We start from the raw sequence: 72089 nt of genomic DNA on the forward strand, positions 1-72089 counted from the left end.
ACCAGCAGATATAAATCCCAAGTGACTCAAAGAATAGAGCTATGCTCCCCGGCAATGGCGCTAGATAATAGCCTTGATCAACAGTTTTCGAGGGTAGAGTATTGAACCCAAATTTATTGATTCGACACAAGGGGAGCCAAAGAATATTCTCAAGTATTAGCAGCTGGGTTGTCAATTCAACCACACCTGGATAACTTAATATCTACAGCAAATTGTTTAGTAGCAAAGTAGTATGGAAGTAACGGTAACAGTGGCAAAAGTAACGATAGCAGTTTGTTAGTAATCGTAACAGTGGCAACGGTAAAGTAACTAAGCAAAGAGCAATATGTAAAAAGCTCGTAGGCATTGGATCGGTGATGGATGATTATGTCGGATGCGATTATTCATGCAACAGTTATAACATAGGGTCACACAGAACTAGCTCCAATTCATCGATGTAATGTAGGCATGTATTCCGAATATAGTCGTACGTGCTTATGGAAAAGAACTTGCATGACATCTTTTGTCCTACCCTCCCGTGGCAGCGGGGTCCTATTGGAAACTAAGGGATATTAAGGCCTCCTTTTAATAGACTACCGGACCAAAGCATTAAGACATAGTGAATACATGAACTCCTGAAACTACAGTCATCACCGGGAGTGGTCCCGATTATTGTCACTTCGGGGTTGCCGGATCAGAACACATAGTAGGTGACTATTGACTTGCAAGATAGGATCAAGAACTCACATATATTCATGAAAACATAATAGGTTCAGATCTGAAATCATGGCACTCGGGACCTAGTGACAAGCACTAAGCATAGCAAAGTCATAGCAACATCAAACCCTAACAAAACTAACTCGATTACATGATTAATCTCATCCAACCCATCACCGTCCAGCAAGCCTACGATGGAATTTCTCACGCACGGCGGTGAGCATCATGAAATTGGTGATGGAGGATGGTTGATGATGATGACGGCGATGGATTCCCCTCTCCGGAGGCCCGAACGGACACCAGATCTGCCCTCCTGAGAGAGATTAGGGCTTGGCGGCGGCTCCGTATCGTAAATCGCGATGAATCCATCTCTCTGATTTTTTTCTCCTCGAACATGAATATATGGAGGTGGAGTTGAGGTCGGTGAAGCTCCAGGGGGCCCACGAGGCAGGGGGCGCGCCCAAGGGGGCAGGCGCACCTCCCACCCTCGTGGATAGGGTGTGGGCCCCCTGGCCTTGATTCTTTCACCAGTATTTTTTATTAATTCCAAAATATTTCTCCATTGATTTTCAGGTCATTCCGAGAACTTTTATTTCTGCACAAAAATAACACCATGGCAATTCTGCTGAAAACAGTGTCAGTCCGGGTTAGTTCCATTCAAATCATGCAAGTTAGAGTCCAAAACAAGGGCAAAAGTGTTTGGAAAAGTAGATACGATGGAGACGTATCATGATGTGATATGGTCAAGACGTGATGATATATAAATTGTTGTATGAGATGATCATGTTTTGTAACAGTTATTGGCAACTGGCAGGAGCCTTATGGTTGTCGCTTTATTGTATGAAATGCAATCGCCATGTAATTGCTTTACTTGATCACTAAGCGGTAGCGATAGTCGTGATAGCAATAGTTGGTGAGATGACAACGATGCTTCGATGGAGATCAAGGTGCTAAGTCGGTGAAGATGGTGATCATGACGGTGCTTTGGAGACAGAGATCAAAGGCACAAGATGATGATGGCCATATCATATCACTTATATTGATTGCATGTGATGTTTATCCTTTATGCATCTTATTTTGCTTAGTTCTACGGTAGCATTATAAGATGATCTCTCACTAAATTTCAAGGTATAAGTGTTCTCCCTAAGTATGCACCGTTGCGACAGTTCGTCGTGCCGAGACACCACATGATGGTTGGGTGTGATAAGCTCTACGTTCACATACAACGGGTGCAAGCCAGTTTTGCACACGCAGAATACTCGGGTTAAACTTGACGAGCCTAGCATATGCAGATATGGCCTCGGAACACTGAGACCGAAAGGTCGAGCGTGAATCATGTAGTAGATATGATCAACATAGTGATGTTCACCATTGAAAACTACTCCATCTCACGTGATGATCGGACATGGTTTAGTTGATTTGGATCACGTGATCACTTAGATGATTAGAGGGATGTCTATCTAAGTGGGAGTTCTTAAGTAATATGATTAATTGAACTTTAATTTATCATGAACTTAGTCCTGATAGTCTTTGCATATCTATGTTGTAGATCAATAGCTCGCGTATAGCTCCCCTGTTTTATTTTTGATATGTTCCTAGAGAAAACTAAGTTAAAAGATGACAGTAGCAATGATGCGGACTAGGTCCGTAATCTGAGGATTATCCTCATTGCTGCACAGAAGAATTATGCCCTTAATGCACCGCTAGGTGACGGACCGATTGCAGGAGCAGATGCAGACGTTATGAACATTTGACAAGCTCGATATGATGACTACTTGATAGTTTAGTGCACCATGCTTTACGGCTTAGAATCGGGGCTTCAAAGACGTTTTGAACGCCACGAAGCATATGAGATGTTCCAAGAGTTGAAATTAGTATTTCAGACTCATGCCCATGTCGAGAGGTATGAGACCTTTGACAAGTATTTTGCCTAAAAGATGGAGGAGAATAGCTCAGCTAGTGAGCATGTGCTCAAAATGTCCGAGTACTACAATCACTTGAATCAAGTGGGAGTTAATCATCCAGATAAGATAGTGATTGATAGAGTTCTCTAGTCACTATCACCAAGTTACTAGAACTTCGTGATGAACTATAATATGCAAGGGATAACGGAAACGATTCCCAAGATCTTCGCGATGCTGAAATCGGCGAAGGTAGAAATCAAGAAAAAGTATCAAGTGTTGATGGTTGACAAGACCACTAGTTTCAAGTAAAAGGGCAAGGGAAAGAAAGGGAACTTCAAGAAGAATGGCAAGCAAGTTGCCACTCCCATGAAGAAGCCCAAAGCTGGACCTAAGCCTGAAACTAAGTGCTTCTACTACAAAGGGAATGGTCACTAGAAGCGGAACTACCCCAAATATTTGGCGGATAAGAAGGATGGCAAAGTGAACAAAGGTATATTTGATATACAAATTATTGATGTGTACTTTACTAGTGTTCATAGCAACCCCTGGGTATTTGATACCGGTTCAGTTGCTATGATTAGTAACTCGAAACGGGAGTTGCAGAATGAACAGAGACTAGTTAAGGGTAAAGTGACGATGTGTGTTGGAAGTGGTTCCAAGATTGATATGATCATCATCGCACACTACCTATACTTTCGGGATTAGTGTTGAACCTAAATAAATTTTATTTGGTGTTTGCATTGAGTATGAATATGATTTGATCATGTTTATTGCAATACGGTTATTCATTTAAAAATCAGAGAATAATTGTTGTTCTGTTTACATGAATAAAACCTTCGATGGTCATACACCCAATGAAAATAGTTTGTTGGATCTCGATCATAGTGATACACATATTCATAATATTGAAGCCAAAATATGCAAAGTTAATAACGATAGTGCAACTTATTTGTGGCACTGCCGTTTAGGCCAAAATATGCAAAGTTAAGTGAAGAAACTCCATGCTAATGGACTTTTGGAATCACTTGATTATGAATCATTTGATGCTTGCGAACCATGCCTCATGGGCAAGATGACTAAAACTCCGTTCTTCAGAATAATGGAGCGAGCTACTGACTTATTGGAAATAATACATACCGATGTATGCAGTCCGATGAGTGTTAAGGCTCGTGGCGGGTATCATTATTTTCTGACCTTCATAGATGATTTGAGCAGATATGGGTATATCTACTTAATGAAACACAAGTCTGAAACAGTTCAAAGAATTTCAGAGTGAACTGGAGAATCATTGTAACAAGAAATTAAAGTTTCTACGATCTGATCGCAGAGGCAAATATTTGAGTTACGAGTTTGGCCTTCATTTAAAACAATGTGGAATAGTTTCACAACTCACGCCACCTGGAACACCATAGCGTAATGGTGTGTCCGAACGTCATAACCGTACTTTATTAGATAATGGTGCGATCTATGATGTCTCTTACCGATTTATCACTATCATTTTTGGGGTTATGCATTAGAGACAACTGCATTCACGTTAAATAGGGCACCATCTAAATCCCTTGAGATGACACCGTATGAACTATGGTTTGGCAAGAAACCTAAGCTGTCATTTCTTAAAGTTTGGGGCTACGATGCTTATGTGAAAAAGCTTCAACCTGATAAGCTCGAACCGAAATCAGAGAAATGCGTCTTCATAGGATACCCAAAGGAGACTGTTGGGTACACCTCTATCACAGATCCGAAGGCAAGATATTCGTTGATAAGAATGGATCCTTTCTGGAGAAGGAGTTTCTCAGTGAGTGGGAGGAAAGTAGAACTTGATGAGGTAATTGTACCTTCTCCCCAATTGGAAAGTAGTTCATCACAGAAATCAGTTCCAGTGATGCCTACACCAATTAGTGAGGAAGTTAATGATGATGATCATGAAACTTCAGATCAAGTTACTACTGAACCTCGTAGGTTAACCAGAGCACGTTCCGCACCAAAGTGGTACGGTAATCCTGTTCTGGAAGTCATGTTACTAGACCATGACGAACCTACAAACTATGAGGAAGCAATGATGAGCCCAGATTCCGCAAAATGGCTTGAGGCCATGAAATCTGAGATGGGATCCATGTATGAGAACAAAGTATGGACTTTGGTTGACTTGCTCGATGATCAGCAAGCCATTTGAGAATAAATGGATCTTCAAGAGGAAGACGGACGCTGATAGTAGTGTTACTATCTACAAAGCTCGAATTGTCACAAAAGGATTTCGATAAGTTCAAGGTGTTGACTACGATGAGATTTTCTCACTCGTATTGATGCTTAAGTCTGTCCGAATCATGTTAGCTATTGCCATGTTTTATGAAATCTGGCAAATGGAAGTCAAAAACTGCATTCCTTAATGGATTTCTTAAAGAAGAGTTGTATATGATGCAACCAGAAGGTTTTGTCAATCCTAAAGATGCTAACAAAAATGTGCAAGCGCCAGCGATCCATCTATGGACTGGTGCAAGCATCTCGGAGTTGGAATATACACTTTGATGAGTTGATCAAAGCATATAGTTTTATACAGACTTGCGGTGAAACCTGTATTTACAAGAAAGTGAGTGGGAGCACTACAGACTTTCAGATATGTATATGTGAGTGACATATTGTTGATCGGAAATGATGTAGAATTTTCTGGAAAGCATAAAGGAGTGTTTGAAAGGAGTTTTTCAAAGAAAGACCTCGGTGAAACTGCTTACTGCTACCTCTTGAGCACTGCATTGGTTTTCCCTTGAAGAGGAAAGGGTGATGCAGTAAAGTAGCATAAGTATTTCCCTCACTTTTTGAGAACCAAGGTATCAATCCAGTAGGAGATCACGCACGAGTCCCTCACACCTACACAAACAAATAAGAACCTCGCAACCAACGCGATAAAGGAGTTGTCAATCCCTCAACGGTCACTTACGAGAGTGAGATCTGATAGATATGATAAGATAATATTTTTGGTATTTTTATGATATAGATGCAAAGTAAAATAAAAGGCAATAAAAGTAACTAAGTGTTGGAAGATTAATATGATGGAAAATAGACCCGGGGGGCCATAGGTTTCACTAGTGGCTTCTCTCGAGAGCATAAGTATTACGGTGGGTGAACAAATTACTGTTGAGCAATTGATAGGATTGAGCATAGTTATGAGAATATCTAGGTATGATCATGTATATAGGCATCACGTCCGCGACAAGTAGACCGAAACGATTCTGCATCTACTACTATTACTCCACACATCGACCACTATCCAGCATGCATCTAGAGTATTAAGTTCATAAGAACAGAGTAATGCTTTAAGTAAGATGACATGATGTAGAGGGATAAACTCATGCAATATGATATAAACCCCATCTTTTTATCCTCGATGGCAACAATACAATACGTGCCTTGCTGCCCCTGCTGTCACTGGGAAAGGACACCGCAAGATTGAACCCAAAGTTAAGCACTTCTCCCATTGCAAGAAAGATCAATCTAGTAGGCCAAACCAAATTGATAATTCGAAGAGACTTGCAAAGATAACCAATCATACATAAAAGAATTCAGAGAAGATTCAAATATTGTTCATAGATAAACTTGACCATAAACCCACAATTCATCGGTCTCAACAAACACACCACAAAAGAAGATTGCATCAAATAGATCTCCACAAGAATCGTGGAGAACTTTGTATTGAGATCCAAAGAGAGAGAAGAAGCCATCTAGCTAATAACTATGGACCCGAAGGTCTGAGGTAAACTACTCACACATCATCGGAGAGGCTATGGTGTTGATGTAGAAGCCCTCCGTGATCAATGCCCCCTCCGGCGGAGCGCCGGAAAAGGCCCCAAGATGGGATATCACGGGTACAGAAGGTTGCGGCGGTGGAATTAGGTTTTTGGATCCGTATCTGATAGTTTGGGGGTACGTAGGTATATATAGGAGGAAGAGGTACGTCGGTGCAACAACGTGGGCCCCACGAGGGTGGAGGGCGCGCCTAGGGGGGTAGGCGCGCCCCCTGCCTCGTGCTCTCCTGGTTGATTTCTTGACGTAGACTCCAAGTCCTCAGGATCACGTTCGCTCCGAAAATCGCGTTCCCGAAGGTTTCATTCCGTTTGGACTCCGTTTGATACTCTTTTTCTGTGAAACACTGAAATAGGCAAAATAAAGCAGCAATTCGGGTTGGGCCTCCGGTTAATAGGTTAGTCCCAAAAATAATATAAAAGTGTATAATAAAGCCCGTTAATCATCCAAAACAGAATATAATATAGCATGCAACAATAAAAATTATAGATACATTGGAGACGTATCAAGCATCCCCAAGCTTAAGTCCTGCTCGTCCTCGCGTAGGTAAATGATAAAAACAGAATTTTTGATGTGGAATGCTTACTTAGCATAATTTTGAATGTAATTCTCTTAATTGTGGTATGAATATTCAGATCCGAAAGATTCAAGATAAAAGTTTAATATTGAGATAAAAATAATAATACTTCAAGCATACTAACCAAGCAATTTTGTCTTCTCAAAATAACATGGCCAAAGAAAGTTATCCCGACAAAATCATATAGTCTAGCTATGCTCTATCTTCACCACACAAAATATTTAAATCATGCACAACCCCGATGACAAGCCAAGCAATTGTTTCATACTTTTGGTGTTCTCAAACTTTTTCAATCTTCACGCAATACATGAGCGTGAGCCATGGACATAGCACTATATGTGGAATAGAATGGTGGTTGTGGACAAGACAAAAAGGAGAAGATAGTCTCACATCAACTAGGCGTATCAACGGGCTATGGAGATGCCCATCAATAGATATCAATGTGAGTGAGTAGAGATTGCCATGCAACGGATGCACTAGAGCTATAAATATATGAAAGCTCAACAAAAGAAACTAAGTGGGTGTACATCCAACTCGATTGCTCACGAAGACCTAGGGCATTTTGAGGAAGCCCGTCATTGGAATATACAAGCCAAGTTCTATAATGAAAAATTCCCACTAGTATACGAAAGTGATATCATAGGAGACTCTCTATCATGAAGATCATGGTGCTACTTTGAAGCACAAGTGTGGTAAAAGGATAGTAACACTGTCTCTTCTCTCTTTTTCTCTCATTTTTTTATTTGGGCCTTTTCTCTTTTTTTCTTTCTTTTTTTATTTTTCGTCCAGAGTCTCATCCCGACTTGTGGGGGAATCATAGTCTCCATCATCCTTTCCTCACTTGGGACAATGCTCTAATAATGATGATCATCACACTTTTATTTTCTTACAACTCAAGAATTACAACTCAATACTTAGAAAAACAATATGACTCTGTGTGATGCCTCCGGTGGAGTACCGAGATATGCAATGAATCAAGAGTGACATGTATGAAAGAATTATGAACGGTGGCTTTGCCACAAATACGATGTCAACTACATGATCATGCAAAGCAATATGACAATGATGAAGCGTGTCATAGTAAACGGAACGGTGGTAAGTTGCATGGCAATATATCCCGGAATGGCTATGGAAATGCCATGATAGGTAGGTATGGTGGCTTTTTTGAGGAAGGTATATAGCGGGTGTATGATACCGGTGAAAAGTGCGCGGTATTAGAGAGGCTAGCAATGGTGGAAGGAAGCACTACAAAAAAAATACACTTCCGTGAAGATACGTGTTTGTCACAGTAGGTCGCGTTTTTTGTCATGCATGGACATCCATGACAAATTTATGACAGAATCAAGATAGTCATACCTATGCTGTGGTAGAAGTGTTCCATGACATTACCAAAATTATAGTCATGGAAGTGTCCACTTCCATGACGATAAATCGCGCGTCACAGAAGTGCTTTCGTCAAGGGTGACCGACACGTGGTATCCACCATAACGGAACGCCGTTAAGCTATCGGGGCGGGTTTTCGATCCGATAACCCGTTAACAGCCCCGACCAATGGGGATTTTCCATGTGTAAAATCATCATTGGCTGGAGGAAACACGTGTCGGCTCATCGTTGGGACAGATGTCATCCACTCATTGGACAGAAGGCGCCTATGATACGTCGACACATGGCATGGCCCAACAGAGGCCCATTCTTGTGAAAATGCCGGCCCGTTTGACTTGGTCAAAAGGTGGCGGGCCGGCCCATGGAAAGCCTGTTAACGGCATGTTCGCATATAGCCCATTTACAGCCCGCTAACCCAAGGCCCGTTACGCCCTATCCGAATTAGGCCCAGTAGCGTCATCTGGGCCATCCAATATGATTCCAGCCCGTTTTCACTTCTGGCCCATGTATGGCCCATGATGTCTTTCGGCCCATATGAGGCCCTATGTAACTCTTGGCCTATTAACGGCCCGTGGTGAAACTGGCCCGTAATGAACAGTGCATCACTTTACACCCATTAACGGCCCGTAATGAACAGTGTATCACTTTATACCCATTAAAAGCCCGTTATTCCGTTGGGCCGTTCCTAGCCCATGTTATCTTTCGGCCTTCTCAGAGCCCATTTATTCTTGGGCTCATTTCCAGCATTCGTTTACTTACGGCCCGTTACTGTAATTTTCAGCTTGTGGGCCAAATTCAGCCCGTGGTTACAGTCGGCCCGTTTGTGGTCCGTTAATACGTTGGGCCGTTTTTATAGCGTCATCAAATACGGCCTATTAACGATGGCCCGTTATGTTCGGCCCATGAACGGACGATTCCAACTCTAGCCCGTTTACGGCCATAATGCGGTTTGTTTGGCCCATGTTTGGCCAATCGATCATACGGCCCGTATAAGGCCCATTGATGATACGGCCCGCAGAAGGCCCATTGTTTCTACGGCCCGTAGAAGGCCCATTGTTTCTACGGCCCGTAGAAGGCCCACTGTTTCTACGGCCAGTAGGAGGCCCAGTGTCACTACAGTAAATATTAGCCCATGGTTATTGTGGCCTAGTTTAAAAAAATAGGTTATTGCAGCCACTAGCTAACCGCGGAAAAAGAACTGCAATGACTACAAGCAAACAAATAAACAAGACAACAAGGAAATAAATAAGCAAGCAACTAACGCTAGGCTATCACGGCTATTACACATATTACATCCACTGGGCATCAAAGTTCGCCACCAGTGCAAATATAGGGAACAAAGCAGCATATCATATACACTGGTTGTCAAAGTTGGCGACCAGCGCAAATAAACGCCGCAGCAAAACAAATCCAGAACTGAAACCACTTCAGAAGATCTCAAGAAACAATATCCTGGGTACCCATAATGCTGGCAAGATGCTTAGCAAGCTTATTAACTTTCTCTTGTTTGGCGCTTAAATCCTCCAGCGCTTGCTGTTGCACCAGAAAATATGCATCTGAATTCTGCAGGGACTTCCTCAGTCCTTCAGCTTCCTGTCGCAGCACATCTGATCGATGTCTTTCAACTTGAAGTTGAGACTCAAGAAGACGAACTGATTCAGGCAGCGAGTTCGAAGAGCTTGTGCCAGCAGTAGTGGCCAGTAACTCGAACACTACATCAAGACAGGACTTTTGGGTTCCCTCACTGTCGTCAAGATAGTTTTTATCAGCTTTCTTGGAGACCAACAGGGATGTCTCACTATCTTGAACCTTATCTGCATTACTTCCTTTACCATTGGATAACGCGGTACTGTTCTCCAATATTTTGTCCGCATTCTAAAAGAGAAACAAGCAGACACATCACATGTTTACCATGTTGTATATGAAACTCATTTTGGTAAATGAGTTCAGTAGTAAAGTGGACAGGATAACAGCATGAAACAAACATATATCTATGTACCATGGTCACTTTATGGTCTATATCATTCTAGTTTTTGTTGCCAAATCAAGATAGAGACACAGTTCAAATAATATTTGTTCAAGACAAAGCAGAATAGACAGAATATAAGTGTGGGTAACTATAGAGCAATAACAACACTTGTAATGTGCATGACATGAGAACATAACTGTTTATTCAATTGAAACTGAAATCAACATAGAGCAGGTTACAACAGCAAACCAGTTAAAGAAACAGGTTTAAAACATACCTGTTGCGCCATTGGAGTTTCAATTCCATCCTTCAAATTTGAAAATAGTTGGTATGAGTAAATACAGTAATGCAAGAGCAAAGGAGTATGAACCATAGCTACAGAACCTGACCTGAGAACAAATCTTCTTCTCCTTTAAGCATTGAGTTGGGATTCGGAGTGGTGGTCCTCGTGCTTTGGGCACTGCAGTTCCCTTACTAACTGCTCGTGTTTGGGTGCTCTGTGGTGGAGACGGTGCTGTGTCAACTGGAACTGGGTTACTATCTGCCGGGGTTGGGGTTAGAAGGGGTGTAGCTGGTTCTCTGTCCAACTGGGTAGGGGTACAATCTGCGAGAGTCTGGGTTATGTGTGGTGGATCTGGTCCTTGGGCAAGTACAACCGTGGTTCTATCTGCATCAACTGGTAGCACTATCTTTTCTGAAGACCGTGTTGTTACTCCCTTAGATACTGCCATCACGCTCTCCAATTCAAATGGCTGATAAACAAGAAAAGTAATTGAAAGTATAGACATTGTATGATAGACAGGTGCAATGGATAGTGGGGAATAAAAGAGGGCATGAAATAATTCATATTTATGTTGTCTAACCAAACAGGATAGCATGACACAATTTCACATATATGATGGCTAACTAAACAGGATAGCATGACACAATTTCACATTATGATGGCTAACTAAAAAAGATGGAAAGACATAGTTCAAAATATGAGACTATGTAAACAGGATGACATGACATAACTATATAATGTGTTTATTAAATAGGTTGGCATGCCATAATTCACATACATTCACGGATAGAATGCCATAATTCAAAATATGATGACTGTAAACACTAAACAGGATGAGATGATATAACTATATGATGTCTTTATTAAATGGGTTGCCATGCCATAATTCAGATAGATGATGTGTATGTACTATGTAAACATGATGGCATGATATAATTCAAATATATGATTTATATAGTAAGCAAGTAAGCAGATGGCAATCCATATATGATGTAAAAACTAAGCAATGCAAGACAACATGCATGACATGGGTAATATAACCCTGCCAAGTTTGAGCATAGACCTCAGGGGGGAAATAGGACTGGTCATCAGTCTCTGAATCCTCCTCTGAGGAGCTCTCTGTAACCAGCAAGATGTCTGCTTCAGCAGGTAGCATTGTCTGCTCTGAATACCTTGTTTTCACTCCAGATACTTCCATCACCGCTTCAAATGGCTGATGCACAGGAAGAGTAGTTGAATATACAAACGTTGTCGACAAATGGAACACGTAATACAAAAAAATGATAGCATGATATAATTCACATACATGATGATTGGCTAAACAGCATGGCATTGCATAATTCACATATATAATGCCTTTGCAACAAGATAGCATTGTATAATTCACATATATAATGTCTTGCAACAAGATGGCAATGCATAATTCACATATATGGTAATTAGACACTGAACAGGTGGCATTCACACAAAGCATGTCTAAACTAATCAAATGACATAGCAATGCGAGACACCATACGCACGATATGAGCAACATAACCCTGCCAAGTTAGAGCATACACCTCGGGGGGGGGGAATAGGACTGGTCATCTGTCTCTGAATCCTCCTCTGAGGAGCTATCCGTAACCAGCGAGATATGCGCTTCGTCAGATAGCATAGTCTGCTCTGAAGACCTTGTTTTCACTCCAGAATTTGCCATCACCGTGTCAAATGGCTGATGCACACGAAGAGCAGTTGAATGTACTAACATTGTTGACAAATGTAATATGTAACGAAAAAAAGGATGGCCTGATATAATTTACATATAAGATGACTGGCTAAGCAGGATGGCATTGCAAAATTCACATATATGATGCCTGGCTAAACAAGATGGCGTTGCATAATTCACATAAACGATGAATAAACTAAACAGATGGCATTCGCACAAAGGATGTCTAAACTAAGCAGATGACATATTTGATGTATAAAGTAAGCAATGCAAGACACCATATGCATGATATAACCAACATCAGCATGCCAAGTTAGAGCGAAGACCTCAGGGGGTAAATAGGAGTTGTCTTCTCCTTCTGAATCCCCCTCAGAACAGATATCTTCCTCTCGATTACAATCCGAAATGCGTGGAGGGGGCTGCCTTTGCGCCTACCATGGAGCGACGTCTGCATGAAATTTTATTGCCACGCAAGGCTCGTCTCTTTTGCTCTACATGTTCAGTTCCATTGTTTACAATAACTGTCATGCATAGGAATAAAACATAGTGAGATTATGTAAGGAGTGCATGCAGAAATCCAGAGTGATGGTAGCAACCTGTGGATAGACCCAAAACCAATAATAGCAGGCAGATAATGGCTTCAGTTAAAAAATACAGATAATGGCTTCTTTACTGTTTGTTTCCCACCCAACATGAAACTCATAGTAGACACCGGAGATTAACCAGATAGTAGATAGATACTATTGATAGCGGCCCCGATATGTACCCCACAACCATTTAAAAACTCAAGTTTGACCATTAGTTTGGAGCTGACTCAGAGTCTAATCGGTGAACAGGACGATAAAGTAGCATGTAATATTAAGCGATGCATAACGTAAGCAGACACGAAAGAGTGCGACCTCTCTTGCGGACCCGTGTAGTCCTCGAGGTCATCTGCTCGGTTGATGATGGTAATGCAGTTTTCATGGCTGCCAGCGGCGGGGAAGAAGATCTGAGGCGGCGAAAGACAGTCTGGAGGCCGGATCCCTGCTGTGCTGGACCCTTCTGTCGTTGGAGCAGCTGAGCTGGGGTGGACGACGGCGCAGCAGGAGCGGGACAAACCACGCAAGGTTTTCTTTGACAACTATCTGTAAGAGAAGTAATTCTGTAAGGGCTCGTTTGAATTGGAGGATTCCAACAATGCAGGGATAGGAAATAGACAGGAATAGGATAGGAATGCACGTGCAAAACAGAGAATTTAAAAACACAGGATTTCTGCCAATCTGGGTGTTTGATTCACAACAATTGGAAGATCACAGGATGCAAAGAAGCATGGTGAGATTAAGTCAAACCACAAGAAAATGTACGGTTATAATGCTATTATGCTACTATCTCTTAGTCTTGTGCTTCATGAATAGGAATTTGAAAAGGAGGACAAGTGAAAATTAAAATTCCTACGTTTTTTCTTTCAAGGAGACACTAAAGGAAAGAATCCGTGTGCTCAGTGGACAATATATATACTATGTAGAGTAAAAAAGAGATGCAACAAGTGTACAACCTCTTTGGCGAAGCCATGTCGATCTCAGCGTGATTGGGTTGGCCGGTGAGGATGCTCTGGCTGACTTTGCTGTCGGAGGAGGGGAAGAAGATCTTAGGCGTCTGGAGATGGAGCCTGAGGTACTGCTCCGCTGTGATGGAGGGTTTCGTCGTTGGAGCAGCTCCGGTGAGTTGTACGACGCCGAGGCTGAAGCAGGACAAGACAGACAACGAACAACGTTAACCTGAGTGGAATTCTAATAGCATCTCCAATACATGACGTAAAGTACATAACCACAAAGTGCTAGATGTAAAATACATCAGCCGCTCATTTGTGAACTTAACTGTCAAAACTGAACTTAACTGTCGAAACTGAACTTAACTGTCGAAACTGAACTTAACTCTCGAAACTGAATTTTGCTGTCGAAACTGAACGCACTAGCAAGGTGAGGCTACACGTCGGTCGACTGACTTTTTCATCTCTGGTCAGTCGATTTTGCAGCCGTTGGATACGAAATCAAGGGCCTGCGGTTCATCTTCAACCTCCACCCCCCTGAGCCGCCAGCCACCACCGGCCAAACAGCAGCCCCCAGCTGCCCCGCCCGCCCCGAAAACACTCCCCACCACTGGTCCGCCGCTGCCCGGCCATCCCTCTAGCCCCCCCCCCCCCCGTTGCCGAGCTTTTTCTCCGACGATCCCCACGCCACCGCCCCGCCAACGCCCCGCCACCGCCGGCGACCACCGCCCCCATCCTGAACCCTAACATAGATAGTGGGGTACCTCTCCGGCGAGCCCCCCTCCCCGCTGCGGCTGGTTCTTCCTTCACCCCCAGCGAGCCCCCCCCCCCTGAAAATCAACTGGCCCAAAAGTTGATTCAGTCGACTGAAGTGTAGCTAAATCGGAGCAGCATCGCAACAAGAGCAAGAGCGAGAGCAGCAGCGCGAGCAAGAGCAATAGCAAGAGCAGACCAGCAGGGGACCAAGAGCAAGAGCAAAGCAGCAGCGCGAGCGAGAGCTAAAGCATCAGCAGGTCCTACTGATGTGGACGTCGCCGCCGAGGGAGCGACGCCGTAGAGGAAGTGGCCGGCAACGCCGCCGTGGATGGAGCCGCGCCGTGTCGGCTCGGGACCGAGCGCCGGCAGCACCGTGAGATCGAATCAAGAAGAAAATGCGGCGATTAGTGTACAACCTCTTTGGTGGCGCCGATTAGGCCACAGCTTCATCCGAGGAAACGGTGATGATGATGCTCTTCCGGTTGTGCAAGTGAAGATGGCTATGTGGGAATGAAGGTGGCACGAAAGACGAGGGGAACGTCGGGGAAGCTCCTTGGAGGTGGAGGACGGGGTGGCTGAGCCGGCAGGACAATGAGATCGACAACGGATCCTCATCCGGTACGGTGGAGAGGGACGTCGAGGTGTTGCTGTGGACGACGTCGTCGGGGAAGAGGCTCCGGCTGGGTGGCGGACGGAGCAAGGTGTGGGGTTTCGTCGTGGGTTTTCGCAGCCTCGGTGTACGAATGGGTGGGCGGATGGGATGGTAGTGGGGAACCATGGCTTAGAGACGCGCTTGTCCGAAATGTGGGGTAAGTTATGAAAGTACCCCCACCGATTTGAGGCGGTTCTTTCGGTTCAGGGGTACCACGGGCATTTCGCGTGTCGGGATTTCACAGGAGGTGGGAGTTTTCGCGCGCGTTGTAATTTCAGAATAGCAAGGCGCGGGTTGAGATGGAGGGAGTTTTCGGAGCACAACGAGACAAAGATATATCTTAAATATTTCGGGCTAACAAGGCGCGGGTTGAAATTTCCGGACAAGCCTAACGTGTACTGTACCAAATCAATGCGCACTACAAATGTCATTCAAAACTTTGAATTCATGTTATGTTCAATTAAAATATTTCGCTACGTGTATAATGCATGCAACCTACTACTCAAATGAACGTTTTAGTGCATTCCAAACGTATATACTACCGCTTCAATATGAACTAAATTTGAATTCGTTTCTCTATTTGAATAAGATCTACAGTAATGATTGTTGTGAAGTCAAAGCATTTGAATTCGTTTCTCTGTTTTAATAAGATCTACAATCATCATTATTGTCAAGTTAAACCATCGTTTGTGTATTATCTTCACAGCACACCACATGATTAGTCTCGAGTTACATATGAACTATGTGTACTATATGAACTCGAACTAGATTTTTTGAATCCACTTTATTTTGATTTCAAATCACATTACATTTCTAGCTCTAGCTAGATCTTCATAATCTAAACCATGTCTCATATGTATAATGTGTTTATCACATTATGTATGGTGCCCCGCCCCCTACGCCTACAAGTATTTAGATGTGAGTTGCAAACACCACACATTACCACAAATTCAAATAAAATGTGAGAATGTTCGATATATAGTATTGTTTAGATTGTTCGATATTTAGTTGTAAGCTGCAAACGCCACACATTATCACAAATTCAAATAAAATGTGAGATTGTTTGATGTATAGTATGGTTTAGATTGTTCGGCATTTAGCTATGAGTTGCAAACGCCATGCATTATCACATTATGGTATAACATGTGCACAGCACGTGTATCACCGCTATATTCATGCATGCAATGTTTAAAACACTATGATCTCCTATTCAAATATATGAATCCGCTTTCATATCAAATTATGATCTTTGTTAGTCTCTTACACCCACACAATCCTCTAACCTTTGTAGGTACCACTAACTTCCTCTCGTGCATGCACACGCCCTCCTCGCCCTCCCCCTCCCTCGGCATTCTATCCACCGGCACATTCATTTTTTTCTTTAGGTCGTTCTCCCAGAGTCTCCACAACTCCTTTCCGACACACACCGATCGATAAACCTCTCCAGCGATGCCTGCCTACAACATACACACACACCTTCAATCTCCTCCTTTATGTGTCCTTGCCTCGTGTCTCTCATACGGTCAGACATACGTGTAAACTCTCACCCCTCTTTTCATCGATCTCACAACCGCACACTCCTCCCCCTATCTAGCCAGTAGTTGGGCCTCTGGCACCACCTCCTAGCTCCATTCTCTCTGCCTATCCGTCTCGCTGGGTCTTATTTGCCTCTAACAAATGGACGTACACCGACCGATCTCTCGCTATACATATTGTTGGGGAACGTAGTAATTTCAAAAAAATTCCTACGCACACGCAAGATCATGGTGATGCATAGCAACGAGAGGGGAGAGTGTTGTCCACGTACCCTCGTAGACCGACAGCGGAAGCGTTATCACAACGCGGTTGATGTAGTCGTACGTCTTCACGATCCGACCGATCAAGTACCGAACGCACGGCACCTCCGAGTTTTACACACGTTCAGCTCGATGACGTCCCTCGAACTCCGATCCAGCCGAGTGTTGAGGGAGAGTTTCGTCAGCACGACGGCGTGGTGACGATGATGAAGTTCCACCGGCGCAGGGCTTCGCCTAAGCTCCGCAACGGTATTATCGAGGTGTAATATGGTGGAGGGGGGCACCGCACACGGCTAAGAGATCTCAAGGATCAATTGTTGTCTCTCTGGGGTGCCCCCCTGCCCCCCGTATATAAAGGAGCAAGGGAGGAGGAGGCCGGCCCTAGGAGGGGGCGCACAAGTGCGGAGTCCTACTAGGACTCCCTAGTCCTAGTAGGATTCCACCTCCCATATGGAATAGGAAAAGAGGAAGGAAAAAAGAGAAGGAAGGAAGGGGGCGCCCCCCTTCCCTAGTCCAATTCGGACCAGACCAAGGGGAGGGGTGCGGCCACCCTTGAGGCCCTTTTTCTTCTTTCCCGTATGGCCCAATAAGGCCCAATACGTATTCCCGTAACTCTCCGGTACTCCAAAAAATACCCGAATCACTCGGAACCTTTCCGAAGTCCGAATATAGTCGTCCAATATATCGATCTTTACGTCTCGACCATTTCGAGACTCCTCGTCATGTCCCCGATCTCATCCGGGACTCCGAACTCCTTCGGTACATCAACATACATAAACTCATAATAAAACTGTCATCGTAACTTTAAGCGTGCGGACCCTACGGGTTCGAGAACTATGTAGACATGACCGAGACACGTCTCCGGTCAATAACCAATAGCGGGACCTGGATGCCCATATTGGCTCCCACATATTCTACGAAGATCTTTATCGGTCAGACCGCATAACACCATACGTTGTTCCCTTTGTCACCGGTATGTTACTTGCCCGAGATTCGATCGTCGGTATCTCGATACCTAGTTCAATCTCGTTACCGGCAAGTCTCTTTACTCGTTCCGTAACACATCATCCCGCAACTAACTCATTAGTCACAATGCTTGCAAGGCTTATAGTGATGTGCATTACCGAGTGGGCCCAGAGATACCTCTCCGACAATCGGAGTGACAAATCCTAATCTCGAAATACGCCAACCCAACAAGTACCTTTGGAGACACCTGTAGAGCACCTTTATAATCACCCATTTACGTTGTGACGTTTGGTAGCACACAAAGTGTTCCTCCGGTAAACGGGAGTTGCATAATCTCATAGTCATAGGAACATGTATAAGTCATGAAGAAAGCAATAGCAACATACTAAACGATCGGGTGCTAAGCTAACGGAATGGGTCAAGTCAATCACGTCATTCTCCTAATGAGGTGATCTCGTTAATCAAATGACAACTCATGTCTATGGCTAGGAAACATAACCATCTTTGATTAACGAGCTAGTCAAGTAGAGGCATACTAGTGACACTCTGTTTGTCTATGTATTCACACATGTATTATGTTTCCGGTTAATACAATTCTAGCATGAATAATAAACATTTATCATGATATAAGGAAATAAATAATACTTTATTATTGCCTCTAGGGCATATTTCCTTCAGTCTCCCACTTGCACTAGAGTCAATAATCTAGTTCACATCGCCATGTGATTTAACATCAATAGTTCACATCACCATGTGATTAACACCCATAGTTCACATCGTCATGTGACCAACACCCAAAGGGTTTACTAGAGTCAATAATCTAGTTCACATCGCTATGTGATTAACACCCAAAGAGTACTAAGGTGTGATCATGTTTTGATTGTGAGATAATTTTAGTCAACGGGTCTGTCACATTCAGATCCGTAAGTATTTTGCAAATTTCTATGTCTACAATGCTCTGCACGGAGCTACTCTAGCTAATTGCTCCCACTTTCAATATGTATCTAGACCGAGACTTAGAGTCATCTAGATTAGTGTCAAAACTTGCATCGACGTAACCCTTTACGACGAACCTTTTGTCACTTCCATAATCGAGAAACATATCCTTATTCCACTAAGGATAATTTTGACCGCTGTCCAGTGATCTACTCCTAGATCACTATTGTACTCCCTTGCCAAAATCAGTGTAGGGTATACAATAGATCTGGTACACAGCATGGCATACTTTATAGAACCTATGGCCAAGGCATAGGGAATGACTTTCATTCTCTTTCTATCTTCTGCCGTGGTCGGGCTTTGAGTCTTTACTCAATTTCACACCTTGTAACACAGGCAAGAACTCTTTCTTTGACTGTTCTATTTTGAACTACTTCAAAATCTTGTTAAGGTATGTACTCATTGAAAAACTTATCAAGCGTCTTCATCTATCTCTATAGATCTTGATGCTCAATATGTAAGCAGCTTCACCGAGGTCTTTCTTTGAAAAACTCCTTTCAAACACTCCTTTATGCTTTGCAGAATAATTCTACATTATTTCCGATCAACAATATGTCATTCACATATACTTATCAGAAATGCTGTAGTGCTCCCACTCACTTTCTTGTAAATACAGGCTTCACCGCAAGTCTGTATAAAACTATATCCTTTGATCAACTTATCAAAGTGTATATTCCAACTCCGAGATGCTTGCACCAGTCCATAGATGGATCCCTGGAGCTTGCATATTTGGTTAGCACCTTTAGGATTGACAAAACCTCCTGGTTGCATCATATACAACTCTTCTTTAATAAATCCATTAAGGAATGCAGTTTTGTTTATCCATTTGCCATATTTCATAAAATGCGGCAATTGCTAACATGATTCAGACAGACCTAAGCATAGATACGAGTGAGAAACTCTCATCGTAGTCAACATCTTGAACTTGTCGAAAACCTTTTTGCGACAATTCTAGCTTTGTAGATAGTAACACTACTATCAGCGTCCGTCTTACTCTTGACAATCCATTTATTCTCAATTGCTTGCCGATCATCGGGCAAGTCAACCAAAGTCCACACTTTGTTCTCATACATGGATCTCATCTCAGATTTCATGGCCTCAAGCCATTTTGCGGAATCTGGGCTCACCATCGCTTCTTCATAGTTCGTAGGTTCGTCATGGTCTAGTAACATAACCTCCAGAACAGGATTACCGTACCACTCTGGTGCGGATCTTACTCTAGTTGACCTACAAGGTTTAGTAGTAACTTGATCTGAAGTTTCATGATCATCATCATTAACTTCCTCACTAATTGGTGTAGAGTCACAGGAACCGATTTCTGTGATGAACTACTTTCCAATAAGGGAGCAGGTACAGTTACCTCATCAAGTTCTACTTTCCTCCCACTCACTTCTTTCGAGAGAAACCCCTTCTCTAGAAAGGATCCATACTAAGAAACGAATGTCTTGCCTTCGGATCTGTGATAGAAGGTGTACCCAACTGTCTCCTTTGGGTATCCTATGAAGACACATTTCTCCGATTTGGGTTTGAGCTTATCAGGACGAAACTTTTTCACATAAGCATCGCAACCCCAAACTTTAAGAAACGACAACTTTGGTTTCTTGCCAAACCACAGTTCATAAGGCGTCGTCTCAACGGATTTTGATGGTGCCCTATTTAACGTGAATGTAGCTGTCTCTAATGCATAACCCCAAAACGATAGTGGTAGATCGGTAAGATACATCATATATCGCACCATATCTAATAAAGTACGCTTACGATGTTCGGACACACCATTACACTGTGGTGTTCCAGGTGGCATGAGTAGTGAAACTATTTCACATTGTTTTAACTGAAGGCCAAATTCGTAACTCAAATATTTTACCTCTGCGATCATATCGTAGGAACTTTTATTTTCTTGTTACGATGATTCTCCACTTCACTCTGAAATTCTTTTAACTTTTCAAATGTTTCAGACTTGTGTTTCATCAAGTAGATATAACCATATCTGCTCAAATCATCTGTGAAGGTCAGAAAATAATGATACCTGCTACGAGCCTCAATATTCATCGGACCACATACATCTGTATGTATGACTTCCCACAAATCTGTTGCTCTCTCCATAGTTCCGGAGAACGGCGTTTTAGTCATCTTGCCCATGAGGCATGGTTCGCAAGCATCAAGTGATTCATAATCAAGTGATTCCAAAATCCCATCAATATGGAGTTTCTTCATGCGCTTTACACCAATATGACCTAAACGGCAGTACCACAAATAAGTTGCCCTATCATTATTAACTTTGCATCTTTTGGCTTCAATATTATGAATATGTGTATCACTACGATCGAGATCCAACAAACCATTTTTCGTTGGTGTGTATGACCATAGAAGGTTTTTATTCATGTAAACAGAACAACAATTGTTCTCTAACTTAAATGAATAACCGTATTGCAATAAACATGATCAAATCATATTCATGCTCAACGCAAACACCAAATAACACTTATTTAGTTTCAACACTAATCCCGAAAGTACAGGGAGTGTGCGATGATGATCATATCAATCTTGGAACTACTTCCAACACACATCGTCACCTCGCCTTTTTACTAGTCTCTGTTTATTCTGCAACTCCCGTTTCGAGTTACTACTCTTTAGCAACTGAACCAGTATCAATTACCGAGGGGTTGCTATAAACACTAGTAAAGTACACATCAATAATCTGTATATCAAATATACCTTTGTTCACTTTTACTAGTCTCTGTTTATTCTGCATCTCCCGTTTCAAGTTACTACTCTTAGCAACTGAACCAGTATCAATTACCGAGGGGTTGCTATAAACACTAGTAAAGTACACATCAATAATCTGTATATCAAATATACCTTTGTTCACTTTGCCATCCACCAAATAGTTGGGGTAGTTCCGCTTCCAGTGACCAGTCCCTTTTGCAGTAGAAGCACTTAGTCTCAGGCTTAGGACCAGACTTAGGCTTCTTCACTTGAGCAGCAACTTGCTTGCCGTTCTTTTTGAAGTTCCCCTTCTTCCCTTTGCCCTTTTCTTGAAACTAGTGGTCTCGTCAACCATCAATACTTGATGTTTTTCTTGATTTATACCTTCGTCGATTTCAGCATCACGAAGAGCTCGGGAATTACTTTCGTCATCCCTTGCATACTATAGTTCATCACGAAGTTCTACTAACTTGGTGATGGTGACTAGAGAATTCTATCAATCACTATTTTATCTGGAAGATTAACTCCCACTTGATTCAAGCGATTGTAGTACCCAGACAATTTGAGCACATGCTCACTAGTTGAGCGATTCTCCTCCATCTTTTAGCTATAGAACTTGTTGGAGACTTCATATCTCTCAACTCGGGTATTTGCTTGAAATATTAACTTCAACTCCTGGAACATCTCATATGGTCCATGACCTTCAAAACGTCTTTGAAGTCCCGATTCTAAGCCGTTAAGCATGGTGCACTAAACTATCAAGTAGTCATCATATTGAGCTAGCCAAACGTTCATAACGTCTGCATCTGCTCCTGCAATAGGTCTGTCACCTAGCGGTGCATCAAGGACATAATTTTTCTGTGCAGCAATGAGGATAATCCTCAGATCACGGATCCAATCCGCATCTTTGCTACTAACATCTTTCAACATAATTTTTCTCTAGGAACATATCAAAATAAACACAGGGAAGCAACAACGCGAGCTATTGATCTACAACATAATTTGCAAAATACTATCAGGACTAAGTTCATGATAAATTTAAGTTCAATTAATCATATTACTTAAGAACTCCCACTTAGATAGACATCTCTCTAATCATCTAAGTGATTACGTGATCCAAAGCAACTAAACCATGTCCGATTAACACGTGAGATGGAGTAGTTTCAATGGTGAACATCACTATGTTGATCATATCTACTATATGATTCACGCTCGACCTTTCGGTCTCTGTGTTCCGAGGCCATATCTGTATATGCTAGGCTCGTCAAGTTTAACCTGAGTATTCCGCGTGTGCAACTGTTTTGCACCCGTTGTATTTGAACGTAGAGCCTATCACACCCGATTAACACGTGGTGTCTCAGCACGAAGAACTTTTGCAACGGTGCATACTCAGGGAGAACACTTTTATCTTGAAATTTTAGTGAGAGATCATCTTATAATGCTACCGTCAATCAAAGCAAGATAAGATGCATAAAGGATTAACATCACATGCAATCAATATAAGTGATATGATATGGCCATCATCATCTTGTGCTTGTGATCTCCATCTCCGAAGCACCGTGCTTGTGATCTCCATCTCCGAAGCACCGTCATGATCACCATCGTCACCGGCGCGACACCTTGATCTCCATCGTAGCATCGTTGTCGTCTCGCCAACTTATTGCTTTTACGACTATCGCTACCGCTTAGTGATAAAGTAAAACTATTACATGGCGATTGCATCTCATACAATAAAGCGACAACCATATGGCTCCTGCCAGTTGCCGATAACTCGGTTACAAAACATGATCATCTCATACAACACATTATATCACATCATGTCTTGACCATATCACATCACAACATGCCCTGCAAAAACAAGTTAGACGTCCTCTACTTTGTTGTTGCAAGTTTTACGTGGCTGCTACGGGCTTAGCAAGAACCGTTCTTACCTACGCATCAAAACCACAACGATAGTTTGTCAAGTTGGTGCTGTTTTAACCTTCGCAAGGACCGGGCGTAGCCACACTCGGTTCAACTAAAGTGAGAGAGACAGACACCCGCCAGTCACCTTTAAGCAACGAGTGCTCCGAACGGTGAAACCAGTCTCGCGTAAGCGTACGCGTAATGTCGGTCCGGGCCGCTTCATCTCACAATACCGCTGAACCAAAGTATGACATGCTGGTAAGCAGTATGACTTATATCGCCCACAACTCACTTGTGTTCTACTCGTGCATAGCATCAACGCATAAAACCTGGCTCGGATGCCACTGTTGGGGAACGTAGTAATTTCAAAAAAATTCCTACGCACACGCAAGATCATGGTGATGCATAGCAACGAGAGGGGAGAGTGTTGTCCACGTACCCTCATAGACCGACAGCGGAAGCGTTATCACAACGCGGTTGATGTAGTCGTACGTCTTCACGATCCGACCGATCAAGTACCGAACGCACGGCACCTCCGAGTTCTACACACGTTCAGCTCGATGACGTCCCTCGAACTCCGATCCAGCCGAGTGTTGAGGGAGAGTTTCGTCAGCACGACGGCGTGGTGACGATGATGTTGTTCCACCGGCGCAGGGCTTCGCCTAAGCTCCGCAACGGTATTATCGAGGTGTAATATGGTGGAGGGGGGCACCTCAAGGATCAATTGTTGTCTCTCTGGGGTGCCCCCCTGCCCCCGTATATAAAGGAGCAAGGGAGGAGGAGGCCGGCCCTAGGAGGGGGCGCACCAAGTGTGGAGTCCTACTAGGACTCCCTAGTCCTAGTAGGATTCCACCTCCCATATGGAATAGGAAAAGAGGAAGGAAAAAGAGAAGGAAGGAAGGGGGCGCCCCCGGCGCCCCCTTCCCTAGTCCAATTCGGACCAGACCAGGGGGGGGGTGCGGCCACCCTTGAGGCCCTTTTTCTTCTTTCCCGTATGGCCCAATAAGGCCCAATACGTATTCCCGTAACTCTCCGGTACTTCGAAAAATACCCGAATCACTCGGAACCTTTCCGAAGTCCGAATATAGTCGTCCAATATATCGATCTTTACGTCTCGACCATTTCGAGACTCCTCGTCATGTCCCCGATCTCATCCAGGACTCCGAACTCCTTCGGTACATCAACATACATAAACTCATAATAAAACTGTCATCATAACTTTAAGCGTGCGGACCCTACGGGTTCAAGAACTATGTAGACATGACCGAGACACGTCTCCGGTCAATAACCAATAGCGGGACCTGGATGCCCATATTGGCTCCCACATATTCTACAAAGATCTTTATCGGTCAGACCGCATAACAACATACGTTGTTCCCTTTGTCACCGGTATGTTACTTGCCCGAGATTCGATCGTCGGTATCTCGATACCTAGTTCAATCTCGTTACCGGCAAGTCTCTTTACTCGTTCCGTAACACATCATCCCGCAACTAACTTATTAGTCACAATGCTTGCAAGGCTTATAGTGATGTGCATTACCGATCGGGTGCTAAGCTAACGGAATGGGTCAAGTCAATCACGTCATTCTCCTAATGAGGTGATCTCGTTAATCAAATGACAACTTATGTCTATGGCTAGGAAACATAACCATCTTTGATTAACGAGCTAGTCAAGTAGAGGCATACTAGTGACACTCTGTTTGTCTATGTATTCACACATGTATTATGTTTCCGGTTAATACAATTCTAGCATGAATAATAAACATTTATCATGATATAACGAAATAAATAATAACTTTATTATTGCCTCTAGGGCATATTTCCTTCACATATAGCTAGCTAGGTCCTTATAACTCGTTTTTACCCACACATCAATCGATCTGCCTCATTAGTTGTGTCTCTCCCTTCCTCCGACAAACAACAATTGATCTACCGATCTAGTTAGGTTTGCTTACCAAACACATGGTTCCCCTTCATCATCCATGGATGCGTCCCGACAGATCTATCACGCACAGGCACACACAGAAACACATCCCCACTCTTATTGATAACATTGCAGTTCCACCCTCAGTTTGTCGAGTAGGCCTCTCCCACCATCTTCGAGAAGCAACTCCATCACCCATCCAGCACTCTACCCCTCTCCCTCCCTCTCCCTCCCTCTCTCTCTCCTCTCTCTCTCCCTGTCCCATCATATTTCCCGTCCTTCAGTTATGTATGGATGTCGACCGATCTCCCTCAAGACATAGCTGGGTCTCTCCTTCTCAACACATATACGAGTCGTTCTACCTCTATAGTTAGGCCTCTGCCTACCCCTCCCCCCACCCCTCCCCCACACACACCGATACATCGAGCGCTCTAGTCATGTCTCCCTGCCACACACAAACTTGACATGTGCCCTCTAACGTTCCGGTAGGCCAGTCGCCCTATATCTTTGACTTGCACACACACACAATTTCGATGGCTCTCTTCATCGATCTCGCACCCACCCACTTGATCCTCTCTTCGACTCTATCGATAGCTATGACCCCTCCCTCTCTTCTCGTGGATTGCCCGACCCTCTATGTATGATATGGATAGGCCTCCATTTCACACACATTGCATGCAAAATTTTGTTTGAGATGTCATCGACACATATTCCCACAAATAATTCACGAAATCAACCCCCCATCCCAAACCAAAAAACGCTCACGAACGCGGTTTGTATCTCTCACACACACCCACGTAGGTGGGGGACGTGCACGAAGAGAAGAGGTGCATGCACGGCGCACGTACTCCCGTCTCTTTCCCAACCACACCCGCGCGGGTACACGGTGGAGCTCATTTCTGTATGAAAAAGGCAGCCCACGTGGTAATTTGGCACGTGTACTAGTTGTCCACTTGGTGGAGGGAGGATCGTCTACCATGGGTGAACAAACAAATTGCGACTTGACGTGTTATGTTAAAAAAGAGGCAAACCATGTGGGGCCTACCTTAGAGGCAAGGCTCTATACACTGGAGTACTTTTGATGTGTCCCGTCAACTCGCAGAACGAGGAGAAGCTTGCTTAGTACGCCGTCTCCCCCTCCCACGGGCACGGTGGCTCGCAGGATGAGGTGAAGCTTGCTCCGCCTTACGCCCGCTCCCTCGCCCATGCGCGCGGTGGCTCGCAGGACGAGGAGAAAAATTTACTACTCCCTCCGTTTACTCCTCGTCCCTACTACCTTGGTTATAGAGATTATATCATATTGTTTGGAATATATATGTCCTTTAGTAGATTTCAATATGAACTACTAGTACATACTCCAAACACTTATGTATATAGACGTATTTTAGAGTGTAGATTCACTCATTTTGTTCCGTATGTAGCACTCTCCCTCGCCCCTCGACCCTCGCTCACGTGGTGGACGTGCAGCAATTCATTCGGTCTCATATAGCCAGAACGATATATACTGCACTACCATTATTGCTCGACTTCCCGAAGAGGCGAAGAGCCAATCGCAAGGTTAATATTTTGGAGATGCCAAGCGCAAGGTTATCGGAGAACGAGTAGTAGGTGCCGCGTCATTTATAAATAAAGTTTTTTTTCTTTAGTGGCACGTACGCAATATGATAGGTTCATATGGAGAGAAAAGGAAACCGCTCCACTATATACATAGTCAGGACGGGCCAGCCTACACGGTTGCTTGCTGGGGTTGCTCTCTTCACACTCTCTCGCACAAAACGACTGTGGCCACATCTCTAACATCCCGGCGGATCACGTCCACTTGGGGAAGGGGTGGATGCTTAGTGTAGATGCGGTGGCCGTCGCCGACGGCGAAAACCCACTGTCGGCAAGTCCCGATCAGGGGTCCCCGCCGTTCTCTCTCACAAAGCCGGTGAGGTTGCCTTCGTCCCTTGCTCACTGCCGCGACGTGGGCAGTTGCCGCCTCCCGCCGCCCTCCTCAAGGTTGAGCTACATCCCTCAGGTACAACTCCCTTTACAGCCGGCTTGCACCACTGCTCCAGCTGCCCACATCACTCCCTGTGGATATTTCTCTACTTCTTTGCCCCGCACATACCTCTACTGGCTTCTACATACTGTATTTGTGATGAGTTTATGTCTCATCAACTAGTCCCAGTAATCTTATTCTAATCACGCTTCTTCAATTTCTTTGCCACAGGGATGCTCATCTCGATTTTGGTGAAACTGCACAAAATGATCCGACGGTCAAAAGGTTGCAAACTTCATTTATTAGGAAGCTCGAACGTTGCCAGCAAATTCAAGCCTGGTCAGGGTTCACGGTTCAAGGGCTAGGGACTGCATGTATCGTTTTTTTTTCTTTAGCTGCCTCTGTTCCAAAATAAGTGTCAACTTTAATAGTAGTACAACTTTGTACTAAAGTTTGCACAAAGTTGAGACACTTATTTTGGAACGGAGGGAGTACATATTTCCTATGATCTGTCAATCATTGAGATGCAATAGCATGCATGTTAGTCTCCTTTGTATTTGATGCAATGTTGCAACGGGCAACCTTGGACGCAAGATACATGTAACAGAAGCTGGAAGCTTCATAGCATTGTACAAATTTATCTCGCTGATAAATTACAGTACGTACTATACTAGTACTTCCTCCGTTCCTAAATATAAGTCTTTGTAGAGATTTCACCATGAACCACATGCGGATGTATATAGATGCATTTTAAGTGTAGATTCATTCATTTTGTTCCGTATATAGTGGAATCTCTACAAAGACTTATCTACTAGTAATAGCTAGCCCCCACTACTAGGAATTCTCTATCCTCTCCTTGAGCCACATCATCAAAATTGATGTAGCCGTTAGATGAAGTAAATCAGTCCATAATAGCCGTCTGATCTAGACGTTGAGAGGCTCCACACTAAGCCACATGCAAGCATGCACCGGTAGCATGCATGTAAGTGAGCTTTTAAGTCCCATTAACATGTCAAAAAGAAAAATATAATCCCATTATGCAGTAGGAGTTGGCTGATCTTTTTTCCTTACGTGGGATGATCTAAATGATGATGGGAGTTTATTTAGTTTGGCTACCACATTTGTCATGCGGTTATAGAGTTTTTTTTAGTTCTATGAAATCGATAGAGATATACCGCTGTTCCGCGGCAACGCGCGGGGACTCATCTAGTAATATTTAGGAACGGAGGGAGTACTATGTAAAGAGTTAGGTGTCGCACGGTGATAGTGTGAGGTGGGCCATGTAATCACTGAGCCTGTGTGTTTTCACTGCTCTTGCACGCCTCCGCTGTAAGAATGGAGAAAATTGTAATCTAGTAGTAGTACCTCCTTTCGCCGAAAGCGTGGGACATCCAGCAGTCCTACCACCTCAGTAATAAAGACCAATGAGCCGTCAAATCACATAGACCTAGCAGTAAGTTGGACGGACGAAGCAACCATCACTCTTGCGCCAGTGAGAGGTCGTGTCCGCTCTGCCCGGGCATGAATGCGGCACCGATTCTTTGGAGGGGCTTTGGGTGGGCCAGGCTGGTCAGGAGCGGGTGTGGCAGCTGTCCACATGTCCCTACCGGACACGCCCGGAAACGAGAGGATGCACCGACTCTCGCGTCTAAAATCGTACTACACTACACAACATCTCTCTGTAGGAGTAGGTCGATCTGTCGCTCTCTCTAACACACACATGTTGTTAAACACACAGACACACACACACACGCGCGCGCACGCACCTTCTAACGTGACTTATTACACCTAGACGGAGGGAGTAGTAAGTATACGAGATACGGTGGCACACTAACTTAAGTCGAATACAAGTGCCCAAAATTTGTGTGCATGTTATAATAAGGATTCACTTAAAATAGTACGTAAGCGAACAGAGGGATCAATTGGACAGTGTTCCCGAGCAGTAGCGAGATGTGTGAGGTAAGATACACCGCTGGTGCTTTTAATTTTTCTTATTAATTTGTTTGTTTCACCCTCTGACTGGTGGGACCCAACGTACTACGTGGAGAGAGGTAAGGTGACTAAGGCTGCATTATTTCTGCACCACTGTGGATAGTCTTACCACCAAAGCCACATGACACGATTATGATTGAAATCCCAGTGACTCCCACACACACAAAAAACACGGCATGCTTGTCACACGAATGCAGGAATGTATAAAAGGTTATTTCCCTCTCGTTGAACATAACGGGAGGGTTGTGTAGCTGGTTAGCCTGTTCGCTCATCAAACTTGAGGTCTCGGGTGGATTCTTTGACTGGTCAAAATGTTTTCTAGGGTTTGCACGCTTCACACTCTCTCTCCAGTATATATATACACGCTGGAGCCTCAGCGCTTTTAGTTGCTCTCTTCACACTCTCTCGCCCTCTCCAGATCTAAACAAGACTTCGTTGGCCTCTCTCTCCCCTCACTGCTGCTCAAAGAGCCGGCAGGATCTGTCCGCCGGGAAGGGAAGGAGGCTTAGCGCTGTCGCCGTCGGCGAGGGACTACCGGCGCAGCTGTTCACTTTCCACCCAGCGGCGGCGCGGGGGGGCCTCCGACCCCTTCTTCTTCGCCGCCGTCCCATCGCCCACCGAACCACGCCCCAAGAACCTTAAGGTATAATTTACTTACTCCACATGCATTGCTCTAGCTGCATGTATACCATGAATCTAGGACGTGGTTCGAAGAGGAAAGGAGTGGGGGAAAGTAGTGGGAAAAGTTGTATATAGCATGAATCTAGGACGTGGTACAAAGAGGAAATGAAGGGGGAAAGTTGTATAGCATGAATCAAGGACGTGGTTCAAAGAGGAAAGGAATGGGGGAAAGTAGTGGGGAAAGTTGTATCGCATAAATCTAGGACGTGGTTCAAAGAGGAAAGGAAGGGGCGAAAGTACTAGTTCAAAAAGGAAAGGAAGGGACAAGGCTGTAGAGTTTGAGCAGGACTAGATTTGCTGCGCTCACATAGGGAAAGGTGTCTAAAGATAACAAAACTGGGACCAACACAAATATGCTCCTTGGTTGTTTGTTCTTTGTTGCAACAGACTGTGCATGACCACAGTACATCGGTAGATGCACATGGTGCTGGTGCGTCCACTGTCCCGTGCAACTCATTAGCTGTTGTTAATCTAAGGCCCTGTTTGGTTAAAAACTCCCTAGTCCCTACCTGCTTGGTTCCAGGGACTAAACATGGACTAGAGGTTATTAAATGACATGCTAAAAGACCATGTTACCCCTAGTAATGAACTAATAGAGACAAGGTGCGATGCGTGGCAGGGGCAACTGTTGGAAAAAGTCCCAAAAAGACTCCCTCGGGGTCTTCTTTCTTTAGTCCCAAATGCCCACTTTTAGTCCCTAAAAGTCCCTCCTGTTTGGTTTAGATGGGACTGACACGGAGTTTTTTTAGTCCCTACACCAAAATGTCCCTGTAAACAAACACCCTCTAATAATGCCGCTGGAAAATTGATGCAATGCCACAGTTAAAAGCAAATTACATGTTTAACGAATTTTATTGTTAATATAATCTCTATGTTAATATTAATCAATGCCACCGTTTGAGAAATGCTACTGTCTTGCTTTCTTTCCCATTTAGATAAGGTAGATGCTTCTTTTTGTTGGCTTCTGTGTCATCCACCGTTATTGACCACTAATTGTTTCCTTTGCACCTCTGTGTAAACAGGGTTATCTACTTCACCTCGTTGCCATTGTGACCTTTTGTTGCACTGCACAAAACACTTTTGTTTTAAGAGTGTTTTGTGCAGTTCAACCAAAATGTCACACCGACAACGTTGCTTGATTGCTTGATCTTAGTGGAACTGCACAAGAGGAGATCTTACTTCCTATCCGTTAAGGCGAATTTGGTTCAGATCTTCTTCTTGTGAGTTGTTTGAATTCCGCATCATGAGAGGTCAGTACTAGCCTTCTTTCACATGATTCTGCAGTGTGCTTTCATATGTTGTGCTACTTGTACGATAATGTTGCTTGATTTTAGTGAACTGCACAAATGGAGACAAGACTTCCAATCTGTATGTGCACCGTAATATCCCATTGAGGTAAGATAAGGATATTTCACAACTGCTGGCCTGTATTTTGCCACTTTCATCAGAAAATTAAGTTTAGTACTATACTTGTGCTCCCTAATTGACATGCCAAATCTTACATTGAAGGCGAAGCTTGTCTGTTATTGAACCAAGTGATGAAGGGGAAGAACAAGCGGAAGAAAAACAAAAATCAACTCCCGGTGCTGTAATGAAGCACTGGAACTGTGATGACACAAGTAATGATATAGTTTTGCATCTTAATTTATTGCTATGGCTGGAACGAGCAATTGTTTTGCCACTGATTTGATGCCACTCTTAATGTAATATGTAATTATCTCTACTTGTGCAAACAGGGATCTTCTTTGAAGATACCATATATTTTAGTGGAACTGCACAAGAAGATGTTGGAAACATTAAATTAATCGAGGAGTATATAGTAAGCATGGCCACCACCGTAGATAGCAACAGATGGTTCCGGAGAAGTGCTTCATCTGTATGCTCTACACAATAAGCCTCCTGACAAAGGTTGGTACTCGCCCACTGATTTCATCCATATGATTGAGCTTTGTCATCTCTATTGGTGTTGTGCTACTGTTTAGATACTGTCATGAAAAAGTGGTATTGTCCTTGAGAAGTGCTTCATCTGTGCTGTTTTAAATATTTCCTTTCCTTTTTTCGAGCAAACAGGGATGCTAGCATTTAGTAGTCCTCTTGTCTTTGCACAACAGGATCATCTTCCTCTGAAGAAGAATATGGAGTACGTGAAGTGACTAGTTCCGATTATGCCAGGATGAAGAAGCCCTGTCTATCTTCTCATCAGAAGGAGCAGTTGAAGGATGGTTACATTACTCCCCACAAGACCAAACTAACTTCAGCTCAGAAGGACTGACAAATCTCCATTTTTTTGCTGTGATGCGCGAGTACAATGTTGTTCTAGGATTCTTTCTGGTGAGTTCCATTTTTCTAAAAGTGTGCTCTACATGGACCATGTATGTGCCTGTTGAAACTGTCAATTCATAGTACAGTTTGCTTTATACTAATCACTTTTTTGTATTTGTGCAAACAGGGGTGCTCAGCTTGATTTCAATGGGAACTGCACAAAATGTTCATGAATACATCGAATCATTCATTTCCACCACAAGAAAGGAGGTGCCGATAAGTTCAAGGCGTTGCAACATATAAGGGCGAAATCATACAAGCTACGCGCGAATTTGGTTGATTTTGGTGGAACTGCACAAAAAGAACAGCTGGTTTATTTAGCACGAGGTGCCATGTCAATGTCCGAACTGATGGCAAACCCTGCCCATTCCACAATCGTAGGCATTTGATATTTTGGAATGGGACAACCTTGTCAAATTTTGCTCATTGATTTTAGCAAGACATGCGTTTGATATTTTCGAATGGGACGCCCTTTGCTGTCAGCAGCGTCGATCAATTTTTTCTTTATTCTTTAGTTGTGAAGTAAATATTGCCTCTGACATGTGAGCGCTGAGATGCATAATCATCGATTGTTTTGAATGTTCTCTATGAATTGCCAGGCCTGTGTGTTTGATTGCAATGTACAGAAACGCTAAAAAGCTGCTCAAACTCTTTGTACTCCTTCTGTTCCTTTTTACTTCGCACATTGTGAAAGTGCATACTTTTTTGTATAAGATTGGTCAAAGTAGAGATACTTTGACTGCAGACAAAACTTGTATGCAGACTAGAAAGGACCGGAGGGAGTACATGTGAAACTGCTGCAAACGAGGTGATCACCCTGGGAATAATGCTAGTACGTATTGTTTTGCATGTTCATCCAATGCCAGTGATACAGGAATTCGAACTAATCGAAATAAATTCATTCATACACGGTCGGATTTCATATAAACATGCCGGATTTCATTACATTTCATACATTCTTCAACTAAAAAGGGGTGCGCTGGAGGTATAATTAATTAACCGAAGCTACCCACCTGTGTCCCGCTGAGCCGAACAGAAGCTTCAGTGACTTAACTGCAGGTGCAGTTGCGTAACTGACATGTGGCCTGTTGGGCCCACGTGTCAGTCAGCCAACTGCACCAGCAGTTAAGTAGAAGCAGCGTTCTTCTCCAGCGCAGCTCTCCGACTCCACGTCGCCGCCAAGAAGCTAACCGGCCGTCAATGGTCAACCCGCCTAGCTTGGCTTCAACCGGAGGGTAGCAGCGGTGGCCTTACTTGGACCCGAGCGGCGGCGACCTACCGTGTTCTACTCTTCCTCGTTTTCTGTGTGGCGCGGCCTCGTTGGCAGCGGGGCGGGGCCTCGGCGGAGCCGGCGATGTCCTCTGTCTCGTTGCCGGCGGGCGGCGCCTCAGCGGAGCGGTGGAAATCCTCCCCCACGTTGCCGGCAGGGTGGGGCCTCGGCTGAGCCGGCGATGTCCTCTGCCTCGTTGTTGGCGGGGCGGGGCCTCGGCGGAGCCGGCGGTGTCCTCTGCCTCGTTGTTGGCGCCGCGGGGCCTCGGCGGAGCAGGGCCTCGTCGACGCCAGCGGAGCGGGGACTCGTCGGAGCCGGCATTGTCCTCTGCCTCGTCCTCGGTCTCGCCAAACAGCGCCTCGCCCGCTTCATCGCCCTCTTTGCTAGCCTCTTTGTAGGCGGCCGCAGCCTCCGCCACCCGCATGCGGTACCGCCAGCGCTCGAGGCGGCCCTTGCGGGCGGAGCGGTACGAGTCGAGCAGCGCCTCCTGCTCCGCCCGCTCCGCGGCGATCTGCTCCTCCGCCTGCAGGTGCTCCTGGAGGAGATGGTGGTTGTAGGCGGCGTCGGCCTGCGCCTCCCGGAACTGCTCCTCACGCATCTGCCTCACCCTGTCCATATATTGGGCACGGGCCTCGCCGATGGTCATGGTGCAATGCACCGGCGAGGATGGCGCGGAGGAGGGGGTTGGCGCCGGATCGTCGACTACCATGTTCTCCATTGGGACGTCGTCGTCCTCCGGCTGCCTGCCGGCCAGCCGGTCGGCAGCAATGGCTGCCATCTCCTTGTGGTCCGTCGTCCGCCCGTCCCGAAGAGCGCTGGAGCGCGAGGAAGCCATGGTGGGCAGTAGTGGTGTGGACAGGAGAAAGGGAACGGATGCGGATGACTGCGGCTATGGCCGGCGCAGCAGTTTATATAGCAATGGTGGGCGGGCGGAGGGACGGACGTGTGGCGCCGGAGTAGCCGCCTCGGCAACCGCGTATCATTAATGTGGGCGGCAGATGGACGGACGGACGGCACTTGTGTCGTTTGAAGGCGGAGCAATCGCCTGCACCGGGAAGCGGGGCGGGCGGCGCTGACTGTTTCGCGCGGAAAGCGCGCGCGGGCGAGGAGATGACTTTACTTGGAGAGGATGACAATGGGGACCCACCAGGTCCATAGCCTCACGTACGCAAGTGCCTCCTTATTATATATATATATAACTATAATTTATTTTGCTTCCTCCTGGTTTCCTGACATCACGGTCCCACACCATTGTCAACCTATGTAGTAGTCAATAAACGAGAGAATTGCACAAGAAGCGGCCGACAGCTGGGACCAAGCAGCTCGAGCAGTATTTGTGTTTTTGAGGTGTGAGCACTGCAGAGTTTTTCGATGTTTAGCCCAGATATTAATTTTTCTCCTCTGAACAACAACGAAAACATCGCTGCAGGTATTAACTGGGCGGGCTGTGGCCCGTCTAGCCCAGGCCAGATATCCAGCCCAGATATAAATTTTTTCAAGCTGAAAATGGCTAGCCCAGCTATACTTTTTTTAGGAATACCCAGGCAAGGTCAAGTTGTTATTCTCCGCCCCGCTGGGCTGCAAATCTTTCCTAGGAGGGATGCATTAGGCTTAACAAGAAAATGGGCTTTAAGAAATAATAAATGGGATGTAATTATAAAAACTGGGCAGTAACTATAAAAAAATGCACCAAACACGTGATTACTTTATAAAATATTATTTTTGGATATTGAAAATTTTAATTTCATTAATTGTTGCGAGCGCAATGTTTCGTTGGATTTTTACGTAATATAAATTTATATTGAAATTGTATTTAATCTGACTAGAAATTTCGGGATAAAAATATTTCGGATCCCATCAAAATGTGGGAAATTTTATTGAATTCTGTTTTGAACGGTTGGTTGAAATGGGCTGTACTTTTAACAAACTGTAAATGGGCTGTAGTAAATTCCATTAGAATTCAAAAATGGGCTACACATTCTTACAAATCTCAAATGGGCTATAAGTTCTCTGCCACACACTTCTGGCCTTACTAAGTTGACGCGTCCCCTAAAAAACAGAGTTGACGCGTATGCAAGGCTTTGTCAACTTATAGTCAACACACGGTTCTAGCAGCAGTGGCCGTTGGATGTCCATCCAACGGATGCCGTGCTTCTTCTTCAATCTCGGATATTCTAGCTTCACCCGCCCAAAAAATGATTCCTCCCCCTGACATCTGGGGCGCACCGTTTCGGAAGCTGACCTGTGGGCCTACTAAGTTGACGTACCAAGGGCTTTGTCAACTTAGTCAATATAAACGATTCTAGCTGCAGTGACCGTACGATGTCCATCAAACGGTCGTCGTGCTTCTTCAACCTCTGGTCTTCTTGCTCCAGCCGCCCAAAGCAGCGCCGGTCGTGCCGCCTGCTCCTGCCTCTCGTGGCCGGCTGTGCTGCCGCGGAGGCCTCACCGCCCCCTACTACTCCCACCGCTGGCCAGGCCATCCCTCCACTCACCCACACCCCCTGTTATTCTGCGGCGACGGCAGCGCAGCCGAACTAGTGAACCCTCGTACTCCTCTCCGCGTGTGCATCCACTACCGTGTCTTCCCCGGCTCCACGTCATCCCCTTCCTAGGCCTCGCCGTCGTCCACCGCCCTGGTGCTCTCGGCGCGGTGTGGTCAACGTGGTCAAGGAACGACTTCCATCGGACATGGACTGTACGTGGAGAGGCTGACAGCTGGGTCCACGGCAGCCGGAAGGAAGTGCCTCCTTATTACGCGGAAAATAATTATTCCTCCACCTGACAGCGGGGACCCACCGGACGGGCCACCGTATTTCGTGAAAAAAACGTTCCCCCCGCTGTCAGCTCGGACCCACCGGAAGTGCCTCCTTATTACGCACAAAAAAATGAATACTCCCCCGGCTAGCTGGGACCCACCGGAAGTGCCTCCTTATTACGCACAAAAAATGAATACTCCCCCGGCTAGCTGGGACCCACCTTGCTGGGAGGCTGACTTGTGGGCCTACTAAGTTGACGGGGACGAAGGGCTTTGTCAACTTAGTCAATATGAACGATTCTAGCTCCAGTGACCGTACGATGTCCATCCAACGGCCGTAGTGCTTCTTCAACCTCTGGTCTTCTTGCTCCAGCCGCCCAAAGCAGCGCCGGTCGTGCCGCATGCTCCTGCCTCCCGTGGCCGGCTGTGCTGCCGCAGAGGCCTCACCGCCCCCTGCTATTCCCACCGCTGGCCAGGCCCTGCAGCGACGGCAGCCTCACACCGCAGCCGAACCAGTGAACCCTCGTACTCCTCTCCGCGCGGGCTTCCACTGCCGCGTCTTCCCCGGCTCCGCGTCGTCCCCTCCTAGGCCTCGCCGTCGTCCACCGCCGTGGTGCTCTCCGCGCGGCGTGGTTAACGTGGTCAAGGAACGACTTCCATCGGAAGAGTACTGTACGTGAAGAGGCTGACAGCTGGGTCCACGGCCACAGCCCAGTTTTTTTGTGATTTGCCAAGTAAGTCGCTTTGTCAGGCCTGTTGGGCTGCAAATCTTTCAAGACGAGGAGAGCTTTCATTCGGCTGGCCGAGAAAATGGCCCATCAGTAATGAGAAATGGGCTGTACATTTTTAAAACACATCAAACCGGCAATTAGTTTCAAATATCTTTTTTTCATTTCAAGATTTTAAATTACATTAATTTTTATGCGTGGAGAATTTGTTGGATTTTATATTGATATACATTTATTTTTAAAATCAGTTTGAATGTGAGTCGAAATTTCGGGATTAAAAACAGTTCGGACCGCACCGAAATATGCAAAATTTCGTATAATTTTTTAACCGTGGCCACAATATGGGCTGTAATGCTAACAAAAAGAATATGGGCTCCAAAAAAACCTCAAGAATTAGCAAATGGGCTGTAAATTATTAGAAATAATGGCAGATGGGTTGTATGCTGTTTTCCACAGATTTGAGGCTTTCCTAAAAAAAGGTTGACGCACAAGCACTGACTGTTGGATGTCCATCCAACGGCCGTCGTGCTTCTTCAATCTCTGCTCTTCCTGCTCCAGCCGCTCAAACAAGCGCCGGCGGGACTGCCTGCTCCCTCCTCCCCGCGGCCGGCTGTGCTGCCGCGCAGGCCTCACCGCCCCACCGTACTCCCATCGCTGGCCTAGCCATCCCTCTACTCACCCACACCTGCTGTTATTCTCCGGCGACGGCAGACGAACCAGTAAACCCTCGTACAGTCGTACTCCCCTCCGCGTGGGAAACAACTGCCGAGTCTTCCCTGCCTCCGTGTCGTCCCCTTCCTAGGCCTCGCCGTCGTCCACCGCCGTGGTGCTCTCGGCGCGGCGTGGTCAATGTGGTCAACGACCGACTTCCATCGGAAGAGTACTGTGCGTGGAGACGCTGACAGCTGGGTCCACGGCCGCAGCAAGGAAGTGCCTCCTTATTACGCGCAAAATAATTATTCCTCCACCTGACAGCGGGGACCCACCGGACGGGCCACCGTATTTCGCGAAAAAAACGTTTCCCCCCTGACTGCTGGGACCCACCAGCTACACCTTCGCACGCAAGGAAGTGCGTCCGGGCAAAAAAACAAAACGATTCGCCCCCCTGACTGCTGGGACCCACCAGCTACATCTTCGCACGCAAGGAAGTGCCTGACAGTCGGGACCCACCTGGTCGAAGCGTACGTAGCGTTGTCATTCTGGTCGCGAACGTGTACGTACATATATACTGGTGGATGTAGAGGCGCGCACGTGTCGTAGTAGAGGCGCGTACGTGTCGTAGTAGAGGCGCGCACGTAGCATGTACACGTACGTACAGCGGCCAGGGTGCAAGAAAGAAAATACGGCCACGTATGTGTACATACGGGCGGGGTCTCGAACGCCTACTCGCGCATACGTACGGCCAGGGCTCGTGTACATGGCTGGGTCGGAACGGAGAAACAGCGTCGTCGTCGTGTTCATGGGGAGGCAACGGAATGCGTCGTGTTCATGGGGAGGCAACGGAATGCGTCGTGTTCATCGGGAGGCAACGGAACGCGTGGGAGCCAACCGGCTGGGTCGGAACGGAATGCGTGGTCGTGTTCATCGGGAGGGCTTGGACGGAACAGGCGATGGAAACGAGGCCTGGCGTACCGCACAACGGAGGAAACGGACCTCCTACGTTCGGAACGGGGTCCTGTTGATCGGGAGGGGTCTGGCGTACCGCAAAACGGAGGAAACGGACCTCCTACGGTCGAAACGGGGGTCCTGTTGATCGGGAAGGGTGTGGCGTACCGCAAAACGGACGAAACGGACCTCCTACGGTCGAAACGGGGGTCCTGTTGATCGGGAGGGGTGTGGCGTACCGCAAAACGGACGAAACGGACCTCCTACGGTCGAAACGGGGGTCCTGTTCATCGGGAGGGGTGTGGCGTACCGCAAAACGGGACTCCACGGGATACTGTTCATCTCCACCGTCGACCTCCTCCAGCCTCCACGGGCTACCGTCGACCTCCTCCAGCCTCCACGGGCTCCTGTTCATCCAGCCTCCACCGCGCGCTACTCCACCGGCTACTGTTCAACCACCCCTCCACGGGCACCCCTCCACCGTCTACTGTTCATCCAGCCCTCCACACCACGGGGTCCTGTTCAACCACCCCTCCACGGGCACCCCTCCACCGTCTACTGTTCATCCAGCCCTCCACACCACGGGGTCCTGTTCAACCACCCCTCCACGGGCACCCCTCCACCGTCTACTGTTCATCCAGCCCTCCACCACACCACGGGGTCCTGTTCATCCAGAGGCAACGCCACCGCTCACTGTTCATCCAACCCCCCCCCCCCCGCAACGCTCACTGTTCATCCCAGAGGCAGCATCGATCGGCTTCAGTTAGCAGCAGTAGCGAAGGAATCGCTCGATCGGGTTCAGTTAACAGCCATCGATCGATCGCTCGGGTTCAGTAACGCGTAGCCTGCAGTGCAATCGCTCGGGTTCAGTTAGAGCCCAACGCCTCACTCGGGTTCAGTTAGAGCCAACGCCTCGCACACACGCGCGTACGTGTACGAGAGAAACGTGCATCGCTCAGCCACCGACCTCCCACCGTAACCAGGAACTCCCCAAAATTTTCCTGGCCCTCGCTTCTACCACGGTTTTTTCCATCATGGACGGCCCAAAGAATGTCATGCAGCTGCGTCTCCGGCCCGCCCAGGACGAAAAGCCCATTTTCTGTCATGATTTTTTGTCATAGAAGTAGGAGCCCACCACATCTATGATGATACCGGGTTTTCTCACAATTATCGTCATAGAAGTGTCATATGTATGACAGAAAAAAAATTCGTTCGGCTCAAAATTTCACGGATGTGTCTTTTTTTTGTAGTGAAGACAGTGCGTATAATCCATGGACTCAACATTAGTCATAAAGAACTCATATACTTATGGAAAAAATCTACAAGTTATCAAAGCAAAGTATTACACGCATGCTCCTAGGGGGATAGATTGGTAGGAATAGACCATCGCTCGTCCCCGACCGCCACTCATAAGGAAGACAATCAATAAATAAATCATGCTCCGACTTCATCACATAACGGTTCACCATACGTGCATGCTATGGGAATCACAAACTTTAACACAAGTATTTATCAAATTCACATCTACTCAACTAGCATGACTCTAATATCACCATCTTCATATCTCAAAACAATTATCAAGCATCAAACTTCTCATAGTATTCAACACACTCATAAGATAAAAAAAATCTAGTCCTGGATGCCTATTACTTTTAGGACTAATTTTTCAATTTAAGCAAATTACCATGCTGTTTTGTAGGACTCTCAAAATAATATAAGTGAAGCATGAGAGAACAATAGTTTCTATAAAACAAATCCACCACCGTGCTCTAAAAGATATAAGTGAAGCACTAGAGCAAAAACTATATAGCTCAAAAAGTATAAGTGAAGCACATATAGTATTCTAATAAATTCCGAATCATGTGTGTCTCTCTCAAAAGGTGTGTACAGCAAGGATGATTGTGGTAAACTAAAAATCAAAGACTCAAATCATAAAAGACGCTCCAAGCAAAACACATATCATGTGGTGAACAAAAATATAGCTCCATGTAAAGTTACCGATGGAAGTAGACGAAAGAGGGGATGCCTTCCGGGGCATCCCCAAGCTTTGGATTTTTGGTGTCCTTAGATTATCTTGGGGTGCCATGGGCATCCCCAAGCTTAGGCTCTTGCCACTCCTTGTTCCATAATCCATCAAATCTTTTACCCAAAACTTGAAAACTTCACAACACAAAACTTAGCAGAAAATCTTGTGAGCTCCGTTAGCGAAAGAAAACAAAACACCACTTCAAGGTACTGTAATGAACTCATTATTTATTTATATTGGTGTTAAACCTACTGTATTCCAACTTCTCTATGGTTTATAAACTATTTTATTAGCCATAGATTCATCAAAATAAGCAAACAACACACAAAAAACAGAATCTGTCAAAAACAGAACAGTCTGTAGTAATCTGTAACTAACGCAAACCTCTGGAACTCAAAAACATCTACCAAAATAGGAAGACCTAGAAAATTTGTTTATTGATCAGCAGAAATTGGAATCAATATGTTATCACGTTCTGGTGATTTTTAACAATTGTTTTCGTGAACAGAAAGTTTCTGGAATTTTCAGCAAGATCAAATAACTATCATCCAAGAAGATCCTATAAGTTTAACTTGGCACAAACACTAATTAAAACATAAAAACAAGTCTAACCAGAGGCTAGATCAAATATTTATTCCTAAACAGAAGCAAAAAACTAAAAAAAACTAAAATAAAATTGGGTTGCCTCTCAACAAGCGATATCGTTTAACGCCCCTAGCTAGGCATAAAGGCAAGGATAGATCTAGGTATTGCCATCTTTGGTAGGTAATTCTTCAATCAGACACCTACAACCCCTAGGAGTTTCTTTCTTTTTATTAATTATCAACCTTCTAGGCACAAAATCAAGAAAATCATTTGCAAGAAACGGTTCCTTAATGATAGCAAAAAGATTGGTACGAACACTTATTGATTTTAGATCCGCAGTTCCCTTAGAGGATTCACCCTTATTTTTAGGAACATAAACAAGCTAGGAAATTTTGGCAGGAGGATTTGGAGTGTTTTTAACGGAAGAAAAAGCGGTCCCCAAGTTGGTGATAATTCCCTCAAGTTTATCGATTCTAGTAGAAACTTGATCTATTCTTTCATTAACTATAGGATCTTTTTCCTTAAAACTTTTCAGAACGACTCCCACCTTAGATCCATATTGGGTAATTTGGTTGTGGCTCTTTTTATCCAAATTCTCAATCAACTCTACAGTGGCAACTTTATTTTCAATAATTTCAAGCCTTTGCATCACATGTTCCAAAGTTAACATAGTTCCATTAACCAAAAGAGGTGGTGAGCCAAACAAATCTATCATAGCATTATAAGAATCAAAAGTATGGCTACCCAAGAAATTCCCTCCGGTAATGGTATCAAGAATATATCTGTACCAAGGAGTAGCACCTACATAAAAATTGCGGAGAAGAACGGAAGTAGATTGCTTCCTGGTAGATCTATTTTGAGCATTGCAAATTCTATACCAAGCGTCTTTTAGATTTTCTCCCTCCCTTTGCTTAAAATTAAGAACTTCATTCTCGGGAGACAACGGAGAAGATAGAGGACTAGCTATAACGATAAGACAAGCAAGAAAGCGATGAACGGAAAAGAGAGGGCGAATAAAACGGCAAGGGTGAAGTGGGGTAGAGGAAAACGAGAGGCAAATGGCAAATAATGTAATGCGAGGGATAGGAGTTTGTGATGGGTACTTGGTATGTCTTGACTTGACTTGACTTGGCGCGAATCTCCCCGGCAACGGCGCCAGAAATCCTTCTTGCTACCTCTTGAGCACTGCGTTGGTTTTCCCATGAAGAGGAAAGGGTGATGCAGTAAAGTAGCGTAAGTATTTCCCTTGGTTTTTGAGAACCAAGGTATCAATCCAGTAGGAGATCACGCACGAGTCCCTCACACCTACACAAACAAATAAGAACCTCGCAACCAACGCGATAAAGGGGATGTCAATCCCTCAATGGTCATTTACGAGAGGGAGATCTGATAGATATGATAAGATAATATTTTTGGTATTTTTATGATATAGATGCAAAGTAAAATAAAAGGCAATAAAAATAACTAAGTGTTGGAAGATTAATATGATGGAAAATAGACCCGGGGGCCATAGGTTTCACTAGTGGCTTCTCTCGAGAGCATAAGCATTACGGTGGGTGAACAAATTACTGTTGAGCAATTGATAGTATTGAGCATAGTTATGAGAATATCTAGGTATGATCATGTATATAGGCATCACGTCCACGACAAGTAAACCGAAACGATTCTGCATCTACTACTATTACTCCACACATCGACCACTATCCAGCATGCATCTAGAGTATTAAGTTCATAAGAATAGAGTAATGCTTTAAGTAAGATGACATGATGTAGAGGGATAAACTCATGCAATATGATATAAACCCCATCTTTTTATCCTCGATGGCAACAATACAATACGTGCCTTGCTGCCCCTGCTGTCACAGGGAAAGGACACCACAAGATTGAACCCAAAATTAAGCACTTCTCCCATTGCAAGAAAGATCAATCTATTAGGCCAAACCAAACTGATAATTCGAAGAGACTTGCAAAGATAACCAATCATACATAAAAGAATTCATAGACGATTAAAATATTGTTCATAGATAAACTTGATCATAAACCCATTCATCGGTCTCAACAAACACACCGTAAAAGAAGATTACATCGAATTGATCTCCACAAGAATCGTGGAGAACTTTGTATTGAGATCCAAAGAGAGAGAAGAAGCCATCTAGCTAATAACTATGGACCCGAAGGTCTGAGGTAAACTACTCACACATCATCAGAGAGGCTATGGTGTTGATGTAGAAGCCCTCCGTGATCAATGCCCCCTCCGGCGGAGCGCCGGAAAAGGCCCCAAGATGGGATCTCACGGGTACAGAAGGTTGCAGTGGTGGAATTAGGTTTTTGGATCCGTATCTGATAGTTTGGGGGTACGTAGGTATATATAGGAGGAGGAGGTACGTCGGTGCAGCAACACGGGCCCCACGAGGGTGGAGGGCGCGCCCAGGGGGGTAGGCGCGCCCTCCTGCCTCGTGCTCTCCTGGTTGATTTCTTGACTTAGACTCCAAGTCCTCTGGATCACGTTCGTTCCGAAAATCACGTTCCCAAAGGTTTCATTCCATTTGGACTCCGTTTGATATTCTTTTTCTGCGAAACACTGAAATAGGCAAAAAACAGCAATTCGGGCTGGGCCTCCGGTTAACAGGTTAGTCCCAAAAATAATATAAAAGTGTATAATAAAGCCCGTTAATCATCCAAAACAGAATATAATATAACATGGAACAATCAAAAATTATAGGTACGTTGGATACGTATTACTTACACATTGAGCATCAAGATCTATAGAGATAGATCAAGACGCTTGATAAGATTTTTCAATGACTACATACCTTGAAAAGATTTTGAAGTAGTTCAAAATGGAACAGTTAAAGAAGGAGTTTTTGCCTGTGTTGCAAGGTGTGAACTTTGAGTAAGACTCAAAACCCGACCACGACAGAAAATAGAAAGAGAATGAAAGTCATTCCCTATGCCTCAGTCATAGGTTCTATAAAGTATGCTATGCTGTGTACCAGACCTATTGTGTACCCCACCATGAGTTTGGCAAGAGGGTACAATAGTGATCCAGGAGTGGATCACTGGACAGCGGTCAAAATTATCCTTAGTAAAATAAGGAAACATTTCTCGGTTTTGGAGGTGATAAAGAGTTCATCGTAAAGAGTTACGTTGATGCAAGCTTTGACACCGATCTGAATGACTGTGAGTCTCGATCTAGATACATATTGAAAGTGGGAGCAATTAGCTAGATTAGCTCCGTGCAGAGCATTGTAGACATAGAAATTTGCAAAATACAGACGGATCTGAATGTTGCAGACCCGTAGACTAAAATTTATCTCACAGGCAAAACATGATCACACCTTAGTGCTCTCGGGTGTTAATCACATAGCGATGTGAACTACATTATTGACTCTAGTAAACCCTTTGAGTGTTGGTTCAATGGCGATGTGAACTATGTGTGTTAATCACATGGTGGTGTGAACTATTGGTGTTAAATCACATGGCGATGTGAACTAGATTATTGACTCTAGTGCAAGTGGGAGACTGAAGGAAATATGCCCTAGAGGCAATAATAAATTTGTTATTTATATTTCCTTATATCATGATAAATGTTTATTATTCATGCTAGAATTGTATTAACCGGAAACTTAGTACATGTGTGAATACATAGACAAACAGAGTGTCACTAGTATGCCTCTACTTGACTAGCTCGTTGATCAAAGATGGTTAAGTTTCCTGGCCATTGACATGAGTTGTCATTTGATTAATGGGATCACATCATTAGAGAATGATGTGATTGACTTGACCCATTCCGTTAGCTTAGCACTTGATCGTTTAGTTTGTTGCTATTGCTTTCTTCATGACTTATATATGTTCCTATGACTATGAGATTATGCAACTCCCGAATACCAGAGGAACACTTAGTGTGCTATCAAACGTCACAACATAACTGGGTGATTATAAAGATGCTCTACAGGTGTCTCCGATGGTGTTTGTTGAGTTGGCATAGATCAAGATTTGGATTTGTCACTTCGAGTATCGAAGAGGTATCTCTAGGCCCTCTCGGTAATGCACATCACTATAAGCCTTGCAAGCAATGTGACTAATGAGTTAGTTGCGGGATGATGCATTACGGAACGAGTAAAGAGACTTGCCGGTAACGAGATTGAACTAGGTATTGAGATACTGACAATCGAATCTCGGGCAAGTAACATACCGATGACAAAGGGAACAACGTATATTGTTATGCGGTTTGACCGATAAAGATCTTCATAGAATAAGTAGGAACCAATATGAGCATCCAGGTTCCGCTATTGGTTATTGACCGGAGATGAGTCTCGGTCATGTCTACATAGTTCCAGAACCCGTAGGGTCCGCACGCTTAACGTTCGGTGACGATCGATATTGTGAGTTTATGTGTTTTGGTGTACCGAAGGTTGTTCGAAGTCCCGGATGTGATCACAGACATGACGAGGAGTCTCTAAATGGTCGAGACATAAAGATCGATATATTGTATGGCTATGTTTGGACGTCGGAATGGTTCCGGGTGAGTTCGGGCATTTACCGGAGTACCGGGAGGTTACCAGAACCCCCCGGGGAGTATATGGGCCTTATTGGGCCTTAGTGGGAGAGAGGAGGAGGCAGCCAAGGTGGGGGCGCGCCCCCGCCCGAAGCCCAATCCGAATTGGGGTGGGGGCCGACCCCCCTTTCCTTCTCCCTCTCTCCTCCTTCCTTCCTCTCCTACTCCAACTAGGGAAGGGGGGAATCCTACTCCCGGTGGGAGTAGGACTCCCCCTTGGGCGCGCCATAGAGAGGGCCGGCCCTCTTCTCCACCACTCCTTTATATACGGGGGAGGGGGGCACCCCATAGACACACAAGTTGATTGTTTAGCCATGTGCGGTGCCCCCCTCCATAGATTTCCACCTCGGTCATATCGTTGTAGTGCTTAGGCGAAGCCCTGCGTCGGTAACTTCATCATCACCGTCATCACGCCGTCGTGCTGACGAAGCTCTCCCTCTACCTCAGCTGGATCTAGAGTTCGAGGGACGTCACCGAGCTGAACATGTGCAGATCGCGGAGGTGCCGTACTTTCGGTACTAGGATCGGTCGGATCGTGAAGACGTACGACTACATCAACCGCGTTGTCATAACGCTTCCGCTTTCGGTCTACGAGGGTACGTGGATAACACGCTCCCCTCTCGTTGCTATGCATCACCTAGATGGATCTTGTGTGTGCGTAGGAATTTTTTTGAAATTACTGCGTTCCTCAACACCGATCTGCACGTTAGGGTTGGAATCATTTCCTGGAACCATTTCCCTTCCTAGAATAGTCTTCGCAGAGGGGGCCGACGAGCCGTGTGCAAGCGGTGATGGCAGCCGTCGTGAACGGCGAGCGGCGGTGGTCGCAAGCGTGGTCGACGAGCAGAGAAGACTGCGTGTCTGTCGAGCTGGAGAACTCGTAACGAAACCTATGCCACCAACCGGGTCTGAACTGTGGATTGAAACTGTTTGTAACCGGACTTGTTTGGGCCCATAGCCAACCATACCCACCCATTTGCTGCGAGAAACTAAACTAAACCAAACTTTTAGGAGAGTTAGTCCATTAACACCTGAACCAAAGGAGGCCGGACGCAAAAACCGACCCAGCGCACCCGGTCAATCGAAAACTATCCCCAGATTTACCTACAATCCAATATAATTGGCATTTTGGAAATTTTAGGATAGATTAAGGAGGTGCTGAAATCTCCTTTCTGCCCTTTGTTTTGGAAGAGTTTCAGGTGATACCACCCTTCACATGCTTCCATTCTCTCAAGTTTGATAAATATTTAAATGCTTAAAAACATCTTGAATATTTTTTGTGAATGTGCACAGGACATGTGTCTACAAATTTGTAGAAGTTGTACGCACATGCCTTCTAAGCATTCACAAAAAATCAGAATTTTTTGGAACATCTTAAATGCATTTTTTAAAATTTGGAAGCATTTGACCATGTGAAGAGTAGTATCACCTACTTCCTCTGTCCCAAAATATAAAAACATTTTTAACACTACACTAATATCAAAAATGTTCTTATATTATGGGACGGAGGGAGTAATATTTACCTTTCGTTTTTCTGCTAGTAACCGTACATGCAACTAAAAAAAGATAACCAAAACATGCAGCATTAGAGTGGAGGACCATGGACATTTTAGGAAAAGATAGGGTAGCCACTAAAATGACTCAAAACATGGTGAAGAATGGAGGTAGTGACCTCATGACGCTGTTTGGCATAAGGGTTGCAACCAAATGGACCGCAAAGGAGATAAAGCACGTGGGTAACAGTGAAAAGCATATCCAGTGCTCAACCTTTGCTCCAAGATAACAGGTACTGTAACTCAATAAAAAAAGGGGGGGGGGGGGGGGGGGGGGGGGAGGATAACATGTACTCCTGGTTTCCTGTAAAACTGAAGTGGAATAAAAAAAGCATGTTATAACAGGTACTCCAACTCAAAAAAAGTTTGGTGGCAGTTGGACGAGTACATTTTGTGCGCTGCACACCACCGGCTATGTAACGGCACTGTAGAGGTGGGCCTACAAACTGTTGCAATACAAAGAGAGAACAAAATATGGAGCATAATACACTAAAGCAACCAGATCCCGAGACATGTTAACGCTAAAGATAATAGGAGCATATGGAAGTACGACCCATATTGAATTTTCGCATTATTAGTAAGTTCTACTCCCTCCGTTCGGAATTACTTGTCACAAAAATGGATGTAATTACAACTAAAATACATCTAGATACATTCAATTCTTGGACGAGTAATTCCGAACGGAGGGAGTACATACTTAGCCAGTCAGCCGAACCAGAACCAATTTCTGAGAACTCCCCACAATCCATATCATTGGCGTTTTAAAAAATTTAGGATAGATTAAGGATATTCTGAAATCTCCTTTCTACCCTTCGTTTTGGGGAGAGACTCAGGTGATACCACCCTTTGCATACTCCGGTGCTCCTAATAAGTTTGAAAATATTTAAATGTTGAAATCATCTTGAAAAAAATTATGTATGCTCACAGGTCATATGTCTACAAACCTTAAATAATTCAAATCCAAATTTGAAACACATATATAGAGAAACTGAAATAACAGATCAAGATGTGAATAGTGTTGATTTTTTGACACTATTCATGTCTTTACCCTTTTTCGCGGGAAAAAAACACAATTCACATAGATTTGTCTTTTTTGCTGCTCTATGTGTATTTTGAATTAGGATTTGAGTTTTGTATAAGCTGTACACACATGCCTTTTGAACATTAAAAAATCAGGATTTTTTTGGAACATTTTAAATGCGAGTTTTAAAATTTGGGTGCATGTGAAGAGTAGTATCACCTAATATTTACCTTTCGTTTTGCTGCTAGTAACCGAACATGCAACCAAATGGGCCGCAAATGGACTCAAGCACGTGGATAACGGTAGAAATCATATCCGGTGCTCAACCATTGCTGCAGGATACACTACTAGGAAAAGGGCTATAGCTAATATGGACATTAATGGCGCATCATATAAAATTGGATGTCAGAGCCCTGGTAATGACATGTTTTTTTATTTTAAGTACATGTTATATAACATGTACTTAAAATAAAAAAACATGTCAAAGGGATTTTGGAGCATTACCAGGGCTCTGACATCCAATTTTACATAGCAAAGTGATTTTTTTTTTTGCGAGGGCATAGCAAAGGGATTTTGGAGCACTAACCATTTGACATACGTGCAGTGGTAATCAGTTGGCAGTTGGACCAGTAAATGCCGTGCCCTGCGCAACACCGGCATCTCACCGAGACTGTACAGAAAATACATCCATCTGTACCACCACTCCACCAGCTATCTAACATCAGCATACGAAATGAATGCACTGCAGAGGTGGGCCTGCGAGCTGTAGCAATATGACGAAAAAAAATCAAAATACAGACTGCAATACACTGCAGCACCCAGATCCCAAGACATGTCAATGCTTGAGATAATGTGAGCATATGGATGTACGACCCATATTGAATTTTCGTTTAAATTGATCAATCTTGTTTGAAGTTTATAATTTGAATATTTTATGTTGCGTCAGAAAAAAATCGGAAACATTCTATGAGTGCCACTTGTGTGTCTTTGACCTGCAAAGTTTCAAGGTCAAATGTTCTCTTGTTTAAAACAAAATGAAAAAGAGCTATTTACTATATAAAAACAGAAAGTTGGATGGCCTAGGTGTAGCTACGTGGTAGCATCGAGAATTTACACTCCCCCATGGTCGACAATTTGAGCTGGTCATATGCCTCTGGTGGACCTTCGTTGACATGAGGTCGATGCTCATGGCTGTGGGTGGCATCAAACAATACCTCAAAAGGTGTACACGTCGGGCTCTCGATTCCTCAGCACAGCCATGCGCCCCCTCCCTCTGGCCACCGCCGGCCGACTGCTCATGAGCAAGGATGGCTTCACCGCCCGCAGGCTGCAGTTTACACACCTGCCGTGGGATGAGGTGGAGTGCATGGCTTGCCTCCTCGGCGAAGCGGGCGATACATGGGTCGGGTGGCAGGAGCAGCTGGAGGAGGCCATGTTCAAGTGGGGGCATTGGGCCATCGAGATCCTTACCTGCTCGACATCCTCTATGACTCACCGCGACACCATCCGCCTGGTGCGGCGGCTCAAGGTCGTCGTCAACGGGATCAACAGCTGGAACACCTTCATGCTGCACCCGTGGAGAGGGGGGGGGGGGGGGGGGGGGGGGGGGGGGAGGGTTGCTCATCCGGCTCATCGACGGCATGTGGCCAGGTACGATGCAGACACACAAATGTAACGGAAGCTTCTAAGCTACTTTGTGCCTACTATGTTAATTATTGTGTAAAATACAAAGCTGCAATTCTGTTTGGTCACTGGTTTTAATGCATACGAAATATGGTTATTGAGGGAGTTTAAGTTGTATTTACTGATCGTTGGACACGTTCGGGTTCGGCTACTGTATCCTGCATACGCGGCAATGGCATACGGCGGACCATTGGACCACACATGCCAAACTAAGCCTAAGGGATGGCAAAATTGACCTTTTCGCAAAATCATACCTCCACTTACATCTTCGTCCTCATGCGGTCACATCCTCAACCGAATTTTACCTAGCACCATCTCCTCTCGTCCAATCTGACACCGCTAGAAAGGTGACCTCCGATGTTGAGAGGGGTATGTGGCAAGGCCACCCCTTGTTCATGGCCTCTGCGTCTCCTTGCACATCTCCGCCAAGACATCGACACTTTTATACGAATCCAAATAGGCGTCAACTCTTGGATGTGTTGTTTACACATCCATATTGTTTCGAACTATCTCATGACGTGCGACTCGGCTCATGTCCATCATCAAGCTGGTTGCCGGATCAACTTATGTTGGTCACGACATGCCCATCATCAAGAAAAATTACTAGTATTGTTTTTTCAAGGACACACTAAGATAGCCTTTTTTGATGCAATTTGTTTTTAGAAAACACAATAAGGTAGTGGCCTTTTACGGATATCCATGAGTGAGCCGAGGCTTATATGCTCTTGATGAATAGTAAAGTTATAAAAAATTAATGAAGAAATTTCAAAAATGCTTTTTATTATCTAAGATGCTGGAGTGTGGAAGCTGCTTGCAAGAAAAGTTTGTTGTGAAAATGAAGCTCCCCCACCCCCCCCCCCCCCCCCCCCCCCCCACACACACACACACAAAAAATTCAGGTCTTGACAAGGCCGATGATTATTACTGGACTGGGCTGATTATATTAATATATACGCACTAGCTAGCACATCGCCGTCGAGCCCACGCGAGCACGCCACTCGGCCAGTTCGTCATCGCGCTGCACGCTCCGCCGCCTAATCCACCGCAGGCAACGCCGGCGGGCCGCAATCCTCCCATCACTTCGACCACTCGATCTCCGACCCTGATCGCCCCCAACCTCCCATTCCCCACAAAAATCCATCCACACACACCCCAAGGCGGAGAGGAGAGCCAACCTATCGATCTGGGATGGATCCACGCACCGGAGAGGAAGAGCTTGATGGCAGTCGATCTGGAATACATGAACAGCGACCTAGCGGTTCTTGCTGCTGCTTACCACGGCGACTGCGAGGAGGACGCCGCCAAGAAGCCATCCGGAGGGGTGGGAAAGGTATTGATTTTACGCAGGCCCCCAATCCCAAAGGATTCCCCATCCCTGAACCCCCCTGCTCATGGTTACCACCCCGACGGCTGCGGCGACCAGCCAAGCTTCGTCCTCATCGAGCCATACGCCTACTTCGCCGACCGCCTCAACGCGACCACCGCCGACTGCAGCCTGGAGGGTCTCCGTCTCCTCGGGCAAATCAAGGTCACCTTCTGCACCGCCCAGCCGCCGCAAGTCTCCTACCTCTGCGTCCATGCCACCGACTACGACCACTTGGTGACCGCTCATCCTATGTTTGGCTTCGCCACAAGCCACACTACTTCGTCTACGACGCCAGCGTCCCCGAGCTCAAGCACATCAAGCAACCCGGCGACGAGCACCCGGTCAATGAGCTGTCGTTTGCCATTGTGCGCAAACCTGAGCCTGACTGCACCTACGTGCTCGCCGCACAAGCTGATCGGTTTGTGTACGGCAATCCTTGTCACATCTGCCTGTATAAACCTGCCACCGACTCCTGGAGCAAACTGCTGGTGAACGTCGATTCAGTCCCCTACGCGCGTGCTCACCACATACAAGGCAATCGCCATCGGAGGGGATTCAGGCCTGGTGGCCTGGGTCGACCTCTCGCATATGATCACCTTCTGCAACGTGCTGGACGAAAGCCCTAAGCTCCGGTTCTTAAGACTACCGACCGAGCCGCAGTATGAAAGCGGCACGCCGGCTGTTCGGGATGTTTCATTCCTTAATGGCCACATCAGGTTTGTTGAGCTGCAGTACCGCGACGATGGTTGGAAGGCCACAATATGGAGCATCAAGACCGGTGTCTTCTCCAAAAAGGCTTGGCGCGTCCATCGCGAGCTTTATTCCTCTGATATACCCGAACCATCACTGCCTAATAAGCTCAAGGTCCGTGAAGGTGTCAGAGCTCAGCCAACCTTGTCGACTCTCGACATTGGCCTGCCCAAGCTCAGCCTGCAAGATGATTGCATCCTTTACCTCCTAGCCAAGATTGACTACCGCGACAGGGAGCACACAGCATGGGTGCTTGCTGTTGACATGAAGAACAAGGCTGTCCAGAGAGTGGCCGAGTTTAGCCCCAAGAGGTCTATTGCCTTATCCACCGGCTACGATTCAAGTCAGATCTCCAAACATTTCAAAGTTGGTCCAGGTAACTATTTCCATTTTTTCGCTGCCATACCATATGCCACTTTCAGTGCATGCTAATTACATCGCCGGATTAATGCAATTTCTTCTTGGGGGGGGGGGGGGGGGGGGGGGGGGGGGGGGCCATAGGGTTTAGTAGGGTGGATACTCTGAATTCAACCGAAATAAGATATGCCAGGTCAATGATACCATTCATCTCAAGGACAGATTTAGGATTGGTGACGTTCGGCGCTATGGATTTGGGAAGAAACTGCTGTGCTGTTAAACGCATTATATAGTATATAGATACACATCACCGACAACACTTCGAGTGTAACATGTGGTGGAAGCAGATATACGGCCAATACTCAAGTCAAATGCTAGCATTTTGGGAACCACAATTTTCTACTGTGGCTGTGAAATTCTCACCGGAACAATTAACTTTTCCTGTGACACATTTCACCTTGGGTGTTGCTGCCTTATACATTTATACTACTATAAACTATTTACTTATAGAGTGCTACATATTGTAAACAAGTTTGGCCTTTTTCTGCAGTCCGTTTCACAAGGAAGCCTAGAGTAGTGGTTATATATTAGGGCCATGCTATGAAGTTGTGTATGGATCAGCTTTTTGTTTCTTCCAAACTACTTTTATTACTGAAGACATGCTAAATTTGATATGTCAGGCAAAGGCGTGCAAGAAGCTGAGCAGTGACCGGAGATGAGCCCATGGTGATTAATAAGTGGAAGGAATTTGCATGTGAGCTGAACTGGACTATATGACCTGAGAATAATGCCTGTGTGTCGATAGAGGGGTAGGTAGTGGATTACGGATTATCATGTCTAAGGACTGTCCTTCGTTTGTCTGTATATTTTAGGATTATGGATACTCTAAGAGGATCCCTCTAGATCTCTTTTATTATAAGTATCCATCTCGTCTATATTGTCTCATCACCTACTCTTATCGCTATTTATTATGTGATCTGCAATAAGAACTTCCTATGAACTATATTATGTCAGTTGTACTGCCCTCTGTTTCGACTGCTTGCTGCTTTCTTTTGCAGATTGAGCCTGTGCCACGGAGAGCATCAGATAGGCGGGGCTACAAACGATAGAACTGTCAAGGTACTCCAGAGGTGAGGTGTTTTAGAGATTGAACAAAACTCGCTAACCTTTCACAAAACCGGAAATTCGGAACGCATAACCTCTGGCAGGACAGAGAGATAACTCGAAATAAACTGAAAGGTTTCTCGCACACTCTCTGGTTTCATTTGGAGCAGCTCTCTCCATCTTATAGTGCAGAGGAGCATCATGTTTTCACTGAATAGTGCACTTCATCAGTTCTTGCACCCCGAAGATAGCTAGCGACGCCTGATGATTTCCGGAGGGAAAGGCATATCCAACAAACCTCCACAGGCCTGTAGTGCGTGTGCGGGGCTTGCTCATCGCATGTGCATGCAGAAGCATATTCAAGGAACAGAATTGTATCAAGCAATCTGCCATGAACACTATGCATGGCTGTGCAAGAAATTTTTGGTTCTAACGCGTCGTTCATTTCTCTTGAAGTACGGTTGTGTCATGCTAAACTTTCACTGAATTTTATCATGGATATATTGTTCAAAGTCCTGCATTTGAAAAAGTAAATGTGTATCCCATACATTTCCAGCATCTTAATCAGTCCGTCAATCTGATTGTCTTAATCTTGTCCCGTACTCCCTCTGTAGATCACTTGATCTAAACGCGCTTGTATTTCTTTACGGGGAGAGTAATTCCTTAACACTCTGCTTGGCTGCAGCTACTTGAGATCATGACTGAATGCGTGATCTGTGACTGTTTTTTTTTCAAGAGTGCGCAACGAAAAGTATATCTCTTGTTGGTGCCGGCAACAAAAAGTAATTCTTTGTTGGCGCAGCCCAAGATAGCTAGCAATTGCAATTTATGCAAAAGGGATTGTAGTTTCAAGATTTCGGAAACAAAATGTTTTTTGAAAAAAATTCATATATACAGGTCCGGCAACAAGGTACAGGCCTGAGCCCTGTACTTCTTCTCGGGGTGCTTGCAGAGGAGATACTGGGAGCAAGGTGAAGGTCCGGCACCGAAGATGGAAAAGTAAGGAGCTCTGTACTTCTTCTCAACGGCAGAAGCATGAGCATGGGACCTTCGGCGGCAGCACACGAGTAGGGAGCTCTGGGCGGCAGCACGAGCAGAGAAGGAACATCTAGTTGCAGAGGAGTAGCAGAAGGAGCTCGAGCTTGAGGTCCAGACCCGCGCGAGAGCTTGTGTTCCAGGCCCGTGAGAGTGGTTGAGGTCCAGGACAAACTTGAGGGAGCTCAGGGTCCAGGCGCCGCGGGAGCTTGCGGTCCAGGCGCTCGAGACCCAGGCGCGCGCAGGTCCTAGGCAGCGGTGGCGCGGGCACTAGGAGGTGGGAGGGGATATCGGCAGCGCAGGTCCTGGGCGGTGGCGAAGCAAGCAATTGAGCGGCGCAGGTCCTGTGCAGCGGCGGAGCAATTGGGGGCCCCAGGTCCTGAGCGGAGGCGGAGCAAGCCCTGGGCGACAATTCACCCCGGCGACGTGCGCGGGCAATGGGCGGAGGAAAAAAGAAGGAGACCGCTACCTGTTTGTAACAGATTTGAAGGTACCAGGGTGTTTTACAAAAGTGGCAGTGCACTACACGGGCGACATTCTTTTCATTCACAGTCGAGACAGGAAGTTGTTCGTCTTGTCGAAACAAATAATCGTTCTTAGGGTCATCTCCATCCCAGATCATATGCGAATTCTATAGCGCGAAAATTTTGTCGTTGTAGAAAAAATTGGGCAAGGCCGGATCATCCAGGTTGGTAACCGGATATCCGGCTGGACAGTCGTGACAAGTTTGAGTTAGGTTAATTTTTGATGGTATGGACGGCAATGCATGTCCTTTTCTTGTACGGGAAATCCATCCATCCTATATACAGACAGAGCTGGCCAAACGGGCCGGGCCGGCATGAGACGGCATGGCCTATCATAAACGGGCCTGGCACGGCACGGCCCACCAGGGCATGATTAATAGCCGGGCTGGGCGGGGCCGGCCCACGTGCTGCAAGAAGCAGCCCAAGCACGGCACGGGAGGTAAATGGGCCGGCCCGTGGCACGCTGGCACGTTTTTCTTTTCACGAAATACCTTAGAAAAACAGGGGGGAAAGGCCAAAAAAATGTTGAATTTTTTTTAAAAAAAATTGTGAAGTATTATTTAGGATGAATCTAGAGTTTTATTAGAGCATACATAATTAAAACTTTCCATCTCAAAGAAATAAAAAAATAAAAAGATGCTCTAGAATTGCAAAAAGATTAAAAAATACAGAGACTGCACTACAAAAATATGCAAGCATATTAGAGTATTAGGAATTTATATAGGACATATATATTTATATATTTCAAAAAAAATAAACGGGCCATGTCGTGCCGGCCCGCGTGCCTAGCCTCCAGGCCCAAGGCGTGCCGCATGCCGGGCACGACCCATTTAGCCCGTGTCGTGCCTGGCCCATGGCGGGCCATGCCGGCGTGCTCGCGGGCCAGCCTGGCTGGCCAGCTTTGTATAAAATAAGAAGTGAGGGCTAACAGAACAATAACACACAATCAAAAAAACCCATATACTCTCCGCAAAATAAAACATATACTTTTGAGCCTAATTTTTACATTTCTTCCATATTCTTTCTCTCTTGTTTGTCGTTCGTTCTTCGTGTTGGAGAGCAATGACCCTCGAGGACCTAAGGGCGATCAGACCTACCTAGGACAACACATAGCCACCGTGCGTACGAACCGGGTCCCTCCCGTGCTTGTGGGGTTTTGTGTCTACATAAGCGCCCGCCAGATTGCGGTGCATCACCCCGACGCCGAGGATACATAGTGATGTGTTCATGTGCGAACACGTTCCTCAACAGCGTGCAATAGTGAAACCCAAACCTGGCACGGAAATGTCGGTTTAAAAAGAAAATTAGACAAATTCAGATATGAGATTTGGAAACCGGAATAACCCTACCCGAAATTTTCATGCAAAGCCGAACGCCGAGGACTGACTTGCGTCCAACGTACGTATGCACGAAACGGTGTCGGAAGAGGACACAATCCAAACCGCAAGTACAGACGGCCCCCTCATATATGCTAGTATCCTTTTGTATGAGACAGGACGGCGCAGAGCTTATATCCGACCTACGTTCTACTTGTTTTCGTCCTTAATTAACTCCTTGTCCGACGTTACGACGGCGAGGCCGCGCGCGGCCAACCGATGGACATCCCCACGGACGCCCTCGTCGAGATCCTGGTGAGGCTGCCGCTCATCGCCCGCCTCGTCTGCCGGCTCTGGCGGGAGGTCGTCACCCGGCGCACGTGGACGGACATGCGGAGGCTCGGCAACATCCTCGCTGTGGACAGCGAGGGACTCGCGCACTTCACCGGTGCGGGGCATTGCCTGAGATCTCAGCGGTGGAGCATTGGCGCGAACCGAGGACACGGCCGCATGAGCATCGTCGGCACCTGCAATGGCATCGTCTGCCTGTGCTACGACGGCGACTGGGGGCCGGCTACCCCGGCAGCGACGTCCAGCTGGTCAACCCGGCGACCGACTACGGGTTCGGGCTCCCGGAGCTTCCACTGTCTGACACCGCCGTCATGCGGCAGCTGGGCGGCTGGAGGTGGCACCAGACGTACGTCTTCGCGCGCCACCCAACGACGCGGCGGTACAAGATCGTGCACGTCCCCTGCCACTTGGACCGGTTCTGTAAGGCCGGCATGGTGCAGGTGTTCACGCTGGGGGAGGCGTCGTGGCGGGAGGTGCATGCCGGCCCCGACTCCAGGTGCTTCCCCGGCGCCTGCCGCCTCACCGACGTCGACGGCATGGTGTACTGGGTCACGAAGGACCCCAGGAAGATCATGTCGCTTGTTACGGCCCAGCCTACAACCCCTACCGCACCAGCCCACACCAGCGGTCAGGCCCAAGAGAAGAACGGACGAGCCCGCAAGCCCAGCAAGCGGTACGGAGGCCCAGAATGGACGACCTAGCTACTTAGGCCAGCAGGGGAACCGAGCAGAGGCAGGCAGGAACGAGACACTGGCGGCGGCGGCTTTCTCTCCCGATCCCCTTCCTTCCTTGTATCCCATGAACCCTAGATCGAAAACCTCCAATTCCTCTATACTCCGCTTGTAATTGAGTTGAATTGCCTAGTGGGAGCGTAACATTTGGTATCAGCAGCCTTTCCACCCACCACCTCAACCCTGGCCGGTCGATTTCCTTCGATCATCCAAACCCGTCACGGCAAGACCATAGCCATGGAGGAGACCAACAAGGCCCTGGCCGATCTGACGGCGGCGATTAGCGGCATATCGTCCCAGATCGGCGAGATCCACCCCATCGTCCTCGAGCTCCAAGGGTGGTGACCAGCCGTCGAGCGCTCGGTCGAGGACCTGCGTTCGGAGGTGGGCGAACTGCGACAGCTGCTCAAGGAGGTGCGGCCGGAAACCGCGCCGGTGCTTGATCCGATTCGTCTCACGGATCTGCCTCCAATTCTTCCGTCGTCAACCGCACCGCCGCTCAAGCCTTCCCCGATCGCGGACGCGCGTCTTCCTCAACCCAGCGAGCGCCTCTTGCCTCGCAGTGGCGACGTCCACGGGCCCGTTGGCCACAGCAGGACTCAAGATCACCGGGGGTTGTCGCCGGGGGAACGGACCCCGCGGGCACCTCCGGTCACGGGTATGGCCGATTTCCACCCCTTTGCTGCAGAGAGTTCGTTTATGGGAGAGCGTCAGTTCGGATTCAGTCGATTTCCACCTCCCCCACGTTTTGAATTTCCTCTGTTCGATGGCGATGGCCCACGAGCATGGTGTCTGAAGTGTGAGGCGTATTTTAGAGTCTGTACACTTAGTCCTGACACTTGGGTGAGTTGTGCCGCAATGTATTTCATTGAGGGGGCACTGTCTTGGTTGCAGTCCACCAAGGCGCACCTGATCTATACAGATTGGGGTGCATTTGCAGAGGCAGTGTGTGCACAGTTTGGGAGAGAGGAATTCCAGTCTCTGCTGCGAGAATTCAATCGTCTGCAGCAGAGTGGTTCCGTGACTGAATATGCAGAGAAGTTCACCCAGCTCATGCACAATTTAGTGGCCCATCATGAATCGTGGGAGCCATCTTATTTCATTACGCATTTTATTGATGGGTTACAGAAAGATATACGTGCTGCTGTAGTTTTACATCGACCCAAGACTCTCGATACTGCCGTAGATCTTGCTTGTTTACAGGAGGAAGTGCTGGAAGCTATGCGCAAAGAAGATAGGAGGGAGGATCGTCGGCACTCGGCACCGGCTACGTTCCGAGGCGTGCCACGCACAGCCCTTCCTCTGCCACCGCCACCAGCAGCTGCGCTGACCAAGCCAGCGCTACCAATGGAGGGGCGCAGCGCGGATCGTCGCGCACTGGAAGCGGCGCACCCTCAACCAACAGAAGACAAGATTGCAGCCCTCCATGCGTACCGACGCGCCCGCGGGCTCTGTTTCACCTGTGGCGAGCGCTGGGGGCGCGATCATCACTATGGGCCAACCGTCCAACTACACGTGGTTGAGGAGCTTCTAGCCATGATGCACAGCGAATCGGTGGACATCAGTGAACCAAGCGCGCGTGACGACGCAGTCAGCGATCGGAGCGCGGACTGCTGCGTCATCTCCAAGGAGGCACTCGACGGAGGGGAATCCCCCACCACCATGCGTCTCCACGGCTGGGTGCAAGGGCGCGAGGTGTTGATGCTCGTCGACTCTGGCTCGTCCCACAGTTTCATCTGTGAGTCGCTCGCCACACAACTGCAAGGCGTGGTCAAGGCCAAGCATCCTCTGACGGTGCGCGTGGCCAACGGAGGCGTCATGCGATGCGACCAGGAGCTGCCGGCGTGCCCATGGCAAACCCACGGGGTCACCTTCGACACCAACCTTAAGGTGCTTCCGTTGGGTTGCTACGACGTCATCCTTGGCATCGACTGGCTTGCACAGCATAGCCCAATGAAGGTGCATTGGCTCGAGAAGACGATGGACTTTGACTACAAGGGCGACACGGTCCACCTCCAAGGTGCTCGAGCGAATATCAGCCAGTGCCACCAGCTATCAAGCGACGAGCTCACTGAGTTGTTGCAGCGCTCGGGTGTCGCGCGCATGGTTCAATTGTACGCTGCAGAGCAAGGGGAGCCAATCATCACCGAAGTGCCGGTGCCTGCTGAAGTTGAGGCCCTGATCAGCGAGTTTGGACACCTGTTTGAGGAACCTAAAGGACTACCACCACAGCGCTCTTTCGATCACACAATTCCTCTCCTGCCCGGGGCGAAACCTGTCAACGTGCGCCCATATCGATACAGCCCGGCCCAGAAGGATGAGATTGAGAAACAGGTTGCAGACATGCTTGCCCAAGGTATCATCACGCCCAGCTCCAGCCCCTTTGCTTCACCAGTGCTGCTCGTTCAGAAGAAGGATTTGTCTTGGCGTTTCTGCGTGGACTACCGACAACTCAATGCAGTGACAGTCAAGAACCGCTATCCTCTGCCTGTCATCGACGAGCTACTGGACGAGCTGGCTGGTTCCACGCTGTTCACCAGTCTAGATCTCCGAGCCGGATATCATCAGATTCGTATGAAGCCTGAAGATGAACACAAGACCGCTTTCAAGACCCACCATGGCCACTTTGAGTTCAAGGTTTTGGCGTACGGCCTTACGGGGGGACCGGCAACTTTCCAAGGAGGAATGAACATAGTGTTGGCTCCAGTGAACCGCAAGGGAGTACTGGTCTTTATTGACGACATCCTAGTGCATAGCGCCACATTGAAGCAACACTGTGAGCGGCTGAGAGAAGTGTTCCAGCTACTCGACGAGCACCAGCTGAAGATCAAGATGAGCAAGTGCACCTTTGCCAGGCCCAGTCTGCTGTACTTGGGGCATGAAATCAGTGGAGATGGAGTCCGCACTGACCATAAAAACGTAGCGGCAGTAGCAAAATGGCCAACACCAACCACCGTCAAGGAGGTACGCGGTTTCCTCGGTCTCGCGGGGTATTATCGCAAGTTTGTGAGGAACTTTGGCATCACCAGCCGCCCATTAACAGACCTGCTCAAGAAGAACACAGTATTTCGATGGACTGAGTTGGAGGAAACAGCTTTCCAGGAACTTAAAAGAGCACTGATAACTGCGCCAGTGTTAGCACTGCCAGATTTCAAGGTCCAATTTGAACTGGAAACAGATGCGTCGGACAAAGGCATCGGTGCCGTCCTGAAACAAGGCAAACACCCGGTGGCTTTCTTGAGCAAGGCTTTGGGTCCACATAACAGCGCATTGTCCACATATGAGAAGGAAGGGCTGGCGATCCTATTGGCGGTCGAGCATTGGCGGCAGTACTTGCAGAACGACGAGTTCCTGATCCATACTGACCAGCGAAGCTTAGTGCACCTTGAAGACCAACGGTTGGCGACACCTTGGCAGCAAAAGATCATGTCCAAGCTCCTCGGCCTGCGCTACCGCATAGTCTACAAAAGAGGTGTGGACAATCGCGTAGCAGATGCCTTATCCCGACGCCCGGGACCCCCACAAGGAGATCTGCCATCGATCACGGTGACGGTGCCGGCTTGGTTAGACTCCGTTCAGCAGGGTTACAATGAAGACCCTATGGCACAAAGGTGGCTGGCTCGTCTAGCTACAGGGGCAACCAACAAGGACGGCTTTACTTTGGACTCAGGTATCATCAAGCAGCATGCACGGGTATGGTTAGGTAACAATGTGCCTGTTCAGAAACAAGTGTTGTCAGCCTTGCATGCGAGTGCGATTGAAGGGCACTCTGGTTTCAACGTCACATACAAGTGAGTGCGGCGGCTGTTCACTTGGCCAGGGATGAAACAACACGTCAGACTGTTCGTCGAAGACTGCCAGATTTGCAAGCAAGCCAAGCCGGAACGAGTCAGGTACCCGGGACTCCTAGAACCCTTACCCGTACCTACACAAGCCTGGGAGGTCATCACTATGGATTTTGTTGAAGGTTTGCCGCAGTCAGCCAGATACAACAGCATATTAGTGGTGGTGGACAAGTTCTCGCGACTAGCCCATTTCATTCCATTGTCGCACCCGTTCACTGCATTCCAAGTGGCTCAGGCTTTTGTTAACAACATCTACAAGCTCCACGGATTGCCAGCAGCGATTGTCTCCGACCGTGACCCTATCTTCACAAGCATCCTGTGGAAGGAGCTGTTTCGTCTGACGCACACTGAACTACGCATGAGCACAGCTCGCCACCCGCAGACGGATGGGCAGTCAGAACGAGTAAACCAGTGTCTGGAGACTTACTTGAGGTGTTTTGTCCATGCATGCCCAACCAAGTGGTCCCAATGGCTGCCTCTAGCTGAGTTCTGGTACAATACCTCACCACACTCTGCCTTGGGGACGTCCCCTTTCGAGGCTCTGTACGAGCACGCGCCAAGGTTCTTTGGCATCGATGACCCACTGTCCTGCGCTGCACCGGATCTAGAGGATTGGCTGCAAGACCGAGCGCAGATGGAGGCCTTGCTTCGTCAGCACCTGCTTCGAGCGCGACAACAGATGAAAGACTCTGCAGACAAGAAAAGATCAGTGCGCGTGTTCGCGGTGGATGATTGGGTGTTTCTGAAGATCCAACCCTACATCCAACGGTCGCTGGCCACGAGAGCTAACCAAAAACTTTCCTTCAAATATTTTGGTCCGTTTCAGGTGGTGCAACGGGTCGGCCAAGTCGCCTACAAGCTTCAACTTCCCGCCTCATGCAGCATTCATCCAGTTTTCCATGTATCTCAACTGCGGCGAGCACTTCCTCCGTCAGAGCAGGCGCTGGAGGAGCTACCAGCTGAAGCAGCACCCAGTCCCGAGCCCGTGGAAGCTCTGGGCACTCGTCTCCACCGCCGTGGCAAGAACCAAGTCCCGCAAGTTCTCATCCGCTGGACTGATCAACCAGCGTCCCTGGCGACCTGGGAGGACCGTGATGAGTTGCAACACCATTACCCAGAAGCTCCAGCTTGGGGACAAGCTGGTTCTCAAGAAGGGGAGACTGTTACGGCCCAGCCTACAACCCCTACCGCACCAGCCCACACCAGTGGTCAGGCCCAAGAGAAGAACGGACGAGCCCGCAAGCCCAGCAAGCGGTATGGAGGCCCAGAATGGACGACCTAGCTACTTAGGCCAGCAGGGGAACCGAGCAGAGGCAGGCAGGAACGAGACACTGGCGGCGGCGGCTTTCTCTCCCGATCCCCTTCCTTCCTTGTATCCCATGAACCCTAGATCGAAAACCTCCAATTCCTCTGTACTCCGCTTGTAATTGAGTTGAATTGCCTAGTGGGAGCGTAACATCGCTCGACCTGGGAGACGAGCGCGTCAAGCCCGTCGAGCCTCTTCCAGTGCCTATCAAACCGGCCCGCTGCCGTCGACGACAGCGACGACGCGGTGACGGTATGGGTCCGTGCCTAATGAACGTGCACGGGAGGCTGGGGGCGGCCGACGACGAGGACGACTCGGTGACAGTATGGGTCTTACAGGGCGAGCGGTGGAGCCGCCGTTACGCGGTGAAGGCGCACAGGCTCGCGATGCCGTACTTCGCTCACGGCGACTGCGTCCTGACGCTTGGAAGCGCCGGCAAAAAGTTTGCCGTGTATTGGCACAACGTGAGTGAAGCGGAGAGGTCACAGGGCAGCGTGGTGCAGATCAGAGACAAGGACCGACACAACGGGGAAGTACTCTCTTCCTCTTACCGCATCGACCGGACGTTTTCCTCAGCGCGGCCTTGGTCGGTAACTGATCGTGAATCTGCAGGGGTTTCGTAGAGATATATCTTATGGAGTGGTATTGTACTTGGATGACAATATAGACCGTATGTGACAGAGTACAAAAACAGAGTTGTCTAAGTTTTTTTTTCGTTTGAAATAATGTATTACTCGATCACAAGGTCCATACAATCAATCACTGCAAACTCCAATGCCTTTGAAGGCCCCGAACCTATCCAAGTCATCGTTCTGCCTTCTAGACGAGCAAACTTAGCTAGACTATCACTAACCTTATTTTGACTATGATTGATATGAGTAATACAAGAATCATGAAGAGATATAAGATAACGGATCTCTTTAATGAGCGACGCGTAAACAGATCTGTCCACCTCCTGAGCCTGTATCAGCTTCATTGCGACAATGGAATCCATCTCGATCATGATAGGTAGGACACTCCTCTGGATAGTAAATGACAAACCCTCCATGCAAGCACACAATTCAGCTTCTAGGGCTTCGCGACATGAGAAATGCTGCCTACACGAAGAAAAAATTATAGAACCCTTGTCATCTCTCAGCACCATGCCAGCGCCTGCCGATCCATCATCTGCATATGAGCCATGAGTGCACAACTGCACCCAGCCGGCCTTGGGCGCAATCCACTTGGGATGAGCAACATTTGTTATCACATGTGACCACCGTTGAAATATCATATGTGATATATGAGAGCACTCTGGCTATGTAGGAATGATTTGGTTTTCGAGGGAAAAAACACCTCTCCTTTGCAGGTTATTTTCCGCTGTACGCACTCGCTTCGTACGTGGTCTACACTACACCGAACGAAGTATCAACCGCTATTCAAGACGGTGTGTACGCGGTTGGAGTGGGTGGCCAGGGAGGTCTTCACTCAGCATGGGTGGCAGCATAATCTACGGATAGCCGCATCAACTCCTTCGACATAGGCGGACTGTCGGTCCTATATGATCCTTCTATTGCTGATATGTCGCCTTTTTTATATTCTTTCAATTTGTTTTTGTTTGGCTATGTGCATCTTAGTTATGCAGAGGCGGGTGATGCTCATTATGTTTTGTATCCGCTTGATGCTACATTGTGAGTCAATAAAAATGCCCTTTATCGAAAAAAGGATCGGAAGAGAGATCAGTTCTAATGCCAATAAGAGAGTCAAGGTAGCTGACGAAGAATCGTCTCGAAGCTTCCATAGGCGGTACAGGCTTATGATGGATGACCTCATTCCTGATGTACCACGCCCGCCAAAGCGTCATTAGCAACATGGAGTGCTCAATTTCCGGCAGTGTCTCTAACACATGCAGCAGCCATTCTGTACCAGAATTATGCATGGATGTAATACACGGGAAGGTCCACACATCTGCCATTGTTTCCCATAAGATACGTGAGAAAGTGCACCGGCATAATGAGTGGAAACAGTCCTCAGTCTCTGTAGCACACAACGGACATAAATCATTTATTTCAAGGCCACGTACATGCTTGTTTCTCCATGTTGGCAAAGAATCTGTAGCGACCCTCGAGGCAAAATTTCTTACTGTTGGTGGAACCTCTGTAAGTTAATAAGTAGTACTTTCTCTGTAAACAAATATAAGAATGTTTAGATCACTAAAGTAGTACTCCCTCCGTAAACAAATATAACGCTCTTATATTTCTTTACAGAGGGAGTACTTTAAATCTACAGGGTCGTGGAAGATAGACATAGCAACATGGAGTACCGTACGTGACAAAAATACTACTACAAAATAGACATATCGCTAGCCAGACGACGAGGAGAGGCGAGATCACCATTTCTTGGCCTGACCCTTGCCCTTGCGGTCACCGGCGTAGCGGTCCATCTCCTTCGTGTACGCGTCGGCGGTGGGAGGATCGTCGTCTTCGTCCGTGCTGGTGGAACCACTCTCAAACGCCGTTGAGATGTAGCCGGAGAGGCGGCGGATGGCGCGGGCCTGCTCGTTCGCGTGGCGGGCCGCCTTGGCCATGGCGGTCTCTATCTCCCTCGCGAGGCGCTCCGAAGCTTCAAGCCTGAGTCGGAGTGCCTTCGCATTTTTGTGCAAGAGGCGCCTAGCGTCCTAATCCGCCGTGGTCAGTGTATGGCGCATGACCTCCGGGACGAGCGCCTCCTCCGAGTCGACGAGGACGGAGCGGGCGCTTTGGAGGGAAGAGCCAGCCTCCTCCGCGGCCACAACCCATTGTCGCTCGCGGCGTGCTGCCTTGGCCTCCGACTCCGGCATTCGCCGCACGGAAGCTGCGAGCACGAGCATCCAAGGCTGCCTGGTAGAGTTGGTGTCGGAAGGGAAGGGGAGAGGGCCGCCTTGCTTCGGATCAGGGGACAGGCGAGCGCGGGCCGCATTGCGGCGGGCGCCATGGAGTTCGAGCTCCCACCTGTGTGCAGCCGCGACCGCTGGATGGCGATGTGGAGCGTCATCGTTGGGCGCGTCGCTGCCAGCGCCGGAGTACTCCTCCTTCAGGCGGCTGACCCGGTCTATGGGATCGGTATCAGTATCGAAGGCGTGGTCGAACCTAGACATGGTTTAGTGGTTGGACAGATTGAGAGAGGAAGGGGAGAAGATGGAGTGGCGCGGAGAGGGCGACATGACTTAGAGGACGAAATGTTTGACTAGGGTTCGTCGGGTCCAATGGAGTTTTTGTGGGGACAAGTAATTAATAGGGGCGGCGAGGGCCATAGTGGGCCGGTCCAGCGTGGTGGCGGTGCCCGGGCCGGGAGCGTCCGCGCCTCTCATATCCGCCCAATATATGGGCTGGATATGGAGTTGTCGGACATCCTAACTTTGGGCTAGTTGTGAGGAGCCCGCGTAAGTGCGTTTTTGTGATAAAAATTCGAAAAATGCTTAATTTTGCCCGACTGATTTTAGGCAGCTCGTAAGCCGCCTCGTTCTTTTGACGCGTGTCCCGCGTAGCCCCGCTACTAGTAGAGTACCTGGTCATTTCCCACCGCAGAAACCTTTATCCCTGTTAAGGATAATTAACCCCTGCGGCTAATCAGGAAATCCCTGGTTTCCCTCACGTGCGGTTGCAACTCTAGCAACCGCCACGTCAGTTCCTTCCCTATTCCACCCCTTGCCAACCGGTGCAACCCAGGAGGCGCCTCTTCAACCTTGTATATAATCTGTGAAAGATGATCAATAAAGACTACACAAGTTCATTCCATTTGTTTGTCTCTCGTTCCCTCTCGATTAATTACGACACATTATCGCTCTTCCTTGGGGTCTCGGCGATCAAACGAAAAAGGAATCGAAGAAATTCGATCCAAATCGATTGCTGACCAAATCGAAGACATTCGATCCAAACTGAAGACATCCGGAGCGACCCGGCGTCACATCCGCCCAACGCGGAATGGCTCCCAACGCAGAGCCATCGGTGGCCCTCGGCCCGGTCTCTGCCTTTTGATGAAAATTTGAAGTTCTCATGTGCCCATAAAAAGTTGCTAAGATCAATGAATTTCTTGACTAATACTATCTTAATTCAAGGCATATTGTTAGCTCCTCCTAATTGATTTCCACATTGGTCTAGCTTAGTGACTGTGCTTCACTACAGAGCAAACAATGGCGCTTCACTACGGAGCAAACGATAGTTGCATGAACCTGTCGGTCCCCTAGCCATAGTTTTCGATGCGTTTAAAGAAAGGCATATATATGATTAAGTGTGTATGTTTCAGAAAAGCTACTCAACATGACATAGGTAGAAACTCACCTTCGCGTAGCGTAGGTCTGGGCATGTATACTTATCAGAAACCGCTGCTGCTGTGAAGAAGAAACACAACCATCAGTTTCGTTGTTTTTTTTTTTTTTTGAGGAACTGGCAGGTCACTGCCTATATATTAAGCCGGAGAAAAGTAAAACAAATAGTTCTTACAACCATCAGTTTCGTTGTTTCCAATGGAATCAAGGAGCCCACTACAGACTTATCAACTGGTGAGCACTAAGTGCAACAGAGCATTACAGAAGGCACTGGACGAATAGCATCCTAGTTTAACACATGCTTTATTTTTGAGGGGTTGATTTAACACATGCTGCAAGCCTGCAACAGGTGAGCCAATCTTAGGTTAAAGTGTCAACCTGCTTCTTGCCTAGAACAAGGCAAAGCTATGTTCAGTCAAAGAAACCGTAGCCGGAATATATGGAATGTTAATTGATTGCAAGGACAAATTAGAACTTCCTCCGATCCAAAATAAGTATTATGGATCTGAGGGAGTAAGTGATAAACCCGCAAAAAAAGAGGGAGTAAGAGCATCTTCAACAGGCGCCCAAAAAGAGCTCCGCGCACTAAAAATTCGTTTTTTTTTGGGCGTCCAACAGCTCCAGCAGATGCTGTAGCGCTAAAAAGTTTTGGGCGCGCGCTGAAAAACGCTATCGCGCGCAGCATATTTTGGGCTTCGGATTGGGCGCGCTTCACAATTTGCACTGTCTGTTTTTTGGGCGCGCGTCTTTGGGTGTCTGCTAAAGCAATGTTGGTCCCGGCGCACTAAAAATGCTAAAGTGGCGCGCTATAACTTTTATTGGGCGCGAGATTTTTGTGCGGCCGTTGGAGATGCTCTAAGTGATAAGTACAATACTGTGCTCCAACATTCTCTAATGCCAAAAGGCATCATATTAGATTACCAGGAGATGGACAGTACATAGGCACTAAAGAGCATTGTTACAAAATATAGATGAAGCCCCAAAGCCTGCTCTGTCTTAATACCGCAACTCTGGTTCTAAAGGTAACTAGAACTAAAGCACGGTCTGTTCAACGATTCAGTCATTATCGAATTCCTCCGCGTTCGGAATGAGATCAGGGAGCCCGTCAAAGCTCTTCTCATCTTCTAGTTCAGAACCCCAGGCACTAATGGTGTAGCTAGAGAGGAGCTTAATGATGGTAAACGGAGGGTCGGCATCACACAGGAAGACATTACTTGGGTCGCTTATGGCTCCAGAGATCCTCTCTTCTTTTTCATCCTTAAGATCATACTTGTAGATGGAAATGTGTGAAAATCAACGCATTTTAGGTAGTAGATGCACTTGGCTTCGACCGAATGGAACTTGTCGGCATTAACAGACAAGCACTGACGATAACCGAGGAAGATGGCCCGGTTGCCAATGCTCTTAACAGGCTCGGGCGCGCTTCTATCATCGTCTATCTTGAAAACCTCCATGCGCTGTTGCAGCTTAAAGATCATGAGGAGTTCATTAGCAGATTCCACAAGAAAGCAATGGTCGTTATGTCTACTTTCTGAAGGCACACAGAAATCATCAAAAGGACACACAGCCAGCATCTCAGAAGGACCAACATCGAACAAACTAATCAGGCCATGCATCTTGTCGCTCACATCTCCATCGGTGTAGATAAATCCTAAGGTGCAAGAGACTGCTCTTCTTTCTCAACTTTGAACACTTGCAGGTAGCTTCAGGTTTCAGGCACCAGATACCTTAGTCTGCTCTGCTCTCGTCGCCCTCTTGGAAAGCCGCAAGACCACACCGCCGTCAGCATTGGCCGAGAACATGGAGACTAGGCCCGCTCTGTGCCTCACTATGCAAAGTTAACATCTGATGAGAATTCCCACACACTCCCAAGTTATAATTAGAAGAGAAAATACATAACCAAATTTACAGCAAATAAAACATGGCCTGCTGCATGATCTAGTATCTGATCCCTCAAGACAGTTGATTAGTCCCATTTTTCAGAATTGACTTGAACCAATCACGACAAGCCTGTCTGTAAAACAAAGAGATTATTCCATTCGAGTTCTAGACTAGTCAAGCTTGTAAAAAGCACATCAATACATCATGGATGCTGCAAGGTTCAGCACATCATGGAGTCAATAAAGTAGAAAGAGCTGAAAATGCTACCAGTGAAGATGCAATCAACCAGATACTTCATCTTTTGAGAAGAAACAGCCATAAATAAACGATACATTCGGCACAGTTGTGGAAGTACTGCTGAAATAATCAGTCAAGATCGGAAGTACAACTAAAAGCACAACCGCGTAGAAGATGACCTGTTAGAAGATGAACTAGCTGACAATGTTGATGGCAACAAGTTAGAGAAAGACAACAAGGAGGAAGAGAATACCAATAGAGAAAAAGGAAACACTGGAGGAGGATCCACTCCCTCCCTCCAAAGTAACAAATCTGCCAATAGTGCCTCAAGCCAGAACTCAAAACAGAAAGTGGTCGACTATCTGAAGCAACTACAAGACCCAATCAGCGTGGAGCAGAGCTACAACATCCTGCAAGGAATGGAACTTGAAGAGGACGAGGATGAGATGGAAGATCTGCTAACTGAAGATGGGAATGCAATGGGTGGAGATGGAGAAGAGGTGATTTTCAGCCCTCAGCTCGAACCAGAAAATGCCCCCAACCCTCAGCCTCCTAATGATGAGACAGTGATTCAGCATGGGAACAAAGAGGGGAAACACAAATGGGGCCCAGTACAAGCATTCAGGAAGAGCAACAGGGTTGAGGTGGGAGGCAGATCCATGCTGGAGATTGCAATCAACACTAAGAAAGTGCATAACCTGGAAGTCACAAAGAAAGACACCAAAGGTACCATTGTTAAAAACTCCTTTGAGCTTTTTAGTAACCCTAGTTTCCTAGAAGTAGCTAAGAAGATAGGAATAGAGATAGATACTAGTTACAATTTCCCTGTAGAAGCTAGTTCTTCCAACTCTCTGCCTTTGTCTGAAGGACAAAATGCAGGGGGATTTGAGCAATTTAATGCTGGATTTAATAGTAGTGCTGTTGATAAGCAAAAGAGTAAGATAGTTGATTTTAACAATGTGAATCAATTAGTAGAGAAGCCTGAAGGCCCCCCAGATATTAGTAGTCTAATCGATTACCCTAGACTCACAAAAATCTCCTGGGCAAAGGAGCCTGGAGGGCTCCCTACACAAAAAGAACTCATAGATTATGGTGGTTCGCCTGGTACTCCCTCAGATTTCAATGTGATCCCCTCTGAGCACTTGGACCAAAGTGCTTTGTGGAGCCTAGTCTCCAAAAAAGGACGGGGCAAGCACCCTAAGAAACACATGTTTCAATGAATGCTTTGTTCTGGAATATTAGGGGGATAACAACCCCAGGAAAAAAACCTTGCATTATTGAAACTCTAGCTAAACATAAACCTAGTATAGTGGCTTTTCAGGAAACAAAGAAAGATAAACTCTCTGCTTCCTTCTTAAAATCTATTAGTGGTGATAAACCTTATAGTTGGCATCACCTACCTGCTGAAGGCACTTCGGGTGGTGTGTTAATAGGAGTTGATTTGGATATTTTTGATGTTATTAGCTGGAAATCCCTCAAATACTCTGTCTCATGCAATCTGGTGCATAAGACAAGTGAAAAAACTTTTAGGTTCATAGTAGTCTATGGATCACCATATGATGAGGGCAAGGATGAGTTCATCTCTGAACTCCATAGTATGTTCATTGATGACCACCCACCCACTATTGTAGGGGGAGATTTCAATTTAGTTAGATATCAGAAAGATAAGAACAATGGGAGGATTAACCATAGTTGGAGTGACAAATTCAATGCTTGGATAGAAATTTGGAGCCTGTTAGAAATTAAGATGTCTGGAAGACAATTCACCTGGGCAAATAATCAAGATAACTTGGTTATGAGTACCATAGATAGGGTTTTTTGTACCACTGAGCTAGATGCAATGTTTCCCTTAAGTAGTTCTCAAGCTCTCCCTAGAACTGGTAGTGATCACACTCCTATTCTGTGGGATTCTGGTATAGATGGTACCCCAAAAAGCTCAAGCTATAAGTTTGAGAAATGGTGGCTACTAAGAGCTGAATTTAAGGAGCTTGTGGAGAAAAATTGGTCTGCCCCTGTCAAAAGTACCACCCCCATGGACATTTGGCAGGAAAAAGTGAGAAGATTTAGGAAGTTTAGTAGAGGATGGAGTAGAAATGTAGATGCTGAGATTAGGAAAGCTAAGCAGGAGTTAGAAGAAGAGTATGATAAACTTGATATTAAATCAGAAACTGTGCAGCTTTCTGAGGTAGAAAATTTGAGGATGAAAGAACTCCTCTCCAGACTCCATAACCTTTGGATTGTAGAAGAAGTTAAAGCTAGACAAAGATCCAGGGATAGGGATATCCTTGAAGGGGATAGAAACACTAAGTATTTTCAGGCTGTAGCAAACCAAAGGAGGAGGAAAACACTTATTAATAAGCTGGAAGGACCTACTGGCACTACCACAGATGTCAAGAACATGTTGGGTATAGCCACAGACTTCTATAAAGACCTCTTTAAGAAAGAAGATAGAAAAGGTTTTAGAATCAATAATAATTTCTTTGCTGCTGAAGAAAAGGTCAATGACTTAGAAAACCAATCCCTACAAAAACCTTTCTCTGAAGGAGAAATTAAGGACGCCATTTTTGGTTCATACTCTGATGGAGCCCCTGGTCCAGATGGTCTATCATTTATATTCCTCAAAAAAAATTGGGAAGTGATTAAAAAAGATGTGATAGCCATGTTTGATGATTTCCATAAAGGGGAATT

This window comes from Triticum aestivum, chromosome 3D, assembly GCF_018294505.1.
Source record: "Triticum aestivum cultivar Chinese Spring chromosome 3D, IWGSC CS RefSeq v2.1, whole genome shotgun sequence".
Classification (NCBI taxonomy): Eukaryota; Viridiplantae; Streptophyta; class Magnoliopsida; order Poales; family Poaceae; genus Triticum; species Triticum aestivum.